Below are 72,089 nucleotides of genomic sequence, written 5' to 3'. Positions count from 1 at the left end.
CCCCTACTACACGATCTGATTCACGACACCCAGACTGGTTTTGTCCAAGATCGCAGCATCTTGGACAACATCTTCACTTTCTTAGAGGCGACGGAATGGGCCCAGCACAGTGGACAGCACCTTACCATACTCCTTCTCGACTTCGAGAAGGCGTATGACATGGTAGACTGGTCTTTCTTGGAAGGTACACTCGCTCGGTTCGGTTTCCCGGACGAGTGGATTAGAGGTATTGCTAGCCTTTACAGATTGGCCTCCAGTCGGGTTATCATTAGCGGCAGGATGGGGGAGAGATTCACACTTGAGCGCTCGGTACGTCAGGGCTGTCCATTAGTGCCTTACCTCTTCCTATTTTTTGTGGAGGCCATGACACACTTCCTTCGAGCTCGCACCACTGGTCTTCGCGGGATGCGTCTCCCTATTCGAGAGGATGCCGAGCTGTTGGACTTCGAGTATGCAGACAACACAGCCCTATAGATGTCGAGTCACTGGAGCGTGTGAGACTGTCCCTAGAGATGTTTTGCCTTGCGGCTGGAGCGAAAATCAATTGGCATAAGTCAGTTGGTTTTCTTACGGATCTGGGGCGCTCACAGTGGGGTATTTTCCTGGGGTTTCATTGGATCCCTAGAGGACAGACGACACGTTACCTGGGATTCCAGGTAGGCCTGGACATCACACCGGCTCAGCAGTTCTTGCCGGTCCTAGCCTCCATACGACGGAAGCTTGCTTTCAGGAGCATGGCTCGACTTTCCTTGGCAGGTAGGGCCCTTGTGGTCAACCAGGTCCTTCTTGCCACTGCTTGGTATGTGGCCTCTTGCTGGTGTTTCTCGAGGTCTTGTGTAGCCCAGTTGAGGAGACTGGTGCGGAACTTCCTTTGGTCTGGTTTAGACGGCTCCGACACCACCAGAGCTAGGGTCGCCTGGCAGACGGTCATTCTCCCCCAGTCAGAGGGCGGCCTCAGCATCATAGATCCAGAGCTTCAGAGTCAGGCACTTCTTGGCAAGCTAGTCATCCGCGGCCTGACCCCAGGAGGACAAACGTGGAAGCTCTTGCTACAGCATGGTCTCAGTGGGTGTACCCCCCAGTTAGGGGGTGTTTGGCAGGCTTCTATCCGATGGCTCTTGACTTCATCACATTTGACTCAGCCCCGCTCCCCCTTCCTCCGTAGCCTCATTTTAGTCTAGAGGAAGTTGCGACACAGCCTCTCCCAGGTCCCTCCTAGCTGCCGAGAGGAGACAGACAGACAGCCCTTAATCTGGAGTAGCCAGGTGACAAATGATACAGGTCGTCAGCTCGGAGAGAGATCCCATATCCCTTGGGCGCTCTGGGCGCGTGGGCCCGCACGCTCGTTCCGGGTTTGGAGGGACGTCTACAGTCAGCTGAGTCCAGGCGAGCTCTAGCAGTAGCAGTAGGTATGGCTCGTGGGATCCAGGCTCGGCGAGCGGAGATTGATGCTGCCATCCCTACAGGTTGGAGGATTCCCGTAGACACCAAACAGCTCTTCCCGGGAGATGAGAGGTGGCTCGGACAGTTCACTCCACGAGGCATTCCTTTGGTGGTGGCAGGCCTCTTCTCGGACTCTTCGGTACACTTCTTCTCCATCACTGATGACAGTCGCCTACAGAGCAGAGAGGCCATGATCAACCCCCAGCTTCCCTGGCAGCGCCTTCGCATTGTAGGGCTGCAAGGGAAGACGTGGCATATAGACCCCCTGATTATACAGGACCAGGATTGGAGACTCTGGATTTGGGAGGGCCGCTCCTTGTCAGAGGTGGAGTGGGACCCAAGGGAGTGGCGTTGGCCACCATCGGAGACCTCAGAGAACCCCAGCCCCTTCTTTTCTTACAGTGCACGCACGGGTCGGCGTGCTCTTGGGGCTCTCCAGCGTGGGCTACCCACACAGGCACATAGCTGGTATGCCCAGGGGATATCCTTGGTCTTTCTTCGCACTTTCTGGAAGACTCTTTGGGCTAGCTGGCGTCCAAGGAAGATCTCCTACTTCCTTTAGATGGTGGTACACAAGGGGCTTCCAGTTGGCAGCTGGCTGAGACAGATGGGGCAAGAGGGGCATTGGCAGATGTGCTTTCAGGAGGAGGAGACCCTAAAGCATTGCCTTTGGAGCTATTCGCATGCGTAGACGGTTTGGAAGGGAATCATGGGGATCTTAGCTAGGGCTACACCCAAGCCGATCACTTGGGGAGCTGTTTGTTGGTGCAGCCCTGAGCCGGGGCATCACTTGGCCTATGAGTTCTCTAGACAGGATCCCGTCTTTTTCATCATGCAGGCCACTTGGGCTTACATGGGCAGCTTCCCTTGGCATCTGACAGAGACAGATGCAGGAGCATTACCTCGACACCTAGTTTGGGAGATCATAGGGAGCATCGCAGGCTGGCATATCTGGACTTCCAAATGCACGCAGACTGTAGGAGCTCAAACTACCTCTACTACTCATACCCTAGCAGATATCTGGAGCACGATCATTCACACACTCAAGGGTTAGGGGGATCAGATACAGGGAGAGTCCCGAGCAGGGAAGGAAAAGAGACGACGTTTCCTTCACGACTGGGATCACCGGGAGTTATTCTTCTAGCACTCCACTCAGAGTCTTCAGTAGCATTACGCCCCTCCACTGTGGCTGTTTGTCCACTCCCCGATGATTATGCCCTAGGAGGCTTGTATTTAGCTTTTTGACTTCTCGGGCTGAATCTGTTTTGTGATTACATCCCGCTGGCCTTCAGGCCTTCTTGTACTCTCGCTTTCAAGTAATATAACTAGCACTACTTTTTTGCGCAAAAAAAAAAAAATAGTTGACATTACAATGACACAACGTGCATGTGTGCGCATACACACACACACACACACACATAGAAATATTTGTAGACTACGCAAAAGATCAAACAAATGATGTGGCAATGATGACACACACACGAGAGAGAGAGAGAGAGAGAGAGAGAGAGAGAGAGAGAGAATTCATATTATACATAAGATATTTATTATACTTTTACGTTGAGTGTTTAGTTTTATATATATATATATATATATAGAGAGAGAGAGAGAGAGAGAGAGAGAGAGAGAGATTTTTAGTGTTGCTCCTTCCTTGCTCAACAGTCTCACTTCTCCCTTGCTTAAGTGTGACACTCATGCTTATTGGGGCTTCCCACTACGGGCGTCTTGGATGTGTCCTCCTCCTCTTGCTTTGACTATATATATATATATATATATAGAGAGAGAGAGAGAGAGAGAGAGAGAGAGTAATTTTTAGTGTTGCTCCTTCCTTGCTCAACAGTCTCACTTCTCCCTTGCTTAAGTGTGACACTCATGCTTGTTAGGGCCTCCCACTACGGGCGTCTTGGATGTGTCCTCCTCCTCTTGCTTTGAACATATGAGGTCATCCGTCTATCCTTCCTCCTCCTCCTCCTCCACTGCCATGCCCATCCACACCCCATATTCCCAATGGGGAAGAAGATGCCTTGACTAGCCAAAGCTACCACAAATAATGAGGCACGCCTCTAGCAAAACACGAAGATGGGCAATATTGTCAAAAAACGTGTGATGAGGTGACGGTCCTCAAGGCTAAAAATCTTTGAGATTCTCGATTTGCAGGGTAGCCTCAGGGCCACATGGAGATGCAAGATGACACTCTCACTGTAATAAACTTGTCATTCCTTGGATGAGGCTTTGGGAAGGATAGCAATTCATTGCGTAGATTGAAAACCATTCAGTAGTTTTAGGGCATGTCTTTAGTTTTCTTCAATCTTATATATTTTCTTATTTTGAATGTACCGTGTGTCAGGGAAAGGGGAGTTCCATGTCCCAAGCAAAGGAGAGTCTCCGCATGGCAAAAGGAGGATTTTTTTGGTGCCAAAAGAATTTTTTTAAAGATTTTTTTAGCAATATAGAAATTTGGAATTCTTAGAAAATATAATTAGGTATTGACATATGGCTACCATGGAGTTTATACATATATTTATGTCTCTCACTCTTTGGGGGAGACAGCACACGTGGGTGTGTGATGGAGGGGGTCAGAGACATTTTCAGATCCCGCCTTGAGACTCGACGGAGTGGGTCTGTAACCCGTCGTAGACGGGTCATGCTCTCCGTACACATAAGTAGACATGATTGGTCAAAGAGAGGGCATAGCCCTTAACCTACGTTGCAAGCAGCCTTACCCTACACAAAGACCTGCTTCCACCACGCACAGCGCACTAATGGGTCTTGTAGTTAGGGACTGAACCCCCCTCCTTTTGGTACTTTTTTTTTGAAAAAAAAAGTGGACATGATTGAAACGAGAAGTACAAGGGCAAACTCTTTAAAGAGGGTACTTAACTCATATTGAAGCACACATGAAATAAATATAGTACCACATAGAGAGGCTTGCTTCCTTTGTTGTTGTTGTAAAAGGAAGTTCACAAGCTTTACTTTATTAAATCAAAGCCCACTTTTTGAAAGGACAAGCAAGTGAACATACAAAGATGGCTGTGAGTATGGTCATTGACTTGATATAATAAGATTGATCTTCTATTTCCTAAGAACAAATGTATGCAATTAATGGAGGTTTACATAATGAGGGATGTCACAAGAATGCCACATAGGATTGTTAAACGACACCAAGAAACGCCTTTGAAGGTTTATTAATGAAACGGAAGAGGGGGAGAGAGAATCTGAGAGATTGGAGACCGATTGGTGAATGCATATGCACGTGATAGAAAGACTCTTGAAAAAAGAAAAGGGCATGAGAGGTACAAAGGGCGCAACTGGAACAATATAGTCAAGTCAGCGGAAGCGAGGCGTTGTACCAGCAGTCCCAGTTGTACTGTGAGCACCAATGGGGCATCTAGGTAACTGATTCCTCGACGATATAAAAATACTTTATGTCAGGCCGTCCGACAGCCAGCGCTTTAAAACAGAGCGTGTGCTTTTGAGTAACGTGGGCATCCAGTCAACCCACAATTTTCCAATTTTGGTGGCAATTTTTCCTGCAGCATTATTGCGTAATAAGTACTTCCGTGGTTTTTTTTTGGGGCAATCCCACGGCCTAAATTTCATCCGAATGTTAATTATAGCCTTTATGGAATTTGAATCACACGATCGCACTATAATTCCGCTTACAGAATTTTGCGATAAAACAAATCTGGTGGGAAAATTATTGTGAGGAGCTCTAGATAGGCATGAAGGGAACACAGCACATTAAAGATAGCCTGGAAAAATACACCTAAAATAAATAAGTGAGGGGTGCGCAGATATTTTTCCTCGTCTATTTGCCACCGGAAGACGTAGACTCCAGACTTCATTAGTACCTTGGCTCCACGCTGAGTACAGCCAATCCAACGCTGACACCTCTGCACTGTTCCCGTTTTGGCCGGCACCTGGAGGTGACGTAAAGATATGTCCTCAACACGTGGCGGTCGATCCTGTCGTGATAGGCGATAGGGCCTCCACGTGTTGCATTGGTATGAGCCGATCGAAAACACGTGGCTGCAGATCCAGTGCTCAGACCGGGATGCGCTTACACGTGTCGCATGCTGAGGCTCTTGAGGTTTTTTAAATTCACGTGGTACGTTTCAGGCGTGATGTCTGTGCCTACAACTTACGGAGCGTCGAAAATATCAACGTTGCCGAATTTTATTCCGTAAGGTCAAAAGCATCGATACCTTCAAAAATTTCCAATTTGTCGGTCTCTCAAATCATGAATACCGCTTAGGCCGAAGTTTCCCTTTACCTTCCCATTTCAATTTTCCTACAAGCTCCGTTGAAGACAAATCTTCCCCCATTTTGGTGCTTATAGATGTGGTAGCTTAACCACATCACGATTCAAAACCATTCAACTCGCTAAGTCTAAGTTCTAACCACCCCTTAGACATAGAACCCAATTAAAGTTCTCATTGTGCCTTTGCTTCTTCTTATGGATGGAGATAAATCTAGAAACTTTAAAATATTAATGAACTTTAGCTCCGCAATTTAGGCTAGATCATTAAATGGACACCCTTTCTTATGAGCTTAGGTTGTCCAATGTATTATGCATTCGCTCACACCAACGTATATGGCGCATTAAAATTGATGCTCATTTCCTTGTCCTTTGCTTATTTAAGCACATCCTTTCGCTTCATTCCTTGACATTTGGTGTAAATATAATGAAGGTGCCTTAAGCTACCAACCCTCTAATTGTTGTAAAATGTAAAGAAGTTTCCTTAGTTACAAACACTCTAACTTGCACTCAAGATTCATATTTCTATATTTGAAAAACAAGAGTTTTTGTTAAATGATTAGAGCATGCTTATAACATGTAGCTATCTATGGGTTCCAATATCAAGGGCATTCCTTTCATCATGAAGCATCCACTTTAAGTTTCAATAGGGTTGATAATTTTTAAAAGACGATAAACATGGTGGTGTCTTTACGTAGTTGATTGAAAGGCCTCTGAACTTATATATTTTCATGTCTTTATACAACCTTGGGTTTCTGTCTCAATGAGAACCAAGTATTATTAATCATGTAGCACTTTACTTCCAAGAAATCAAGTTATTTAACACCCTCTACAAACTAGAGAGCATTTTAGAAATCAAGACAATATTTTGTTCAATTTGTATATCGACTTTGGTTCCTTTCAATGTGATTGGTGATCATTAGCATGTATTCAAATCTTCATCATGCCACTTACAAAGATCATGAATGTTATAATGACACGTGTCTTGAGAGGAAGAATTCATGTAATTTCAAAGAAAATATCCAAGTCGCAATAAATTTCTTGTAATTGATGTATTTGATAGACATACATAATGCTCAGACGTTACTTTTTAAAGAAAAAAGTAATTGGATAGATCCCTTCATGCTACAAAGATGTTGGTCTCCATCATTTACAAGAGAAAATTAACATAAAAAGTCAATTAAATTGTCTTATTATTGCAACATCGTTTTTGTTTGTTGGGAAAACAAAATATATGTATCATACATCATTGCATGTTATTAAAGTTTTGGCCTTATCGGTTCGTGTTTGTTTATGATACTACGTTTACAAAACGTATAAATGGCTTTTTTAAAAATAAATTGGGGCATGCTCTAACTTTCTTACAATTGTCATGCAAATGTCCCATGAAAACGTTTGTCACTTTAACCTTGTATACATATTTGATCTCCTCTGAGTTTCTTACAACTGTCATGCAAATGGCCCATAAAAACGTTCATCACTTCAACCTTGTATTGATATTTGATCTTGGATAGTAACAGTTTTAAATATTGGTTTAATTGTGGAGTCATTTTTGCGCACTGTTAAAGAATAATTTCTCGATTATGTGCATCAGAAGAAACAATGCTTGGTGTATGATGAACTCACCTAAAAAGATTCATTCTTTTTTTTTTTTGCATTTATGGTGTTCGAAAAAGATTGAGTTGTGAGGTAAGGTGAACTGAAGCACTACTTTCATAATCCATTGGGGCTTGGCATGCACATGGGATGATGGAATGAGGGAATGAGGGGAGGAGAACGAACAAAGACTCAATTGTGAGTGTTAAATTGAATGATTTACATCATTAAAGAGGCCTGCCAGAAAAAACGGACCAGTCGAATGCAAGAGCGACGCATGCATGTAAAGGGGGGGATCCTCTTCACATGTGGCACTCTCGATGGCCAATCAAAGGTTGCCACCTAGCAAGCAGTCCATAAATCGAAAGAAAATTATACTGCCGTGGAAAAGGTGGAGAACGATTCCGAAGCGGGGTTCGATTTGGGGGGACCAAAATGGGAGGAAGGAGGAAGGAGGCGTGCGAGGGTGGGAGGGGAAGGGAAGGGATGTGGACTGAGGAGAGATTAACTAGGGCAGGGGGGACGAAGGGGGGGGGGTGAGGTAAATACGAAAGGGGGACGTAGGATGGGGATCGGAGGGAGGAGAGGGAAAGGGGGGAGGGAAGCAAAAACGAGGGTATAAAGAGGAGAAACCGGCTTGCTCTTAAACACATGCACATGACTCTACTAAGTTCTCTCTTCTGCTGCTCTTCCTGCCTTTCCAACTTATTACAACAAAGTCCTTCCTGGCCTGGCTCCTCACACAACGCCCTTCTTCTTGTCCGCAAGCTGCTCGCTCTCTTCTTCCCTTTGTCCTTTGGAATCCGTTCCTTGCCTCCTCACATCCTTTCCACCCACCCTTCTCTTGGCTCCTCACAAAAGGCGATTTTTTTGGCCCTCCTTGAGCCTTCCCCTCCTCCCTCCCCAGCTCCCCTTTCTTCCTTTGCTTCATTATTTGCTACATTTTTTGCCTCCCTTGTATAGTTCACACCCCCCCCCCTCCAGGTGAGAGCGAGCAGCTTCTGACAAATTTCCCCTCCTTCCTTGCTTCCTGCGCATTGCGGGATTCAGCTCCTGTAACGATTTGGTTTTGTACATTTTTTCTTAAGTACATAGAGCTGTAGCTTCTGAAGGTTTTTGCTCTTTATCATGGACCGAACCGACCACGACGGCAGCGGCGGCCCTGCGGTTTCCTCTACCGCTCTTCAGAATCGTTTCCAAATATGGGCGGAAGATTTGGAGAGCCTCGAGGATGTGGAGACACGACAGGAATCGTGGGCTCCTGCAGATGAAGCGGGCCCGTCGACGAAGGCGAATTGTGTCGACGACGAAGCTGCGTTCGCCAGGCTGCAGATTCCTGGGAGTCCTGCATCGAGCGCGTCCACTGATTCCACTGCTGATGCCGAATTGGGCGATTGTTGTAAAGCCGCGGCACTTCGGACACAGGGAGTTCTCAGTGTCTCCCCCTGGAGCGATGAGCGGTCTGTTCTTGGTGAGTCCTCTCAGGCATCTGAGCCACCTCAATTTTTGAGAGGTAGCGGGGGCTTTTTCTCTTGGAACCGACCTTTGCAATTCGCCGGATCTCAACGGATCAGCGACAATTCTTTTGGTGCGGTTGGAGGTCAGATTGGGAACAATCCCTCCTTACCACTTGCTCCTACTCTGACCCCTCAACCGCGCGCCCAACACTTTCAACCTGAACAACAGCATGCATTTCACTTGTTACAGCTGCAGCCGCACCTACAGCTGTTCCAATATCCGCAAATGCCAGTGCAATTTGCTCCAATTCAGGATCAGTTTCAAAGGCAACATCGGGCGTGGGATATGCAACATATGCTCCCGCTCCCGGTCTTGTCTGAAGCTCAACAGGAGAATTCAGGGTGTCTGCATCCGAATTTCCAGCAGCAGCTGCAGCAGCAAATGAGACTCTGGAGCGACACATTGAATCTAAGTCCCAGAGGGCAGGCAATGAAGCACACGATATCCAAGCAGGATAAAACAGGCGGGGGTTTCCGTTCCATTAAGTTGTATCGGGGCGTAAGGCAGCGGCATTGGGGGAAGTGGGTGGCAGAGATTCGGCTTCCGAGGAATCGGACCCGTCTATGGCTGGGCACTTTCGATACAGCGGAAGAGGCCGCCTTGGCGTATGATCAAGCAGCGTTCAAGCTCAGAGGTGAGTACGCACGGCTGAATTTTCCCCACATATTTCGTCAACCGCAGTCCGTTTCAGGCACTCCACAAGCTCGGCCAGATCTTTCTCCTGGCTTTGGCGCGAATTGTCGATTCGGTGAGCCTGGGTCGTCGAGCACAGGTCTGCCACGGCAACTGCAGGCAATCCCGGTGCAATTTGCCGAAGACAGCTTCGCAAAGATCAGGAACGAGACTCTGTCGAAGGTGAAGGCCGCCACGGATCAGTTGCAAGCTCCAAGAAGCAGTATAGGCGAAGGAGTGGAAGGGATAGTGAAGCTTTCTTCTTCAATGCAATCTAGTCCCAGAGTTGGAGGGCTAGAGAAGGTTTCTTGTTCGATGCAAGCTCCAAGAAGCAGTATAGCAGATGGAGCTGCAGTTTCTTCGATACAGAGGAATTCTTCCCAAAAACAGGATGGTGGAGAGAGCAGGATTGGAAGGGGCTTGAATTCGAGTCCTCCACTGCTGGTTTCAGCTGAATCTGGATCATCGTCTCGAACAGAATGCGACTCTCTGATGAGTGCTCCGACCTCTCCAGAGCAATTCTGGGCAGAGTTGGATGAAAACATAATGAACAGCATTCCTCAATTGGATGCTGATATGACTTGGGATGTGTTAGCTTCTACTAAGCATTCAGAGGCTTCATATTCCGACACAAGCATAAGCTTGGAAAATCAGACACACAGAAAGGGCACTAAGGGATCCTCGCTTTCTGCAGCTTCTCCTTTATGCTTTTGGAAGGACTGCTGAAAATCTTCTCACACAGTTTTTCATCAACTGTCTGAGAGCGAGGTCTCAGTCTTCTCTCAAGGGTTGCAGTTTTTTGAGCCAACCCCTTGTGAGAGCTCCACAATTGCATATTAACTATACATACTAGGTTTGTGTTTTAGAGTCGTTGTTTTGCATGCTTGCCTTGTTCTTTAGATTAGGTTTGTGTCTTAGGATGGTTGTTTTGCATGCTTGCCTTGGTCTTTAGGTTCACAATGCACTCATTTTTTTGGTGGTGCCCATGTCTCTCCTTTCTTCTTTGGATCCTCTCTTGCTCTAGTCTTAGATATTTAGGTCGTCTAAGCTCAATGTCACTGAGGTTGGTTTAGGAAACAGTATCCCAGTAGGTCAGGATACACTCTCCTTCATTCCTCCGTTTGTAACTTGTGTTACTCCTCTCGTCCATTTTTATCCCTTTTGTTTGCACTGCAACTTGTGCTTGAGAACATAGGATAGTGGGTTTGGTATGATTCCTTCTTTTTCCACTTGGACCTTCTTTTTTTCAACAGGATCGTCATGAAAAAAGTGAAGTGCATAATTGAACTTGAGTGAATGCAAGACTGTATACAATAGGTACTATACAAGCAACATCATTATGGATATTCTATTGCTTTAGTTACGGAAGCATTCCCTAAACAAGGGAGTATGTTGTATCCATATTTTGTTTCTATGAAATTGAGTTTCCTTGCACTCAAACAGATTCCATGAACCAACATCCCACCGCCCCTCCTCCTCCTCTCTCTCTCTCTCTCTCTCTCTCTCTCTCTCTCTCTCTCTCTCTCTCTCTCCCCCCCTCTCTCTCTCTCTCTCTCTCTCTCTCTCTTTCTTCACACGTGTGTACACATGTGAACCTTCTTATGCAAGAACCCATAGCTACTTATGCCTAGCTACTCATGCCAAATCACACATTATAAGAGAGGGATAAAAGAGAACTCTTGAATAGCATTTGGATTCATCAATATAGCTGTTTGTTTAAGTAGGAATTGTAGTGCTAATGCAATGCCCTTACATTTTGATTTAGAATTGCATTGATTCAAAACCAGCAATTGACTATGGCTTTGATACAAAGTTAATCAACTAGAAAAGTGTAGTCTAAAGAATGATAAAGTTACTATCCAAAGATGTGGTCTTTATAGGTACATACAAAAGTAAAGGTATCACAAATAAGGAAATGATCTTTGTCAACAATGTGTAGTATCACGCATGTGTATACTTAAATACTATTGCGATTCTAGTGGAACCTTCACATAAAAGGCACAATGTTCTCAAGTAACTTGATTGGCAACCAACAACAAAGCAAGTAGAAGGTAGAGTGGGGAGAGAGAAGGGAGAGTCTTTGGGAGAGAAGAGGACGTCCAAGGAATAGGGAGATCGGGGGCCGTGTCTCAATCTCCTATGAATAATTTCAAATTATTTCACAAGTGCCACAACTTTCAAACTTCTCACCTCTTTCTCCTCTTTTCCATGTTCCAAGATTAAACACACTCACCATCTTGCATGTCAAAGCTTCACCTCTCCCCAACTCTAGCTCATTGCCTCTATTGCCATATTTGTCCCAAAATCATACCTTTAAAAGCTTCTACTATTCTTATGGATTGGAATTCAAATAAGGATTTTGAAGGCATTTTTCTTGTCTTGATGATATCTACAGGGATTGTAGGGGGCTATGGTTTGGTAAGCACTCTTTCTAGTTTACCAAGGGAGGATTTCACATGTAATGACTTGATTCTTAAAGCTCTACCTAGCAGTTTAGTGTTTCAAGAGCCTAAATAGGTTGTTTGGAATGCACAAAATCCTTGTAATTCTTGACTTAGGGGGAGAGATTGAGATGGGACATAACAAAAACAAACCATACCACCTCACATGATTGGGCCCTCTTTTCAAGCTCCACCTCTTTTCCAATTTCCACCTACAACCTATGAGTTATTCCCTAATTGGAAACACTTACGCATGTCTTGCCTTTTCTAGGTTCCTATCAAGAAAGCACAAGTAGAGGAAAAAGTGGAGCTCTTTTACAATAGTGACACCATATACAATAGATAAAAAGGTGGAGCTCTTTTACAATAATGGCACCATATACAAGGCAGTGATTTCCCCCCCAAACACCCCCTTGAAAAAGGAGCACCTATGTCAGCTATCCTACCATCCTCACCCTTTGAGAAATGATGGCCTAAAATGGGCAACCGTGCTCTAATACTTGGTGAAGAAAATTTGTCATAACTTCATAAAATGCTTATTTTGATGCATGTAGCTTTGCTAAATGATGGACAAAAAGGATATACATATCTAAATCATGTCTTGGCATTGGATTTGATATGCTACATGAACCATTTTGAATTCATCAATCAAAAGATATAGGTTGTCAAAATTTGGTTGTTTTGGGTGATCTTTCTATTAAAACAATGCCATAGTCACCGAGCTTCTCTCCCAAAACCAAATAAGCACCTAACTTTCCAAAATTCACCTTTACAAAAAACTCTAAAATGCTAGAAGAATATTTAATCAAGGGATGCTATAGATCATCAAACATCCATGTGCATTGGAATAAGGCAAAATTGTTGTATCATGTAGCTTTAAAACTTGCCATTGTTACTAGATTGCAAGTAGTTTATTGCATAAGGGCTTTACCTTAAGCCCTACCTTATGTATAGTTTGATTTTCAATTGGAGTCTAGACTTAAACTAAGCTCTAGATGGAACCATAGAAGAGCGGAAATCTTGTCTCACAATCATTACAAGGTATTATTTATATGTGTATGTATATATATGCATAATTTCCTTTGTTATGTACATGTGTTTGAGCATGTAATTCTTCCTTTGTGTGCGTGCATGCGTGCATGTGTGTGTGTGTGTGTGTGTGTGTGTGTGAAAATAAAACCTTTTAACAACACAGCACACGATGCTCAAATAAGGATGGATAATAAATTTTCCATTTTATGGGTGCACATAAAATATGTATACAATTGGTACAAAAAGTGTCGAAACCGTCAGGTAGTCAAGGCTCCAAGATCAAGGTCCACTTACCTGCCACCATCTAAACCAACCAGTTGTTAGAACAATGAAGTTGAATTTGGGTAGACAGGTAATGCTTGTATCCCCTGGCTTGTATCGCTTTACCAAAGAACATGAAAAAACCTTTCAGAATTCTAAGATACAAAGGACAATTCCAATAAGGTAACAAAACCCAAGGAGGGTAATCCACACCTTTTAAAATAAATACAAAGGAATAGTCAACAAGGGGGTATATCCCACCCTTAGAAAAAACCCAAAATTAAATGACAACAAAGATTAATTAAATGGACATAAAATGTCATCACATTAAAATTTTATTGTTAATTAAAGCTAAACACCTTGAAAAATGTTTACATAAAGGGGGACAAAGATAAGTTTTAAAAGAGAACAAAACTTATGTTTAAGCTAGCACAAAAGATACTAAGCAATAAGGGTTCTAAATAAATGTGAAAGAAATGATAGAGGGAGGCTAGCATAATTAGACTAAAGCCATAAATTGAGAGATACAACAAATTTAATATAGGCAAATATACTCAATTACTTAATTTGACTAAAATCTTTTGAAAAAAAGGGGGGTTACTAGGGTTACGGGCTGGGTAGCTTTTTAGTATCTTTGAGCAAAGGTTTTCCCCCCGTGATCCCAAGACACAAGAAAATATGGGCCTGCCAAAAGATAACACAGAATGGTGAAAATATATGTGTAAGGAGACCTTTTGGACACAAATGATAGATCTCACAAAAGAAGAGGTCGTAAATCTATCATTGGACATTGTGGGAGATGCTCAGCTACAAATTCCACGTGATGCTTTGATGTATTTTATATGTTGTCGACAGTTTCACTTCAAGCAGGCATTTTATAAAGAGCTCATCACCTCTAGGAAAGCAACCACAATTGCCAACAACAATACGTCGATTGGTATTTAGTTAAGATAAGAGTGTTGAAAAGTCATTCCCATCGCCCATGATATACTTTCTCTTTGAATAATAGGATCACTATCATTAATTTCCAACACACTTTTTGCTACTTTTATATTTGTAGGTGGATTGTGGAGTTACTGCGAGCAAGACAATTGGAAAATATACCAACAGAATGCCATGATTGGTCTATTAGGGGTGGACCATCTTCCATGTATCTAGATTCATGGTATGAGGGAGTGGGAACTTAATTTTTGCCCTTGGTGTCTTGACTACCCAACAATTGAGAGGATACATAAATCTGAGGAACCATTATATAGAGGTAATAATAATGCTTAGCTTTTAAGACTTTTTTACACTTTGATATAGGAAATACTTAAGATAAAAGTATTATCGTAGAGTTTCAAACTTGGAGAAAACAACAAGCTCCTTCTCAAGCTTTTGCTTCAAAGAAGAGGGAAATAAGATCAAAGAGGAATGATAATAGGAGCAGCAAGGCTAGAAGAGTATTGGATCTTTAGGTTGTACTTCTCATGAAGCTCAGCAGATGGAAAAGGAGCATGAAAGTGATAATATTGAAGGCATGCGACCCCTTGAATGTCCTCTATCTCTTTTTTATTCTATAAGAAGTGGGGTTTTATTTTGTCATCACATTGGATTTTGTATAGATGATGCTTACTATCATCGAGTCATGAAAGTTGATTTCTTGAAAGTGGCTACTATGATGGAGAAGGGTAAAGATCATATGTAAATATACCCTACTTTACATAGAGTGATGAAAGATAGCAGAAGGGATAATTTTGAATGGCTAACTATATTAGCTAATTCTTGGTGTAGGGTTCTCAAAAAAGTTTCCAATTTCTTGAAATACAATAGCACAAGGGATCTTGCATTACAAGGGAAGCAAAGTAATTCAGTGGCCATCATGATGTGGGCACCATCCCACATCACTTCCTATTGCAAAATATAAAAGAAGTCAAGTAACACCCTTGTGGAATGTTCTCTCTATAGAGCGATGCATGGGAACTTGTAGAGTTGCCAATAAATTTGTCACAAATGAGGGTTGGCTTATTACCACCTCACTTCTAGAACACTTAGATGTTGTACTAGCAGCAGCCACATCGCATGGTTTTCAGTTGTTCCACACAACAATGGTGTACATGGATGTCATGTACTTTAGAAAAGATCCCTATGAAGAGGTATGTGTGCAGTAAAATTTGATTTTGTCATGATAATTATTATGCAAATGAGGCATGTGTGCACTATAATTTTATTTTTACTTCCTACATAATTTAGCCCTTTTTAATTTTACAGGTCAATTGGTTGGTGTTGTGTGCATCCAGTCGAGAAGGTTTCCAACCCATGGTACATGTACAATAAAGGGAAGAAGAGGAGAAATCGGGCGATGACTTGTGTCCACCAAATGAAAACTGGTTTAGAGAGTGCCTATATCAGAAGGTAGTGTACTCAAAACTAGAGAGGAATATCATTCGTGGTGGTGCAAAGCATCAAGCGGCGTTAAGCAGGTTGGTTGTGGTAAAGATTAGTGTAGCCATGCCTTGAAAATGTATGTATATTGCACTTCATCTATGTATATTTCACTTTACAAGTGTCAATATTTTTGTAGATTCTTACTCCATACATATACGAGAGTAGGGTATAGGGTGATAGATACTTTTTCTAGGACCAAAAACATGGCGGGATGCAAAGAGGTGGCTAGGCATTGCATCTCAATGGAAAGGGATGACACTCTACTTGACATGTTTCTTAGGGAACGAGGTGATCGGCTCAAAGTCATCATCGGTAGATGCCTTAGAGTCGGGGGTCTCATTAGGGCTGCTATCCTCCAGCTTGATGGCTCTGTTGGTCTTCTTGCTATGCTCGATCTTCTTCTCCAATGTGTGCTTCGAGTGGCACTTCACATCTTTTTACGTCTCTATTGGGTTGGCCTCAAGTTCTTCGCCTGTTGGTGGTGCTGAGAAGGGGAACAAGATAGAGTAAACGTGGCTAACACAATTCTGAGCATTCACTTGCCCTATGAGGCATTTCACCTCATTGAGGAAGAGCTCCAAGAATAGCTATGCCCACGTGGCATCCCTTCGTCCACCTGCATCAACCACCCTATTGCAACAACCGATATGTTAGCAGCTTTTTCTTACAACCAAATGAGTTCAAGAAATAATTTGAAGCAGGGTATGAGAGTAGGGTTGGTGTGGTTGCTGAGGAGGTGCTCGTGGGTGGCTTTCTTTCCAAATAGCATCTCCATATCACTGGGCTTAGCACTGGAGCAACGGACTTCGTCAACTAGAGGAAGGTGAAGCACTAGGGTGACCAACCTCAAATTGAGCATGTACTCCCCAGAAGCATCTCCAACTATCTTTCCTTGTTGGAGCTCTGACAGTACTTCTATCACCCTTAGGGTGAATGGGGATTGTGCTCCATGACAGGTTCGTTGCATCTTGAGTCATGTAGTCATCATCCATTCTTCTACACCAGATGTTGTGGCATTGAAAGTCGAAAGCTTAGTGTAAACCACCATGGTGGGAGCTAGAAGGATCTGAGGTACAGTGCGGAGAGCAAGAAGAGCAAAATTGCAATAAGTAGAGTTGCAAGTGACAAAGGGAATGAGCAACGTTGAGGAAGAAGAGGCATGTAATGACATGGAGGTGCTGCAAGTTACAAAGGGAATGAGACCTTGAGGAACAATAGGCATGCAATGACAACAGAGGGAGGCGCTCACGTGCATGTTGGTTGATGATGGACTTTTCTAGAAGGCTGCACCCCTCGAACTCTACAGTTAAGTTGGAGTGCATCATGTCACTTAGTGAGTCTACATCTCACCAAATTAAATCCAACATGTGGCCATTACTACCAGCTCATCTTTTGATTCCTCAAGAAAGGCATATGGCAACATAGGGCCAACATAAGGCCTAAGGCGGTAGCTATATTTGGCTTTTTGAAAACTTTGCCTTTAAGCGTGCCAAGTAAAAATGTGCCATCATAGTAATGACACATGAGCAAATATGGTCCGGCCCACTGGAACTTCAGCTTGCTGGGGTGGGGGTCTTGTTTGGACCAAACAACAAGACTACATCTTTTTCTTTGAAGATCCGGTTCTTTGCATGGCAGTCAACCTATTTCTTCCAGCACCACTACATTATATTAGCAGTGTGGGTACAATAAATCTAGTCTCATGGAGCTGTTGCAGCTAGTTCATACGGTATGTGAGCGGTTCTCCCGAGCTCAACTGCTCCATGACTGCGATCCAGAGGCTTAGCACCAAATACTCCATAGGTACCACTGCTTCAGTTCCATGCACCATCTTGAAAGGGTTGAGGGTGAGGCCGGTTGCCCATAAGACGAAAAACAGCCTTTGGTCCCTCTTTGGTCCCAATCTGTGTGGTTCTCATTGATGATTTTCTTCATGATCTTGTTAGATAATTCCTCTTGGCCATTTGCCTTTGCATAATAGATGGTGGATAGCTTATGGAAAATCATATGGCACCTTGTCATCTTCTTCATCATTTCATTAATGAACTGGCCACCTTGGTCACTCACTATCTCAATTGGATAGGCAAATTGTGTGAATATCTACTCGTAGATGAACTTCAAGATCGATGCAACCAAATTTTCTTTCAAAGGCCTTGCCTCACCGCACTTGGTGCAGTAGTCCGTTGCAATCATGATGTCTTTGTTACCGGATGCGGACAACGGGCTTGAATGGGCCAACGAAGTCAAAGCCCCACTTTTGGAATGGCTCCCAGGGGAGAATTAGGTTATGCGGCCCTGATAGTGGGTTGTCCCAAACTTTGACATGAGTTGCATTTCTTGGCATAGGCGAGGTGCCAAAAATGACTGTAGGCCACCATAGGCCGGCCTGGAGGATTTTCTGACTAGTGGTATTGTTGGCAAAATGACCTCTTGCTAGACCTTGGTGGCTTCTCATAGGACTGGCTGCTATTCATGCAGCAGAACACATCTGCGATGGACCTTGTCAAGGCCAAGGTGATACAAGGAGTCATGGATGATCTCAAAATTCCAGCTCTATAGAGCAAGTTTCTTGCTCCTGTCTCAGGACAGGTGATGGCCTGGCATGCTGGTTTGTAGGAACTAGTACATGTCATACCATGTCGGTATGAGCAAGGGGATGTCATCTTGCACTTCTCTTTGGTCTTGCACTAGTGACTGTCCTCTGTCTGGCACATTGGCTAGTGAATGTCCCTCAACTACTGCCTTGAATAAGTTCACATCTAGGAAATCATCGATACAAAGGTTAGGGTCTCGCCTCCATCCAGTCGAGATAGGTAATAACCCGTGTGTGAACTACCTAGAGTATGAACAATAGTGAAGTCAAATTTTTGCAATAACAACATCCAACGAGAAAGCTTACCTGTCAATTTAGGCTTGTTGATAAGAAATTGTAGTGTCAAATGATCCATGTGAAATACGAAGGGGTTCTCGAGTAGGTAGTGTCGAAATGTATGTGAATCCCACTTGTAGTAATTTGTCAATGTCTTCCTTAACGCTTTTCGCATAGTTCGGTTAATCCAATAATAACGATGTTTTCGAATCTCGTCTTTTAACACAATTTTATGCTGTGATAAAACTGAGGGTCAATACCCTTCATATTTGTATAACTCCATGGGAAGACATCTACAAATTTCCTAATGAGGTCTTCCAGTTTCATCCGAAACTCGGGGTTGAGTCAGGTGCTGATGCGGACCATCATTCTCGGTGCCAAGGTTAAGGTCCATCAAAGCATCCTTGGTCACCCATCGAGAGTTTTGTGATTCCTTCTCAAAATCTTGTTCTGCCTGAATGAGCTTCAGGATATTAGCTGGCGTATCATCGGCTACTTCTAGTAATAGATTTGGATCATCATTAACCTACAGATCATCATCTAGTGATAGTCTTTTCTAAGGGAAGTGGTGCTAGTCGAGGAGGATGGAGACTACATCCACCTTGACAGGAGTCACAATGTTGGGTTTGTTCCAAAGTAATTCCTCATCTTCATCATCGTCAACCCCTCATGTCATGTTGAATCCTTCAGCCACCTGTGGGTGGATGCATGAGTGAATCGGCCTCCTCGATTTAATGATAACTTCACCTTTTTTTTACCCTGCCGGATCATGATAATGCTAGTATTGTTTCACATGCACTTACCATATCCAAAACCGGCCGAGCAGTATCAAGTAGGCACTACCAATTTCTTCCATTTGAAGAATGACAATGGCAACCAGAAACCTTAGGTTTGCCACTATAATTGAACACTGCGGAGGAGGCCCATTGATTGTACATGCTGCTGGTCCGACATACTCACCACCACAAATGGCATTGGCTCCCATCTGGAGAATCCAAGTCATCGGCACATATCATTTGATATTATATTGACCCCTGAACCACCATCGAGCAATGCGCCCAAAACCGTTTGGCCCTTTAGTATCATTGTGATCTCAGCAATATTTTCATCATAAATTGGTGCCTTTTGTTGTGCCCTTGGTAGTTCTAGCTGAGCGGTGCACACCATCGAATTGGTTCTGGTTAGTCTTGCGATGCATACGAGCTGTACTAGTATTGCCGATACAATTGGAACATTGAGTTGGTGATAGAGCTACTGGCGGAAGGCACCAAATCCAATAGTTTCTTTACTAACATATTGATCTGTAGATCTTTTAACACACTCCAAATGTCAAACGCAAGCTCGAATGACACTTGCTCACCCTTATGGGGGTTTTTGCCACTTTCTAGACACCCAACCCGATCTGGGGGAGTTCGACCTTCTCTTCCAGGATTTTTGCCATTGGGGCCGTTACACGCGGCATCGAACCTATTGGAGGTTGCAAATCTTGCACCCACTCCGTCACTGTGTCATGAACATTTGCTTGATCCTACCAATTTATTGGCTCTTTGTTCTTCTTCTCTGGTCGGCTAGATGACAATGTAGGATGCGACAGAATCTTCATCGCCCTTGTCACCGCATTGGCGATAGCACCAATGTGAATAGTTACAATATCTCGGCTCATCTAGAGCAACAATCTGTACATTATGGATTTGAGGTGTCATAGGCATAGGAGTGGCAAGGTTAGCACAACAATGCATTTGGTGTTTCTTGAAGAGCTCACACTCGCTCTTTCAATGGCCAAGCACATCACAATAATAACAAATAATCTGGCCTGGAGGACCACAATAAGGTCTTTGATAAGGGCGATAAGATCTACCCTAAGCAACTATATCCACGATCGATGCCACTATTTGAACTAGGGCTACAACCATGGCTGCGACAGGAATCATCGCAGGTAGGGGTGGTGTGCAGAGCGTTGTATCTATAGACATTGATGATGTCAGCTGTCGTTTGACATATTATGAACCATAGCTCAATGGGGCCACATTATTCTGGTCCATGGCCATTGTTGTGGCATTTGGGACACCAAACACCATGACGTAGACATGACAACGCTTCAGTGCCATCTTTGAGCAAGTGGTTGGCAGCGACCACGTTCTATGGATGATGTCTCAGGTTTCCTGGTCACTTTTCTGTGCTCGTGCTCACGCGTTCATCGACTTTCTAAACTTTGCTACTATCATCAAAGTCTGTATCAAACTGTGGTCAACTCGATGAATCAATGGTTCACGCGTCATGTGGATCAGCATTCATTTTGCACAGCGAGCACTATTGATAATGTTGTTAAAGTTCAACGCCACCATATCGAAGGATGCCACGACTTATTTTAGTTTACAATTAACCCATGCATGAAGTACAAATTGAATACTTCATGGGCGGGATGTTGTGCTTGTGGTAGGCGACTGGTAAGTGTGTGGAACTTGGCGACATAGTCATCCAATGTGAGATCTTATTGGTTCATATGTCCAAGCATTTCAAGGATGTGAGCCGTCATCTTTTCTACATAGTAGCGAGCCATAAAGGCCACACAATAGGTTACTAGCAAAATCTAGAAACGGGGTAACGGCGTACTGTGCAGCCCAAATCATTGCGAAGAGTAATTAAGAACATTTCCATTTTGACAAGTTTGGGTTGCTAGGGCCACTGTAACATTTTCCTTCCATGCACTTTCAAACAACATTACATGCGCATCGGCATCCTCCTCTCGTAAATTAGAGAACTTAGGGTACTTGACAGTCATGATTGGGTGACGAGTGTGAGTATAACTGGTAATGGGTGAAAGGCAATCGGCGGAGGATACGGTGGTGTGACATGGAAACCACCTAAGGTGGTTGCAACAAAGCATGGGGGACGAGAGCTAGAACCTTTGGAATGCTCCTCAACTACTACGAGAGCACTGCTATGGGATTCCTCGTAGTCCACAGACTCAGGGAGTCCTAAGAGTGACACAAGTCATGGTTTCTAAATCGAGCTTCTCAGGTAGACACATACCACAAGGAAACAAAAACAATGTAGATGCAAAAAAGTTAAAGCCAGGGTTAACGGTCGTGGTGGTCCGTGGTTGCCAAAGTGTTAATGGGATTTTTATGCTATGTTAACCAGTCGTATCGATACAACGTTTCTCTAACATAGCCGTGAGTTGAGAAACAAAGCAAGCTAGTTAGGCAATTAACACTACACAATTGAGTCAAGTTGCTTAATCAAACATGACGATAAAGTACTAAAAGAAACACATGTCAACATACAAATACAAGGTTGAAAGCTAGAACACAAAAATTAGGAATACAACTCTCAAAGTTCCCCATGGAGTACTACAACTCAATTGATGGGTCTAACTGAGCAAAGTCACTTTCAGAGTATGGAATCACCAACTTACAAAGAGGGGCAAGGTACCCCTTATAAAGCCTAGTTCCAGCCAATGGTTATCGTAAGGTGCCATGGGGTTTGAACTAGCTATCGTATGAATAAATGCTACGGCCATGGGGGTGGTGCTACATTAATGAGGGGAGCTGTCGCATTGAACACAATGAGCGACCTCCCTCTAGACCACATCCTAAAGGCCTGTCAAAGGTGGGTCCAGGTTGGGTGACTTTGGTTTCTGTGTTACTAGAATGCCTACTCGGTCGGGGTGGTTGGATTGGTTAACAAATAGTACTTTGAGTCCAACATGACACAGACCATGATATTTAATTGTGATGATCATCATCCTACTTTACCAATGATCATGAGTAATGCTTTAAAATTATTTATGACTTTAGCTTACATGAGCTTTTTCATGATTATGGAATATTCATAGACTACTAACTCAAATATTGAGGTACCTCATGAAGTATCTCTAGGTAAGGTTACTAGTTTTATATGTTTTGTATCATGGTACATGATATTATGACATGAGTAACAAGTGGGTCTCTACATTGAAGCTTGCACTCTTGCAATAGTAGGAGAGTAGTAGGTGCTTTGTTCAAGCATACCTCTTTATGGATGGACGTATGAGAGTGGATCTCCTTCAATGCCATTGGATTTGATGTATAATATTATCAAATATGTTTTTCTTTTCGTAGCATTTTACACCTATTATTAGTTGCAAAATGCGCCATTAGGATTCTATATATCTAGCATTTTCATCAACTTTGCTCATTCTAGTGATTGTAAATATTGCACACGTGAGGGAATGAGTATGTTGATAGTCTCTCTCTCTCTCTTTCTCTCTCTCTCTCTCTATATCTCTATCTCTATGTCTCTCTCTCTACACACACATGCACTGTTTCTCTCTCTCTTCTCTCTCTCTCTCTCTCTCTCTCTCTCTCTCTCTCTCTTCCATTTTCTTTGACACACTGTCACTTATGTGCCACAACAAATTTCCACTCCCCCTTGTGAATTATTCAAATTCCCGTAACACCTTATTTCCCCCCTTACCCCTTCTCCCTCTTATTATTCTTTTCTCCACTCCTTGTAAGCACCAAAACGTATAATAATTATTTGCATATTTAATTTGGTCCTCTTGTCCCATACACTTTTGTATGTGTTATATTTCTATTTATAATAATACTCTCTTGATAGGATCAATTTGGTGGTCTAATTATATTGCATATAGAGCTAATAGATACTTATTTTGGTGGTCCATTCATGGGTCTTATAGAGCTAATAGACACTTATGTTGGTAGTTCTTCCCCCCGTTTGGGCCTAAAAATTATGCAATTATCCACGGAATCTTTTTGCCTTTATAACAAATATTTGAGGCATGTTGCATGAATGATTATGTAATAAAATCCTTTTCTCGTGTGGTTAAATCTAACTTATTGTGGTTATAATTATCTTGTTTCATAATTTCTTGGCATATTATTCGGTCCTTTTCTTGGTTCTCACATACAAATATATTGTGTCCTATATAGAGTGGGGTGTCACATTAGCATATGGTATTATTAGATTTATTTAATGAGCCTTTCAGATTAATATAGGGACTTTGCTACTCATTTTAGTGAGGTTGGATAAGGCTTGGTGCTATGGAATGCACATGATAACTCCTTGGAGATAGATGGGTATCACTATGATTAGTAGGTGATGGTGGATGCTACCTACCAGCCACTACCCTTGAGCATCTTCCTCGACTGTGTAGTGGTTTGCACCTCTACTTAGTATTGATCTCTTTACCTTTCTTCTTGGCCATCTGTTTTCCCTCCATCCTTATCTTCCGTCTTGTGACCTCGCCTCCCTTCACACCCCCTTCGCACTAGCGAACTCCTCCTACAAGTTTCACTATGCGCCCTTGCCTCCCTTCGCATTAGCATACTCCTCTTGCTTCTTCTACGGCTCCTCTTTTCTTCAAGCCTCTTAGTCTTGCCTTACTTCTACGCCGTCATCAACGTTTCTCCATCTCTTGCAGGTCCGCCTTCTTTGTTTGCCTCATCGAATCTCCTGTTATTTGCTGTGGCCACTTTTTCTACGTAAAGTGTTATAAGCTACCCTTCACGACAGTACAAGGTGGTACTTCTTGACCCCCCTGCTTCTCTGTAGCTTGGTGTGTCGGCTGTCTCTTCGCAACCCTTCATTGGTGATGGTGCACCTCTATGCTCACATCTACCTTTTCATTAAGCATCGCGCATGCTTCCCTCAAGGAAAGCCACCGCACATGCCTCTTTGCTTCTTAAGTTTGAGCACAACCATCGCGGAGGCCTCTATGCTCACAACCACCCTTGGCTCTTGATTCTTCTCAACAAGCTCTTAACACTCGCTTTTATCTACCACTCTCACTTACCTTGATGGATACCCAAGCTTGCAGGTAGCAGGTCGTTTCTCAAGCTTTGCTTATTAGCAGCCATGCTCTTTTGGTGGCCGCTCGGCTTTTTTTCTTTGTTGCAAACCTTTGACGAGTTCATAGTCATCCATACTTCATTCAAACCTTTTATTCCACCTCGCTCCTTGCAATTCTCTCTCTCTATATATGTGTGTGTGTGTTGTGTGTGTGTGTGTGTGTGTGTGTGTGTGTGTGTGTGTAGATAGAGAGAGAGAGAGAGAGAGAGAGAGAGAGAGAGAGAGAGAGAGAAAGTGTTCTTTGAAGAACTTTTACACGTTCCCTCCACCTTTCCTTTATAATATATAGTGTTATCACAAACTATAAATTTATGTATATAAATTTATCCTCTTTTATGGGTTCCTTTAAGAAATTATGTTTTTACTTGTACCTTGGTTTCCATTTATTTAATTTTTGTTCTACTCCCCTTTTTTTAATTCTCTCGCTAAACATTAATATAAGTTCTTCCTTTTATTAATTTTTTATTTATTTAATATTGGCTTAATTTACTCTCTTGTATTGTGCTTATATATATATATAAATAGATATATAGTTCTAATTTTTAATGTAATTATTTTATTTTTCATATTCCTTCTCAGTTTTTTCCTTTTCATTTATTTTTTCGTGTTACTTCTAGATTTGCAGTTGCTTTGCTATTTAATCTTTAGCTTTACACCTTTTTAAGTAGCCTTCAAATTGCATTGCTTTGATTTAGATTTCTTAATGTTCCTAATCTTTCTAAAGCATTGCACTTATTTCATTTTGTAGGTTTCTTTATACTTTTTTAATTAATCATAATAGCACAATATCCCATAGCCTCAAATTATGAGGCAAGACCTATGACATTGTCACTCACTGATAGTCCTTATTGCATCATTGATAACAAGTCTACACAAAGGAATGGAAGGGGGTTGTTTGCTTGCCTTTACCATGAATGATTGTATACTTTCTTGTACTATATTTGTCTTTATTTCTTTGCCATACCGTAGGAATGGTGAGTCCTTAATCTCTTTGCTCGGGACTACATCTTCCCCTTCTTCCATATCACTGACTTCTCTTTCCTCTAAAATTGGTGTAGGACTTGCATTTGCTTCAATTGAAACATTCTGGATATTGCCCAATCCCAAGATGGCACTAGAGGATACTTCACCACTCTCAGGTAGTGCGACAATCCTACTTTTTGATCTCAAAGGATATGACTAGATGTAGACATGTCCACCAGGAAAAAATTAACGACATCATTAGAATCTAGTAAAAATTATTTCCTGTAGAGTTGTTGCCTGTTGGAATACCACACATTGCAGCAACAATAGTGATGTATGCACATATAAAGTCAAATGCCATGAAAAACAAGATGCAACTTCAAGTCCTTAACAAGACTTTCATGTTCTCCTATTGCTTCATTAAAAACTTTTAGCTAGAAAGAGACTCCCCACAACATGTTTATAGTTTAAACAATTTTCGATTAACATCAACATATCCTCTACTCAAGAAAATGAAAAAAATAGGGAGAATGGGATTGGATGAAACGATAGACAGGTGGCAATGGGAGATCTAAAACAACCATTTGGAGAGATTTCTATAGAACTTAGTGATGGCATCAAGTGTATATGATTCTGCGTGTTGCAAATTTGGTAGCACATCTCTTACAGAAGCATCAAACTATTGATGGATTCAAATTGCCATCAATAAATTGTTAGAAATTAGCGTCTTTCACATAACTCGCAAAATTCTCTTAGTTCTCTCTTTTCCAATGAGCATACAAAGTAAGGAATATACTAGAGAAACCTAACCAATAGAGAAATCAAAGGATAATATATTATCCACATTATGACCAAAGAATTTAGTTGGACAGAGATGCTCCAGGGTTGTTTAACATAGCGAGGCAATGTAGGAACTGTATGTAAAGATCTTTATCTAAACAAGAAGAGTTTGTAGCGCTTAGAGACAAAGAGATATAACTTGAGATCACCTTGTTGACCTTAAAACTCTGTGACAAAAAACTCCACCAGCACAATCAGCTCTAAGAACAATCTTCAAAAACACAGAGTCAAGCTAATAAGTAAGAGTGGATGGATTCCAAATGGATCAAGAGTAGCTGGGTTCCAAACAGAGTACTGGAAGCAACTAAAAGAAATTGGAGCAAGTGTAAGAGATCCATCCAAGGAGCGAATCATACACAATATATATTAAAAAGAAACACATTCTTCAAAGTAGGATGCAGCTCGACAAGAAGAGCATACATATGAACGAGGTTAACAATTCTACAAAAGCATAAGAAATCAACACGGCAACAACAATAAACAAATTTTTGTATAGTAGTGATGATTCTGGACCTAATAACGAAATTCAAGACTGATGCTATCCCCAAAAACCTCATAGATAAACTAAATTGATGTCACAAACCCCAAAAGCATAGCGAAACTTTTAAAAAAAGATGAATGAAACTAGATTCTTTAATCACCCAAGAGAAGCAAACGAACAAGGACAACATGAATCAAATCGATTTTCTTTGACCAAAAAGGTAACATGTGCTTTAGGAGAAGCATTCAACCCAAAAACAAGGACAACAATAAAAACTCAAGGATTCTCCAAACAGAGGACAATCTCAAAACATAAATTTTCATCCAAACTATCCACCATGGTCCACACTTGATGATAAAAAATTACTGACACACGTCCTCTATAATGATGGGAGAATCCCCTATTTCACAATTCCCCCTTTTGACAATTATGTGCTTGAATCGTATATCAATAATGGTTCTGACATCCAACTACAAGGTGGGAAAATAGCTTACGAGTATAGGGAAGCATGTAGAACACCTGGGGCATCAACTCCCTTTAGTAAGTATACCTATGAAAATTTTGAGTATGAGATGAATTTAACAATATGCCATGAGTAAAAGTTAGTCAAATTGGCATGATTGTGTTCTACACTAAAAGAGCTTCAAATATGTGTTTAGACCTTGAAATTTGGGTAACACATAAAAAAGTTACATGATTTTGAAAGGAGTTGGGTTTTTATATATTAGTGTATTTTTTGTTTTAACCCCCCTCATCCAAAAGATCCCCCCTTGGGTCTCACATATTATGAAATATATGTACAAATCTTAAAATCTTTCATATTTTTTGAAGTATAAATCTTATGCTTTGTGGTAGGGAGGATTGGACATTGTCATATTTTTCCCTTAAATATTTAAAAATTATGTAGGAAATCCATGCGCATTTTATATGGACCTTGTCCCCCCATACCCTATATTTTGGACAAGGGTAGTCACATAATACATATTGAGTTGGCACCCCAGGGTAGAACGTTACTCAGTTCCAAAATCTGTAGTTGCGTTGAGTGTCACAACTAAGACTACAAGGCACACCAAACAACCTATGTTTGGATTTGTGGTCTAATTGAAAGTCTAGATGTTTAGCATAAGATTGTTGAAGGAACAGTGCCAACTAGAAGCAGTTACCATCATTCACTCTACTCCATCACCCAGCCTTTTCCCTGAAGGAGAAGAGATAGAAACGAAGTAAGAAAAACTATCTACAAATTCAAATGGCATGCCTTTTATAAGCTACGCAGCAAAGGTTTGCAAAAATTTACCTAGAGGGAGTTGGCAAGCCAAATTATTTTATCCAAGGTAGCCACATCTTTGTCGGGTGAAAATCTGATTTCTTGGACAAAAAAATTTGGCTTGCCTACTCCAAATTTTTTGGCAAGCCAACCAAAATGAGATCTTCGTCAAGTGAAGATTTGATTTTTGTTGAGTGAAGATCTTCGCCAAAATCAGATCCTCGCTGAGTGAAGATCTGATTTTGGCTGCCCTACCCCAAAAAAAATTCCCATTATCCTTCACATAATTAGTGAACCTATAAGAGGGAGTTGTTAGGATTCATACCTACCATGATGCAATCGACGGTGGAGGATCTTAATGAAGGCATCATGAAGGAGGAGGTTGAGCTAGGTGTCACGAAAGAGGAGGTCAAGGAGGACTATAGATAAAAGGTCAAGGAGGTTGAGGAGGACAATGGAGGAGGTCAAGCAAGCCAATGGAGGAGCTGGGGGCTTGAGGTGTAGAAGCTAGGGAGAGAGCCTTTTCATTAGGTTTAACCCATTTAATTAGCCATTTGATTAGGAGCCCTTGGATTAGGAGGTGTAGAAGCGGAGGGCTTAGATTAGAGATCCATTTCATTAGATTTAACCCATTTGATTAGCCATTAGATTATGGCTTGATTAACTTAGAAACATTTTAAATTTGCTCAAAATAGTATAAAGACATTTTTTTGTTAGGAAACCCACTCTCCACTGTCACACTTGTTCTTCTTTAGCTGCCTTCTCTCCTCATCCTCCACATCCCTATCAGTTGCCCTCTACGGTTGCCTTCTCCCCTCATCCTCCAAACCACTATCAATTGCCTTCTCCACTATCAAACTCATGAGTTGCCTTCTCTCCTCGTCCTCCGCACCCTTGTCAATTGCCATGTGATGGTTTCTTGTGGCCTTCAACACCGTGCCCTTCTTCATTTTGTCTCTCTTCATCTCCTAGACCCCTATGAATTACCTTCTCTGACACCTCTTTTGGTGGTGTCTTGTGGCCCTCACCACGGTGCCCATATTCTCTATTGCCTTCCTCCATCAAGTCATCCTTTCATCTTGTTCACAATCTTTCATATCGTTTGGCACACAATGCAAACACAGATGAAGTTTGTAGAAGAGTTACATGACATCCTAATCTTACATGTTCTTCATGCTCCCCTTATCAATGGTAAGGGAAATGTTAGAAGGGGTTTCTTAGAGGGAAATATTTATGCATTTGTTAATTTGAGTGCTTTGATCAATGACGAGGCCTAAAGCAATACACCGTTTCTAATATCAATGACTAAGCACTTGGATATAATGGAAATGGCCACTTCATTTTGGATCATCCATATCAGCATCTTTTGTTGTTACCTTAAAGAGGAATGTTTGTAGAAACTTTGCAAGATCTTCAAAGAGGTCCACTAAGCGCCATTGCATTTACTGCTAATTTTAGCTCCTCCATTGTGAGTGGTCAAATTTTTTCTCAGTCCTCTTTTAGATTTGTTAGAATTTTCTTATAGCATTTAAGACCTCCTCATTGGGTTCAAGAGAAGTAGAGAGTAGTGTCTGAAAAATGGGAGTGTACTATTTGCATATTTTGTTCAGTGGACTCGGCTACATAAGTGTTGTTCTCCTTTAAAAAGGACGGGTACTTCTGATTTTGTCATTTTTTTCTCATTGAGTTTAAACATCTGCTTGGAAGGTTTCTCAAGTTTCCCTATCCACCATTCTCTAAAGTAAATCTTGGCTTCCTCCAATCTGATTAGTTCCTACTTCTTGAGTCCTTGACTTGCCAACGACGCTCGCTCCTGGTGACTTCTTCCTTCAAACGACCTGTGACAACGCCTGGTCAATTCTGCCATATCCAGCTTTCCCTGCCGCCCACAACGCGCAGTGCTCCAGCAGCCAGCACAGCTACACAGACGCCTTTGCAACTCGACTCTCGTCTCTCCTCCAGCCACCGACAGCAGCATCACAACGTCTCTACAAACGGATCCTACACACAAGCTTACAGACAACAGCTTTGGCGAGAGGCCTTCACGGCTAGCAATGCCTCGCCTTCATCAACGACTTCTGCATGGGTGTCCACAGCTCCCACGGACCAGCTCCATCTCAACAGTGGCCTCCCAACAACATAGCCCGTAACTCTGCTCCAACGCCTTCCACAAATGGCACACAAACGCCACCGAAGGACACCCATGCACAGACCTCGCCACATCAACAGTCGCACGCATACTAGCATCTTTCGTTTGTCGTCGATGGAATCTCCTTGATTTCGATGCACATGGCTACCCTTGTGACACGTGGCACATCCCAAAAAACACGTGGCACCACATATTTTGGCCATGTAATAAGAACCCTTATCTACAAGGCCACATCAGCAAGTGTGCCCTGAGTGTTACATCACTAGCCACGTAAGTAAAGCCACATCAACACTCCACCCTTGCAGCCACATCATCTTTGTCGTCGATGGAATCTCCTTGATTTCGATGGAGTCTTATCTCCGCACATGGCTACCCTTGTGACACGTGGCACATCCCATAAAAAACACGTGGCACCACATATTTTGGCCATGTAATAAGAACCCTTATCTACAGGGCCACATCAGCAAGTGTGCCCTGAGTGTTACATCACTAGCCACGTAAGTAAAGCCACATCAACACTCCACCCTTGCAACCACATCATCAGCCTCATCTGCCAGTTGCTTTCAGTGCCACATCATCATCTACATCAACACGTCCACATCATCAACCACGTCAAACTACCATGTCATCAGGCTGACATGGTAGTCAATTGCCACATCACCTTGTCCAATCATCAATTCACCTCAGCTACCACATCATCATTGCCACATGGCATTGTCCCCTGCAGGCACACTGGCTCTCTACAAGCACCCTGTAAGCACACTGTTCACACTACATGTGAACCCACCTGCCACCTTAGCACAATGCTTCATACGCACACCCCTTGCTAGGCACAATCACTACATGTGACCCCCTAAGTGCCACATCATCACACTGAGCACATTTGCACCCTTTTTGCCCCTCCACCTAGATCAAGCCATATCTCTTGATCCAAGAAGAATTTGAGGGCACTCCAAAAAGGAAAAACGCTTGATTTTTTTTGTTCTATGTGCTTGTCACATCACGCACACATTTTGTAGCAAGTATCATACACTTTCGAGCCTCGGTGACAAATCCACTTCCTACATGCACATCAACCTCTACATCGACTCATCTGACCTAGCACCTAAAACGAACACAGAAAAGGAATTATTTGCTGCTTTTTCATCACTCAACAGTTGGTCAAGATCTAGTTCAGAGTAGATTAGATCATCCATAGTGGAGAGAACTCCAAAGCAGCCAATTAAAGCCATGCCAAAACACTCCTAAATAGTTCCTACTTAGAGTCAGTCATCCCAGCGCTCACATGTGGTTTCACATCATCACATTACTTGAAACTTGACGTTTCATAGTTCAATGAGCAGACTTCAGAGTGTTCAGAGAAACTGACCAGTTGATCAATGGGTAGATTGCACATGATTTGATTTCACACACACATGCCATCATTGTAAAGCCTATTTGGCTATTTTTTAGCATTGTGCACTTTATTTCAAGTCTTGTAAAGCCTCTTGTCTATTCCTAGCATCATTTTCCACAAGCCTCGTAGCAGATTGGATTATATATTACAATTCTATCTTCACCGACAGTTCAGATTTCACTTGACACAGTTAGTGTTTTGCAGTTTATTCAGATAGTGATTTCATAAACACCTTGAGTACATTTCTTGCACCATGTCTATGACTAGCAACCTCAATCTGGAGGCATCTACTAAGCTAGACAACTCCAATTATGGCACATGGAAATAACAAATGGAGATCATTCCTATACTTCAAGACAAAGCGGAGTGTGCCGATGTATCTACACCTAGACCATTGAACAATCTAGCCAGCAATAACAATGGGATCTCTAGCTACACCAACAGTGTCTACACTTAGAGCAGATCCTGCCATTGCTCAAGCACAAGTAGAATCGGACAAGAAAGACAAGTATGCATATCATCCGATCAAGCTGAATGTGCAAGATGTCATGCTAGGATAACTCAACACAGTCAAGACATCAAAAGAAGAATGGGATATGTTTGCATCTCTCTATGAGTCTAAGAATACTTCCAAGATTCTCACACTGAGAAACCAAATCAACCAGAGTTTCAACAACATCAATGAAACGGATCATGCTTGCGTACTCAGGATCAAGGATTATAACAACCAACTCGCAACAGCAGGAGAGACCATGAAACCACCAGAAATGGTTCAAGTCATCCTGAATGGACTAGGAGAGGGATACGAGAATCTAGTCTAGAGTATTGCCATTCAATGGCAACTTCAAAAACTGGAAAAACTTCACTCAGTTTTACTTGGTGAAGAACTCAGGACGCAAGCCATTCATGCACATAAAGGTCATTCCAATGATCAAGCATTCACAACTTTAGATAGAAGTAGAGGCAGCAGAGGCAAAGGTAGAGGTAGATCATTCCTTTGAAGTGGTCATCATGAGCAACAAAGTCATCAGCAAAGTCAGCATCAGCATCCATACTCAACAACATCAGCATCAGCAAAGAGGAAATCATCCTCAACAACAAGAATCAACAACATCAACATCATCCTCAGCAACATCAACATTCACTGCAACTACTATCATAAGTTTGGACACTATGAAAGAGATTGCCGCAAGAAGCAGTACAACCAAGGCGGTCAATCCAATAGTAATCGAGGGAATTTTCGAGGAAGAGGAAATCATTGTGGTGGACATTCCAGTCACATTAATTATGGAAATGAACCTGAGAATATGTTCCTTACAAGAGGAAATCATTCCAATTGAGGAAGATTCCAAGGATGAGGGAATGCATCCACCAACGTGTCAAACATTCAATGCAACTACTGTCATAAGTAGACTATGAAAGAGATTGCCGCAAGAAGCAATACAACCAAGGCAGTCAAGCAACAATCATGAGGGAATTTTCGAGGAAGAGGAAATCATCGCGGTGGATATTCTAGTCACAGTCATTATCCAAATGAACCTGAGAATATGTTCCTTTGTGAGCGAGGATATGCAGAAGATTGAAATAGTTTATCTAGACATTGATTGCAATTCAAAAGAGGATTTCAATAATCAAGTCGACCAAGCAGATCACGATCCTTGGTACATTAGCAGTGGTGCATCATCTCATATGACAAAAGATCAGGAATGGTTCATAGAAATGAAGCCATTAGAAGGATATAATAATTTCATCTACACATCAGATAATACATCAAATCCAATTCAAGGGAAAGGAATTGTCCCTATGAACAATTTCACTAGTACGGAATGATTGGTGAAAGATGTATTCTATGTTCCGAAGCTCAGTAAGAGCCTCTTGTCAGTTGGTCAAACGACGGAACACAACTATCGAGTCATCTTTGATGAAGATGAATGCACTATCAAAGACAAATCCAGAGGATATCAGCTAGTAGGAAAAGCAGTCAAGGAAGGACACTTGATCAGAATGGTAGCCACAATACCAGATTTGCATGCCATGTTAGCTCAACCACAACAACAGATGCCACTTTTCATAAAATGGCACAAGAGATATGGACATGTCAATTTCAAAAGCTTGATAGAGCTCAGGAATCAAAATATGGCAATTGGAATTCCTAAGGTTCAATTTCTTGGAAAAAATTGCAAAGCATGCTGCTTTGATAAACAAAAGTGAACCAACTTCGGCAGAAGCACCTCTCGAGCATGAGGTATTCTGGATTTGATACGTGAAAGTGCCATGATATGCAAGCATCCCCTATCTCCACTTTCATGATGCCTCCATGATGCATGAGCCTGATTCGGGAGTCCCAGACCTCTAGGATATGATTGGGGTGATGGGTGAGCTTGACGTGATGGAGACAATTATTAATGACGAGAATGTTGTCATGGGCACCCAAGGAGAATCTACTATAGATGTGGCACCTATACAATTAGGAGGGGACACCTACTACAAATAGGATACATTCCTACAATGGGAATGTTCATAGTTTGTGGTCATCTTCCTGACCAAGAGCCTATTTTAGTTTTGGAGGAGGAGGAGGAACTATGGCATAGGACAACATGGGGTCGGATAAATGTAGAGTTTGAAATGGAGTCAAGAAACTCAGAGAAGTGGTCATACTTAAAAGGCAAAAAGCTCTGTGTACTTGATGGGAACCAATGCTTACATGCATGGATGGGAGCTTTGCAACGAAGTGCATAATTATTTGACTTGATTCAAACATACCATTTCATATCTCAAAGTTCCATACACAACATAGAATGTGATGCAAATCCTCATGTTGACTCATCATTCTATGCACACGAGTGAAGGGTCAAATGTTAAAGTTTGAAGCATGTGAGGAGGCAGCGGTGCTGATGGCACTTAGTGGAATCAACACGTGAGTGCCTCTTTACGTTTGAAAGTTAGGCGAAAGCTTGAATTTTATCATGTGTCCTAATCTTATATTGGTCTATCTAGGTTGACAAGAGTGATAGTACCTCACACTCTCGGTGTAGAAATGTTCTACTTCCAAAAGCTAGGCCAAGCTTCATTTGAGTCTCTGGTGCATTACTTTCTAGAATCGCAGCATCAGCCTCGAGATGCTTACAAGATTGCACAGTATTCCCCTATGCATTTGCGACAGCAAAAGGGCAAAATTCATCTAGTCCTCCAATCACCGAGCTTGATTGAGTTTTTGAACCCATAGGATTGCCATTGTTAATAGGGTTGAGTACTCTGCATTTGTGTTCAGGTTGAACGGATGCAATGCAACTCCTTTGGTGAGTAAGTACCACCATTAAGAGTTTCATTTACAATTTCTTAACTTTATTGAAATATCTATTTTCTTATTAAACTTCTCATTGATTAGGATAATTTTAGACGCATTGTCCATGAGTACATGGAGACTCAAAACGTGGATGCCCTCACGGAAACCAAGAAAAGGGAAGTGAGGCAATTAGGCTGTAAGAAGGCTGAGGACCAGCGACCGAAGCTTCAAAAGATCTCTGCCATTGCAAATCCATCTAGTGGAAAGGAGTTCTTTGATGAAATCTTTTGAATCAATTGGATGGTGAAAGGCCTCCCAATTACCATAGATAAATTAGGCATTATTGGGTCTGCAAAGATCCATCCTACAAGGTAGTTTTGTCCTCTTTCTTGCAATTGTTCTCTCTCCTTTTTTGATGGTATCACTTTAAATATTTGCACTTATGATTTTTGAATAATGGATGTCAATAGGAAAGCTACTATTCTATTCACCCTCACAGAGGGAGATGAGGCAAGGGCTACCGTGGGGATGCCCACAATTGATAAGGCCTTTCAATGATGGATGTCTAAGGAGGTGTATTAGGACCAACTACATGAGGCTTCATTGTCATTGGTAGCAAAATTGCATAGTTCAAACCCATTTGTATCATTGCCTGACTCTGATTGGGTGGAGCAGATGAAGAGGACACATGGCATGGGTGCTTATCAAACCTTATGGGGAAAAGTGGAGTGGGCTCATAGTAGACAGGCAACCACCAGCACTCTTTCTCAAAATGCACCACAACTCGTGCATCGGTATATTCTATCCCTTTATCATACTTTTGTGGCATTCTTAATGTTGGTTAGATTAAAATTTTGGGGTTTTATTACCCTTCATGCTTCTGGGTAGATGGTGCATGGACCTCGTGCAAGAGGGAGCTTTGCAAGCTATGCCAAGTATTGTGAAAACATGGATTGTCTTAGAAGGGGCAGAGTCCATGTATGAGGAAGGGAGATTGTTATCTAATTGGGAGCGAGAGAGAGGTCCCTGGTGGGTGGAGTACTTACCTAACGAACATCATGAAAGTGAAACAAATCTTTGGCAAGGTTAATAGTGGATATAACAATGAGTACACAATATTGCTGTGACGTTATACTTTGTCTTAACTATCTGATTGTATGATGGCAGAGTTCCAAGCCACAATAGGTGGACAAGGGTTAGCAATAAAGAGATGTTTGTAGGTCTTTCACAAGCCACTTTTTGCCGACATTACTACCTTCCACTCGGCTATGGCAGGGGATATACCCCCACCGATGTGAGTTCTATGACCTTATGTTCACTCAATTTCTATTTTATGTTGTTAGTTTACACATTGAGTTGAAGTATTACATTTTTTTGAATTTTTTAAGAACTTGATTTCCATGCTAAATTTCTTTGCAAGCGTTTAAAACCAACCTCGTACAGTTTGGAATCTGTTGGAGGTTTGTGCATGCAGCCTCATGTGGGCCGATTTTCCCAGAGAACTTGGGTTGGAAGTTGGAGGGAATCCACCAAATTGGAACACGTGGGACTACTCCATTGCAATTGCAGCTGCTGCAAGGATTGCCTCTCGATTTGTGGCTAATGATGGTTGGTTTGTTACCATGTGTTTTCTAGATCATTTTGGGCATGTGACGTAGGCCATGTTTGATGAGGGATTCCTTATCTGCAAAACCATGTTTTTGAGGACATGCAGTGAGGTGTATTGGCACATTTATCCTTTAGAATCGATAATGCACAAAAACTCTTGAATAATATTGTAGTGACTAGTTGGAGATTTCTTTAGAACTAATGAGTATTCTTGCAGGTGAGCACTAGGATGCTTTCGCCGTATGGGGAGATCCCATCCACCAATGTTTGATCGTGAGAGAGTAGCATATTTGATTACGGATGGTCAAAGTTACCCTCCTTCCACAAACACATTGATTGAACCATACCGCGCCGATCTTCTTGCAAAAGCCCACAATGGTACTTATATTAGGGGGGTAGCCCAATGGCACCCCCATCTTTCCAAGTGAGTATAGGCTAGAATTATGATAGCATATTCTCCAAATTTTGAATTCAAACACACAATGGATGTCACTAATTTCATGAATAACTCTATTGCATAAGTTCCTACTAGAGACATTCACATTGCCAGGTGATATGGTAGTGGACCTTCTCGCTGGTACTAGGTGCATGGCGAGGGTATGCGTGGACCTCCAATGACATTGCCTAAGCTTAGAGTCAGATGGAAGCTACCTAGCCTGGCACTTGGAGCTTATTGGACACATGTGTCATAATATAAGTATGCCATTTCCCAGCGTTTATGTACCCCCATTCCGTGTCCATCAACATGGATAGCATAGAGCTAGATAGAGGGGGAGGTAGAGCTAGCAACTTATGTATTAAAAACTGAACATTGATACATTAATAAAGAGCAAGATTCATTTCCTACCAGCAATGTGTATATGGGAGTGGTTATAAATGATGTTAAAGCTTACTTCTTAAGATTAAATGGTGCTCTATGTTTTCCACAAGGAATGTGTATGTGGGAGTGTTTATGAATGTTGTCAAATCTAAAGATTAAACGGTGTTCTTTGTTCTTTGTTCTTATGATTTCCAAAAGTAATAGTCATTTGGGTGAGAGAGAGAGAGAGAGAGAGAGAGAGGGCGATGAGATGTGAGAGAGAAAGAGACATGAAAAGAGAGAGGGAATACAAAGGAGAGAGAAAGAGAGAGAGAGAGAGAGAGAGAGAGAGAGAGAGAGAGATGAGATGAGAGAGAGAAAGTAACATGAAAAGAGAGAGGGAATACAAAGGAGAGAGAGAGAGAGAGAGAGAGAGATGAGATGAGAGAGAGAAAGTAACATGAAAAGAGAGAGGGAATACAAAGGAGAGGGGGGGAGAGAGAGAGAGAGATAGAGAGAGAGAGAGAGAGAGAGAGAGAGAGAGGTGTGAGGGAGAAAGGGACACGAAGAGAGAAGAGAGATGAGAGAGAGAGATGAGAGAGAATGCGCTCACCCTTTTTGTGAAAGCTCGCCAAAAAACATCCCCCACAAGTGAAGACCAAAGTCAACTACTTAGCCTTTCTTACATGCCACCTTTTAAAGGAAGGGCCAACCCTAGTGTCTTTCTAGCACTCTCTTCCTTCATTATTTACAATCATCTTGCGCCCATCTAGCTCCAAAGCACAATCCTGGCTCTATAGACTTATCACCATCCATCAAATGAAATTGGCAACCAATGTCGTTTATGCACCCTCCTTCCTATTCTTGATCTAATCCCATGGATTGTTCAAAGGTCATGGTTATTAGAGGTTTTCATTGAAGATCATTCCTTTTGTGCCTTTGTGTAAACCTTCCTTGATGGTTGCATTGCTTCATAGGTCTTCAGTGGATCCTTTGTGGAAATGTTGCTAGTAGGATGGATATTTTGTTTGGTGATGTGTTGGTTGCAGCACCAGATTCCACTATAATTGGCACTACATGGCATGAGTGATTACAATGTCTAGACATGGGGTTAATGGATTGGAGCTAAGTACTTATGATCTTGCAAAGAAAGAAGAAGAAAAATAAAAATCTAAGGTGTAAGTTAGTAGGAAGAAGGTGTTAGTAGGGGTTGATGTTAGATCCTAGTGGTGTTAATGCTAGTGAAGTAAGTACCAATGTATTATCAAGCTCCTCTTTAAGTCCCATATTTGATTTGAGTGGGACTTATATTGGATTGTCATCAGACTATCTTTTGATATGCCATGTTTGTATGCCTAGAGTTATGCATTACATTTTGTTTTGCTTCTCCACATAGAGCTTCTTTCTAAATCCATTTTTTGGATTACACTACATTGAGGGTTTTGATTTGACCTTTCTCTGAGCCTAATAAGATTGTGGCATGATCCAGAGCTCTATTTGTCTGAGTCATCAAATCTAGAGGAGTCTAATAATACACCATACAAGGTCCTAAAATGAGGACTATGGCTAAAGAAGTTTATAGCATCTTGGAATCTACGAAAGTCCTCGAAGTTAAAATTCATATTACATTGGGAGGCTCAAATGGTTAAGTAAGTACTAGTGTTAAGAAAAAAGAATAGAAAAACTAAATAGAGGAGAAATTTTAGAGTTAGGTAATGAAGGGTGTGGTTAGTAAATGAAAGTGAAAAAAGATTTGAGGGTCACATGAAACTCATCCACAGCCTTTTTGGTATCATCAGATTCATATTACAATCAAACTTGGCTCTTGGAGCTCTTGGTGTAGGACCACCTGGTGTTCCATATGTGGAGGATTGCCTTAGGACACTGGGGGTTGATATTTCTTTGACTGGCCCTAGACCTTGATGAAGTAGTTAGGATTGCATACCCTTTATTGGGGTGAGGAGTTCTTTTCATGGTAGCAATGCTTCATTAAGACTTCTCGTATCTATTGTTGCATCACATTCTTGTGGATCTCCTCCATTTTTAGGAGTAGGTTCTTGCGGGTCTATTACTATGGAGTTGGATTGAACGTCGCATTGAAGGAGCGGTTTTGTAATTCCTTGAGATGAGAAACACATCAAGGTCTTTGAACTAAAATTGCCTTGCCCTTTGTGTACCATGTTGTAGATTCTTGTGGCACCACTACACTTTTAGAGTAGGTTCTTGTGTAACTACTACCAATGCATTCTTTGTTGTCAATGTTGTAGGCTCCAAATCTTAGGTAACTATTGTGGCTATAGGGAGATGAAATTTCCCATGAGGCAAGCAAGAGAAGGTGGGCTGGTGTGTTGATAACACTTAGGGGTCCACAATGTTGTCTTAATATCCCTGAGCTTGCTAAAGTTCATTCTTGATCCCACCTTGCTTGTACCTTTTGTCAACAAGGACATCCTCTCACATGGTTTAAATTCATTGTATCACAGTAGTAAAGTGATATCTGTTCTTTATATAGCAAATATGAGTAGGGCCGCAATAACTCAAAGATCTTCTATTTCTATTGAGCCCAAGTCAATTTTAAGAAAGTTATGAGTGAAGATAATTCATCGTTCACATTAGCTTCTTGTGTGACTTCCACTGTGTTTGGCATGGTTGGTGTGACAGGTTAATGTGTAGCAGCCATGATGGTTGATGTGAATTTTTAACTAAGGAAGGTTCTTGTGTATCTCCCAATTTAGATTCTATTCTTTCCTTGGCAAGTTCTTGTGTTATTGTCTCTTTACAAGTTCTTGTGTAGCTACCATTTGCCTTGAATATGATGCAATAAATTCAACGGCATTTTGATAGAGTTTTGGTCAAGCAGGTTCTTTTGTTACTGTCTCTCTTTTATAGGTTCTTGTGTAACTCTTGATAGGTGGTAAGGAATATATTCTTTGTGTGATACTCCTGTATTGGTGCTTTTCCCCTTGTCCTTCGAGGTAGATTCTTGTGGTTCTCCCTTTCTCAAGGTAGGTTCTTGTGGCTCTACTTGCCAATATCTACTATGATTTTTCATAACAAGTAGGCTTGAATTTGATGATTGCCTCTCATTTATTGATGGTGATGATTTTAGAGGCTTTGGCCTCCATTCTTTCTTCTTCTCTTTATTGAGCACATTGTCATTGTGCTTGAAGATCATGGGAGTTGGTCTTGTTACACATAGTACCTTGGGTATTTAGGTATAAGTGTTTTCAAGGTAATATCCCTAGGCCTTGAGTAGTGTTGTGGGAACCCAATGGTAGTGTACCTTCCTTGCTGGATGGTGGCATTTTAGTCTTTGATGTTGAAGTTTATTGTTTACGTGATGGGGTGTCTTTTGATGTTGAGGTTTCGTTAGAATCCAAACATCTGATTCACCTTCTAAGTAGACTTGGGCCCTAGTAGATCCCTTTGGACCCACACTTGCTTGATTGCTCTTCTTCTCTATCATCTTTGCTGGTGAGGCTTTTATAGAGGTTGGGAGGTGGGACTACGTAGATGTTGATATTGATGCTTGAATATTGGGCCCATTGGTAGTGATTGGTACATCTTGATGGGTAGATTCATCTCCAAACAACCGTTTGTGAGTGTCTTGGATCTAAATTTTACCAAGAACTACCGGTACTATTAAGGTACCTACAAGAGTTACAAAAACTTGCCAAGTATAATGTGATTGTCCATCAAAACATTCATCATTAAAGAACCAACAATTTTAATTGAGGTACCTTCTATGGATTGAATCATATACTTCAATCATTAAAGAAGCAACAATCTTAATTGAGGTACCTCCTATGGATTGAATCTTAATTGAGGTACCTTCTATGGATTGAATTCTAGAATCATATACTTCAATGAGTACCTCACTGAGATGTTTTAATGTTTCTTAGGAGATAAGGTTGTTTCTTGCTCAACCATCTACCAAGGCCTATATTCGACATGTTGCATGTTACCCAAAGTTGAGATGGAGCTATACATGTCTCATTAGTATCCATGGAATTATCAACTGCAAGTTCAATTTCATCAATTGCAAGCTCAATTTCATTAGGCAGTTTTGCTCTTATGGTGTACAAAGGTATAATGGTGGTAGATTGATCATTGTCAAAATGTATCATCTGAATCCTTTAGTAGTTGGCAGGTGTATTATGGCAAGTGGATCCATCCAATTTATTGATTCTTCTAACTCAAGTAGAGGAGAACACAAAGAATCTTCACCACTCTTCCTATTGTCCTCTTCTTTATAAGCTTTGAACACATTTACTGATGTTGAACTATGACTGGTGTCAAATTCAATTTGCGAATAGATTCTCAGACATAGAGTGAGCCTTCCAAGCTTGGAGATCCACCCTCATGACTTGCTTATCCTTTCGCTAGTTACTCTATTAGAGCATCATTCATGGACCAATCTTGTAGTACACATGAAAGGTCTACCCAATATCATGTCATAGCCATTTGGTTGGTTGTGGAAGTACATTACAACAAACCACACTTAGTAGGTTAGACCAAAGGTCTTAATCTTGATGTCCCTTAGAATTCCTACCGGTTGGGTTGTTGCTCCATCAGCCAATTCAACTATGATGTTTTCACTATCCATCTTAGGTGGTCCTCACTTGGCCTAGCTCTACTTAGTGACTATGCTTACACCTGCTCCTCCATCCAGGATTGTAGTATTGTGTTGCTATCATCTCTTTAAAGTATTGACCCAATTTGTAGATGGGTACCTTGGGAAATTATTGGGGGTCATTTGGGGGTTCGACCACCTCAAGATCAATGGGTACAAAAGCTACTGTATGTACATTGATCCAACCATAGAGGTCTCTCCAAAGAGTAGTATTTACCATGTAATAGTGCCGCAATGGGGATATTTGCCTTGGTGGATAGAAACGAGGCCAATCCAGCAATGTCCTAGAGCTTGGTGATTGGTTCCAAGCCGACTAATTTGAGCTCTTTAAATCCACAAAAGTACATGTTTTTGTCCTCCTTTAGTTGTTGCAACATGGGGAAGAGTTCAAACATTCACTGCATTAGTGTGGACCCCTCCATTAAAGAGCATGAAATAATATCCTCTTCCACTATTTCAAGAATTTACCATTGCCTTGGATAGATCGTATCAGCTCGCTTGGTTGTCTTGGCACTCATGCACCATGTTTTATGCCTAAATAAGGCATTGATTCTCTCCCAAGGGTTTTGGGTATTCGTGGTGACCCTCGGGCGTAGTGGCTCCACCCTAGATAGGGGTTCTTAGCAATTCCTCAACTTCTTTGGGAGGAGGATTGATCAAGCCTCCATTTGAGGAAGTACTGGTAGAAGAAGATGATTTGGCTAGGATGGAGGTGTCTTCATCAGACCCATCCTAGATGATTACCTTATCATGGCCCTTTCCAATCTTAATGGCACCTTTAGCATTTTTGCACGTAGATTGAGTAGCCTCTTTAGGTTGCAAAGTCTGGCCTTTTCTCTCTTTGCTACCTACATAGCTCTTTATTGAAGGACTGGCCCTTGTAAATTACATTCAAGGATATAGAGGACACCAACTCACTCTCAACGCTTAGCCAATTAATGGTGGACTTCGTTTCACTGGCAGTTCTCATTGGCCTTCTCATTGGGAAATCCTTGTAGAGGCACACTTAGTGCACAATGATGGTGGTGTGTTTGAAGGGGCCGGGACTGGTATGCATTTTGGCTTATCAACTGCATCTTCAAAGTACACTGGCTCTTCTGTAGCCATGATGGTAGTCATAAGAGAGTAATTGGTGGTTTCAATATGATTTGCTTTGCCTTTCTAAGCATATGTCAATTTGGCTTGTGGTCTACTTTCTCTGGTAGACCGTCTGAGTTGTTGCTCTTCTCAGGGTGTCTCTAGCAGCTCTTCTTCATCAACCTTTTATGTAGGTGACTGGGTGATTGGTGTGTCTATCTCTTGTGTATTAGATGTCTTCCATTCTGATTCATCATAAAAAATTACATCTTCGGAGATTATGACCTTTTGGTTGATGGGATCATACAGCTTGTATGCTTTGCTTTCTTCATTGTAGCCAACCATGATGCATTTGTTTGACTTCACATCCAACTTTTTGCAATGATCATCATGTATGTGGGCATATGGTATGCCATCAAATGTGTGGAGATGCTCAATGCGTGGCTTGTATCCAGTGAATGCGTGTCATACTATGAATCGGTTTGATCGAAAGCCGATTAAGTAATTTGCAATGGCAATTTCTCTACCCAATATTAATTCAAAAGATGCTTTTCATTGAGCATTGCTCTAGCACTGTCTGCTAAAGTATTGTTCTTCCTTTCAGCCTTTGCATTATGTTGAGGAGTATTTGTAGAAGTAAATTGTCTTTGAATGCCATTATTTTTGCAAAGTTCATGAATGTTGAAGACATGTATTCACCTCCTCTATCTTATCACATGACTTTGATAATTCTGCCTATTTGGTTCTCAACCATGGCTTTGAATTCTTGAAATTTGGAAAAGACTTCAGATTTCTCTTCAGAAAGTAAACCCAACAATATCTACTGTAGTCATTTATGAAAGTCAAGTAGTAAAGTGAATTATTAATGTTGTAGGTCTGTGCATAGCACCATACATCTGTATGTATCAAATCAATAATATACCTCTTGCACAGAGGCAGTCAGCAGCATGATCGTGGACTTATATGGGTGGAAGGTGCACTTACTTGTGGAGAGTGTTCAAATGATGTGATAGAAAACTTTAGTACATAACCACAAACATTGACAAGTTTAAATGATGTGATAGAAAACTTTGTGGATAAGTACATAACCACAGACATTAATGAGTTCCAACTAGAGAACAAGACATTCAAAGACACAAACATAGGAAAACTTACCAAAAAAGAGGCAAATTTGTCGTTTTCACTTTCCTTGTCCACCTATGGCAATAGTTAAAAATTTGAACCCCTTGACAAAAGCACAACATGCGCAAAAAAAACTACAAGACAATCATGTCGTTTTTGGAGGAAGGGTCCAGTGAAACCTTTACTACAAAGATTTTCTGGAAGCTTTGTCGTTCACCGAAGAAGAATATCTCCTAGCGTAGTGTGTTGCCATTGTGCAGCCAACAATGTTTTTGCAGAGACACCCAAAAGACATTTTACACGAACAACTTCAATGTTTCCATTTCCCCATTGTGGGCTGCAAACATTGACATCCAATTTGTTCTACATCCCCATGGCGTAGCATCTTATTGTACCTCATACATAACAAGGGTGGGCCATTCTACAGCGGAATCCATGGCACAAGCCCAACAAGAGTCTTTGCGATGCAATACACCAACAAACGAACGTGTCCGTAAGGTGGGCAACACAATCTTGAACATAGAACACATAAGTTCTTGACAAGCAGTGTACCTAACACTATCACTGCCACTCACAATTGCTTCAAGGGAGTTTTGCTACATAAACACAAGCATGCTAAAACAACAAACAATGCTTCTTAAATGTCGGTTTCAACTGAAGAAAATGAACCCCAGTAGCACGTACATTTTCTTCTCTAACATAATCACCAAGTACAAGAAAAGGCCAATAGAACTACTTGGGTTGTGCCTCGCTGAATTTGCGAGCGCTTACACTACAACACCCAAAAAAAGGAAAAAACTAAAAATCATTCGCTCCAACAACTACAATGAAATGAAGGACCCCATTAACCACTACAGAGAACTTTGTTTGTTGTACCTATTGTTTGTCGGAGAGGAGCCCTGTATGGATGATAGATTTCCCACATGGCACGATCTTTATTGCCATGAACACCAAATAATAAACACAAACAAAAACAAATTTAACAAAGCCACCTTACCTCTTGAGCCATGGCGCCATGCTACTACAACTTCATCTAGCACAAGCATAAACGGTGAAAACCAATAGCATCACGTAGAGTTGGACCTACATGTGGAGCTTCAGGGGCTCAACAAACAAAACCAAGTCAACAAGGCAATGAATTTCACTTTCACGTGCATGCCAAACAAGCAATTCCATCATGAGTTGCGAAGGCTAAACACCAAGCAACATCTAATCGTCGAAGACATCATGCTAAAGAAACGACTGCAAGTAAAAACACAATTTTGTCTGTTTCTATCTGGAGATGCTAGCATAGGCAAAACATTTACTCTCCTTCTCATAGTTCAAGCTCTCCTCCGTCACTACTCACGCGACCAAGCCACCAACATAGAGCTTCCAAAAGTATTGCTATTGGCAGACAGTAGGGTAAAGCTGCATGGCAAGACAACCATCCACTCTGCGTTGCACTTGCCATTGTTCGTATTATCAACATACAAAGGACTTGCCACAGAGAAGCTGCAAACACTCTCGCAACTGTACAAGGATGTCCAATTGATCATCTTCGATGAAGTCTCGCTAGTCGGTCAAAACACTTTCATTGCAACAGACATGTGCATGCGTGAAATCAAACACAACCACACACAGCCTTTCAGAGGAGTTGACATACTACTCTGTGGCGACTTGTGCCAAGCAAGCCCTACAAAGGACAGTTGGATATTATCGCAAAAGCCATCACCATTGGCAATAATATCCCCTTCAATGTGGAGTGACAATGTGTTGTACTACGAGCTTACGACACCAATGCGGCAACAAAATACTGAGTTCTTGGCTCAACTTAATTGTCTAAGAACTGACTCTCACACTGGCGATGACATCTCAGAGCTTAATTGATTGTATTGCAGGCAGCCAGCTAGTCCACCTGGAGTCCCTCACCTTTTCTTTACAAATGCAGGGAAGGACACACACAACCATAACAAATTCTCATAGCTACCAACAACTCCATACCACATACAAGCCAAGGACATCATGCACAAAACATGCAGCAAAACAATCAACATGCAAACAAGAAAGATCAACTCACTTTCACTTGTATGAGGAAGGAATCCCAACAACATGGACGCCAATCTTTCAAATATCAAGAGAATTCCAGGTTGGAAAAAACCATCTCAACACTATCTATCAGTATCAATTCCCAATTGAACCAACCGCCGCCGCAAGAACAATCAACCGTGCACAAGGCGGACTCCCTAGCATTTGACCCTACTGACATTCGAACACATGGGCTTGTGGTTACACAACACTCTCCCGCGTGTGTGACCCCGTGAACTTATACATCATCAAACCCCTCCAGCAACAAGCGCACATCAAGGTAGACCACGTAGTCATAGAAGAACTCACATGCTTGAGACAAACGTGTCCATGGCAAGTTCAGCAAGTCGACTTCAGCTGCACAAACCTAGGCAGCATGTCATTGTAATCACTAAATACAAGGTCCTTCGTAGCACACAAAAATGACATTTTGTCATCGGAAAGCATGCTTGCTGCAAGTATTTTATGCTAGCAAGAGATGTGCACATATAGCACATACAAACATCCATGCCAAACTTCTCCCACGTCCTAGATCCTGGAGCCCTTGGAATAGCAACTTTTTATAAGAACAACCTTGACTAACTGTTCAAAGAATTAATCGTCAACAATGGAGTTCATTGCTTGCTCACTATTTTTAAACAATCCCAAACAAATGAAATTGCCATCGTAAATGTCTACAAATCACCAAAAGCAAATACAATCACCTTTATTCGAACACTACAACAAATCCTAACATATGCGTAGCATCACGAAGTCACTTACATTGTCGATGACTTCAACATTTGCTACAACAAATGCAGTAAGAGTCTCGATATGCTCAAAGAGTTCATGCAACAGCACGGCATGCACCAGCTAATCTCCTAGCTCAGACAATACATGGGTCTACCATCGACCACATTTTGGTCAAACACCATGCAAGCACATCCCCATGCCATGGAACTAACTACGCCTACTGGTCTAATCACTCAATCGCATACACCACCATTCCAGCCCGATGACATCACCTACTACTTCCTCACCGGTAGGCCCCATGAATAGTATTCATCTTTTTCTCCCCCCCCCCCCCCCTCTCTGTCTCTCTCTCTCTCTCTCTCTCTTCTCCTTCTTCTCTCTCTCTTGGAAGGCCACATGAATGAAATTAATCTTTATGGTCTTGAGTTAGGGTGTGAGCAACCCACAATTAATATAATGTGCATGTTTAATGTAAAAAAGAAAAGTTCTAAAAATGTTGCCACCCTATCAATAAAATGAGTGGTGGAAAACTAAAACGTGAACAAGGAAAGCTAGCAGCTTATCAACTGCAAACAATGGCTGCAAGTCCTTCATCTCTTTCGATCTTCACGAAGTGCCTTTTGTAGCCGGCGTACACTATGACCCTGCTCAGCTAGCTCAGTTTTCCTCACCTTCATATTCCTCAGGTACCTTCCTCGCTCTCTTCTCCTCTTAACCACATTCCTTGCTTGCTTCTCTCCTTCTCGTCATTTGCTCGTCACCTTCTCATTGCATTGCATCCCTTCTCCATCTCTTTCAACTTTGATTCTTCAACGAATCACACCTTATCCCTTACCGCTCCTCCACTTGTTCTGCTCCCTTTCATCCTTAACTTCAAGAGGCTGAATTCGGGCTGCGAATTTGCCCAACATTATGTCTATGGTAGAGCAATGCCATAATGTCCGTCGCTTCTCTCCAAACCGCCGTCTTGACGGGTGCTTGTCCCTCGCACCCAAGTATACAATTTCACTAATTTAAGAGAAATATTTTCAAGACCAGTATGGATTAGACAGTACGCGGCGTTTCTTTGGAGCAGTGAGGCTTCGACAAAGTCTGCCGTTTATCTTCATGAGCCCGCGAGCAATCTACTACTACTACTACTTTTAGACGTATGCTTTGGATAATGAGAACATTTTCTTACAGGACGATATATTCCTACCATTCGGTTTTGAAGAAGTGCCATTCTTGCCAGGCACATGCGTGGTGCGATTGATGGGCTGTCTATTATGGTGATTATCTTAAGGCCTAGAACCGCACTTTAGTTCTGCTCATGTAGGTTTGGCCCTGTTTTTGATTGTAGATGCATTTCAAACAATGTTGTATCTACAATCATATTGATCCCCAGCTACGTATAGTTTTTCAGTGAGCACTTAGAAGCAGTGATTATGCGTTCTTCGTTATGTTTCTGGGCTTAGCCTGCTTCTCGAGTGCTAAGTATCATCATGGTTGGAAGTGCCTGGCTATCGTTCAGGAAGTCTAAAGTGAACGAACTTGGTTATTTTGGGTAAAAGGCAATCGTTCTATCCCGATGCTTGCAGCATATGAGAAACACGAAAAACATAAACAGTGCCCGTTTGTGTTAGGAGCAAGAAAAATCTGTTTATGTGATAGACTTGATGTCCTACTCGGAGAAGAGAAGCACGTGATTGGAAGAAAACCACTATTAGATAATGCATGATGATAGAGTGTTAGCAAGCACGTGCCGTCCTAAAGAGTGGTTTCCATCAATAAGCTAATCATAAGTGTAGAAGTTGCAAATTCTTATAACTCTAGTCACAATTTTCTTTTTTGCAGCCCATGAGTATTGTGCAAAGGACTTAATCACCTATTCATGAAGACAAGTGCATAATGAAGATTTCAAACATGCAGCTTTCTAGAGGCATAACAAGCTTTATGAATGGTGGTAAAAGTAACGGAGAGGAAACAAGCATGCCTTACTTTACCTATGGCGCAGTGGATGGTGCATTCGATATTTAAGTCTTTGCATACTGAAGAGTTAGTATGCTAGATCCCCTAGATCAGGTACAGCCAGACTAGTCATTTTGTGAAGATTTGTGTTTTTAGGCTACCTATGGTATGAGCAAAAGCTCCTTTTGATCTTGGAAATTGTGGGTGTACTTTTTGCATAAAAGGTTTGAAACTTCTTTAGTTCAAGGTTTTCAAGGCTAAAGATTTAAGCACCAATTTACTTTGAACACATTATGTTATTAAGGATGTCCGCCTCCAGCAGTAAGGGACATCACACCCTACTGGCTTGGTCAGGTTGAAACCAAGTTGAGAAATTTTGGGGTCATCTGTTATGTACATGTGCGAAAAGGAGCTAAAGAAGAAGCTTGATGACAAGGCAAGCTGATTCATATTCATTGGCTATCATGAGTGAAGTCTCCTTTAGTGCTAGCCTTGTCATCGCTGATGTGCCCTTCACCTCCAGGGTGGTGAAAGAAACTTGGTATGAAGGCATCTGTATAAATGAATGCTTAAGTGCGTGTGGGTGCAGCTATGTATGTGTGAGAGCATATGTTTACACGATAGTCACAGAGTATATGATTTTCAACCTTGTGTGTGATTGTCATGAGGTTAAAACTGCACTTTTCTGTTTTTAGAAGACGTTTGGCAATGTTCCTGAATTCATCCAAATACATTTAGATTGTTCCACATTAAGATGAAGAAAATCATCATATCATAGATGTTTTGAGAGAATTGGAGAATCATTATACTGTCTCAAAACAGCAGCCTAGATGTGGGGTAAACGTAACATAAAATGATGAGGATGATACCCTCAAAGATTGAGTCGCACCAAAGTGATAAGCATGAGGATCAAATGCAAGTTTGCAGCAAGAAATGCAGTCGATGAAGGTGAAACAAAAGAAATGATAGTGGGCGAGCGAAATGAGGCTTAAGATTTTCCTAAATGCTACTTAAAGACTGAACAAATGCTAAGCTTTGTTTGAGAGCAGCATAGGAACGCACTCAAGGTCAAGGAAAAAAAAAAGGAAAGAAAGTGAACGTCCTTAGAAGGCAGAAGTAGAAGTACGAATACACTCCATACGTAACTAGGGAGTGATTCATGTCATGTGTTGTGCATGAGTAATCTAAGCTGTGTGTGTACCTGATTAGTTCCGAATTGAGGCAAGGAAGGAGATTGTAGGCACATGACACAGTAGAGATCTGAGACTATACAGAGACAAAGAAACAAGTATTGATAAGATGTCCCAGGTACTACAAGATTCAAGGCCACTACCACAAGGATATCAAGACATGAGTTGGATCATTGACTACCCAGATTAGGGATGCAATGTACTTTTTGCACACAAGGTCACCAGACTACAATCCAAACTCATAGAGGAGCCCACATTCTTTGAGCCCATTCTCACCAACAGAAAAAGGACACAGCCCCACAAGTTCTCACTGCATCCAGGGCACCTTCGTTGCCGTGTCACATCAGGCTACCCACAAGTGCACCCCATAGAGGAGTGAAGGATGACAACATCAAATCTCAGACATATTCCAAAGACACCAAGACTCGCAACGAAACCCTGTGGCATGAATCTTTATTGACTCATGGCAATCCATAACTCATGGGAGAGGGGGGATTTGTAGGTATTCAGGTCCTCATTTTACTCAATTGGAGAAAATGCTCTCTGTAGGCGGCCATTTTGGTGGCACGTGGATTTATACCTGTCATAGTCAGTCTCTAGATCTCCTATTGTTTTTAGGCATAAGAAATGCACATAGTGTGTACTAGCATGGGGGGGGGGTATGATTAATGAACATGCATGATGGAGTTTATGGTTTTCAACCTTGTGAGTGACTCTCATGAGATTAAAACTGCACTATGTTGTGTTTTTAGAGGATGAGTTTGGGAATGTTCCTGGATTCATCTAGGTATATAAAATGAACATGCAATGTGAGTGAAACCATCTGGTAACCCGTGCGCCTCATCACTGTTAGCTGCGAGTTGCATGGACGATGAGGTAGTGCTGCATGTTGGTCTCTATCCCTACTAACTTGGCCCAATTTTGGCATTAATTACAAATTTTGTGGATTGAAATTGAGAGGTATGTAGAGTGAAAATCGGATCTTCTCTCTTGTATGTATGTAATAAGTCAAACTTTTACAAAGTGTGCCTACTCCTGTTGGTGTAACAGCTTTGCAGCTCTTTTGGATGTCAAGTGGGGCCTATATGTGAAAAGGATCTTTGCTTTTACCCTCCTCCCTTAACTTTTGGGTACAATGAGCAGAGTGCCTGACACTCAAGAAAGCTCGGATTGTAATTGAGCTACACCTTGTTGATCCTCTCTGAACACCATTTTAATTAAGCTACACCATGTTGATTCTCTCTAAACTGTCTTCACTATGGACAGTCCACCTGGATTCCAAAGTTGAGTTTTAAGCTATTATTTTTAAATTTAGTTCTTTTTACTCTTAGTTTTGTTCCATCTCTCTTACAACCCCCCTTCTTCCCTTGTCTCTTTTTCTCTCTTCTTTTTCTTTGCCCGTCTCATTAAATTTTGAATTTGTAAGGCTAGTTATATTCTAGTCTATGAGGGTATATGCTTGCTGGTAGGTTGCACAAGACAGTAAGTGTTATCATGAGGGCATGCAATGAGTATGGAGATTCCTACCTCAGGGGACATTGATCTCTTCCAGGACATGAGGCAATGGACTGCTATGATAAAGCAAAGGATTTTTCCCACCCTAGTGTCTCTAGAAAATTTAGCCCCTCATTAAAGCAAAATAACTAGTAAATGAGTGGGTTGATAGAACCACGATCAGCCCCTGTGAAGTAAAGAGCTTAAGGAAATGCCATGAGATGTGCTTATGACATTTTTTTCCCTTTTTCAACTGGAGTCGAGAGCCTAGAAGAATCACACCAATTCTGGCATGTTTATTCTGGTATTAGATGCCAAGAATGAAGCGTGCTATTAATTTTTTTACTTATATGATCTAATAAAGGATGAATATAAAGAGCGACAGCTCAGATATTGACTTTCACCAAAATGTTGATGAGTGGTAATACCAGGGATACTGAAATGGAGATTTGATTATTGATGTTGCGAGGATAAATCATCCAGTAAGACTCAAGTTTGCTAGACAGAGTCTTGTTGTAAGGCAATCTTTTTTCTTCTCTTTCATTTTCTCTTTTATTTTCTTTGTAGATTTTTTATCTTTAGAACAACAAAAATTCTAAAGTTGTATGATTGGACTTATTCTAGTCTCACAAAGGTATATCTTGTTGTAAGGCAATCTCCTCACCTTACTGAGACTAACCCACTTTCATTATTGAAAGCACATCATTTGCCTGTACAGAAGCCATTTTGTCCGGATCCTTTTGTTTCACTGAAGCTGAGGACCAGCCATTGACACTCTTAAAAGGTTTTAGCTTCACACATTATGAATGTGTGTGGTTCTGTATGGCTTGGGTTTTATATTGGTAGCTCTGCACTCAGTACACAGATATGAGACCTCTCTTAGAGAATGTATTCAGGATTGTCTCAGTTCAGTTTATTTACTACCCATTACCTTTTTGCATCGCCTCATATCTGTTTGCATTAGCTGTCAGTTCTAAACATGAGTGTATATACTTCATAGACAGCAGCCTCTAACCTTTTTTTTAAATCTTGTGACTGCATGTTTAGGTGGTCTGTTTTGTACCCATGGCAGCTCTATCTATAACCTCTCCTCAGTTGGGTGGCCTTACAGCAGCATCGTATTCATTGGATAATTCAAATAGTGGTTGTTCTCCAAATGTTCCACTTTGTGCCTCTCTGAAGGCTTCGTTTGGTGGCCTGCACAGCATTGACAGAGATAGTCTGCAGCATCAATTTTCAAATTTATTCCTGGTGAGTGTATATGAAGGGATTTGACCTTTAGCATAATCTTTTATTTGTCTTGCTCGTGGCATGCTACCTGCATCTAGTGAAAAGCTGAAATTTTTTTTCGTAGTGCATGTTGATAGATTTGTCATACGTCAAATACTCTGTTTGCTTATATTGAGAGATATTAAGTAAAAGCTAGTGTCTTCTGTTTTGGGACAACCAATGGTGCTAATAAATGAGCTGTCACATGGTTGCATTGAAAAGCAATGACCTATCCCACTGTATAGGACATGTCGGCATTGTCTACTGTCAAGATCCAGATTGTGATGTTGTTTGTTTTGGGGCTACGCACTTATGCTTCGTTGGTCTCTCAACAAAAGGAAAATGAGATTTTCAGAATGAGTTGTATGCAGGCCCAAAATGTGCGTGTGTTTAAAAGACACAACAAAGGCTCTGCAAGATGTTCTATTGCTGCAAGTGCGTCAGTGAAGGAAGTAGAGAGCAAGAAGATTTTGATGATGGGGGGAACTCGCTTTATTGGGGTCTATTTGGCACGGCTTTTAACAGCAGCTGGCCATGAGGTATGTTATATTGTTAGGTCTTTGCACATTTCTTCCCATGTGTATTCTCCTTCTTGTCAATCTATTCACACTCATTTCTAAAGAAATAGCCTCTAATTCTAACAAAATGCACAGGCTCATAGAGTGAGTGGTCAAGCATCATCTCCTTCCCCTAGGTGTTTGCTATTATAAAGCACATTGTGGATATTGCTTTGTTGGGAACAATAACCTATCCTTCCACCACCCCCCAACAACAACAACAACTTTAAAAAAACCCAACCCCCTTCAAGAAAAACTTAAATGGCAACCTTGAGACATGGGATTCAATTAATGAATCCTTAGTCATGGTACTTTAGATGCACCATAAACCAAGTTGTGCTTATAGTTATTGAAAAAGAAATAAATTTGTCATTTTTTAGCAAGCCAAGGTAAGTGTAAGCTTAGTGCATAGCTTACTTTGCAGTACCATGTTATAACTGTTGCTCTTGCTTGTTGAAGGTAACTCTCTTTACTCGAGGGAAAGCTCCTATTACACAACAGCTGGCAGAGGAGAGTGATGAAGAATATAAAGAGTTCTCCTCCAAAGTAAGTCAAAACCACCATTTCTTGTGGGATGGCATGGTGGTTGTCAAGCTATGTTGTCCTGTTCTTTGGTTGTTATGTTCACAGCTTGTTTCTTGCTCATTCAGGTACAATATGTTACCAAATTGAGTTATTTGTTTCACGAGGAAGTTTCATAAGGGCAATGCCTTGATGATTCACGATTATGTTATCCATTAATGTACTTATATAAGGAAATGTCCAAACGTGTTAGGCTTAAGTTATTACAGTCTGCATAATGCAGGTTAAGCATCTTCAAGGAGACCGACAAGATTTTGAAGGGCTGAAGAGCAAGCTTGCTGGGGCAGATTTTGATGTTGTGTATGACATTAATGGTATGTTCATATGCATATTTAAAGCAGAAATTTAGAATGGAGAATGACTCAAGTTTCAAATGCATGCTGTCTACTTGAGTTACATGTCACGTTTGTTAGAATTCAAGGTTTAGTTTATTGTACACATCAATATACATGTGGGATTTGAGGTGCGGGTCTGGACCGGGTTCTTTTTGCTTAAATATAGTGTTACTTGTCAAAAAAGAATTAGGTGAGCTGCCTATCCAGCTACTTTATAAGAATTCCAATATGTCATACTAGATTTCTAAATCTTGTAGTTGGCTTTTGTAGGGTTGTGGATCTTTGTGAGCATCTTCTGTGCTCTTGTGTATGCCTCTCTCCCTTGTGTGAGAATCTACGGCTGAATGACGACAACTGCTTTGTCCTGTATTTTGTGTCTTTTGTAGTTCCACGGATTAAAAGTTTCAGTTTAACATTAAAAACAAATAACAAGTCACATTAGTTCCTTTGAAATTGGTATACATGGGAACTTGGAAAATGCCTCATGTGGCAATAATTGATGAGCTAACTGCAAGGGGACCAGCCTCATCAACGACCACCCAAGTTCTCGAAAGCTGAAATCTGGTCTTTTCAATCTAAATCAACACCACTATGACATGCTCCTCTCCATTCCTTTGTTTCTATTATCCCCAAAATCAAGCGTCAATGAAAACATTTTTTTGAGTGCTCTTTCATACATTTGTATTAGGAATTGGGACAGCCCCCTCAGATGAAGTGAATAACATCTGGCGAGTCCACAGAACTACGACATTCATCAGGCATTCCATAATCCTAGCATTTCCATAGGTATGCCACATGCATGTCCTATTGCAATTCCAGAGTTCTCTATCAAGGCAATAGGTGACTATGATGTCTTTCTACTTCCCTTTGTTAGGCATACACTCAATTGATAACCAAGAGAGGTTTAGTGGTTAATACCCGTAGAAACACGTGTCAACCAAGTAGTGGTTGCATGTGTTGTTATCATGTTCTCCTTTAGTGCTAGCCTTCTTCATGGCTGAGTCTGCCCTTGTTAGAAATGACCCAACAGAGGGTACGCATAGCGGAAGACTGATAGTAATGCCCAGGAGCTCACACAGTGTGATGTGGGGTGTGGAATCACAAACTTCTTAACTTATGTGCATAGATGTGCAAGCCAGTAAATAGACAATGCTCAGAGACAAATATAGAAGAAACTCTTAATATTTCCGTCCATCCACAGAGTAGGACAGGATACAATACCAACAGGTTCTACTAGATGCCAAGCACTTCTAGATCTCTGAGCCCGTGTGCTCCACCTCGAGCATATGTAGACTCTCTGTCTAGATCCCTTCCACCTTGCTGTCCGGAAGCCAGCCTAGGTGGGCAGCACCTTGAGCTCGTCTGCAGCCCTATGTCGGCCTCCTCCTCTTGTGTGTATGTCCAAGGGTGGGCCTGTGGCTGCTGCTGTCTGCTCCCCAACTGCTGCTTCAAGTGATGAATGAATGAGGCCCAATGGCCTCTTTATATAGGCCCAAGGCTTGCTCCACAAAAACCGACCAGCAGCATCATTCTGGCCGACCCAAACAGGCCGACCAGTCTGCTGGAAAACCGCCCTTAAAGGGCTCTCATTACAAGGGCCCTTGGCCCACAATACCAGGGCTTTGGCCCTCCTTTCAAGGGCAGATGCCCTCCTATATATTCAGGGTCCAGCCCTTTTCTGCCCTGCCATTTTCTAGGCATGGTAGGCTGGCTGGAACCAGCCCTACCAGCCCTATGCCTGGCCGATCAGGCTGCTGGTAACCCCCACCCTGTTGCGCCTCTGCCAGGCCCCTCTCCAGCGCCATACAGATCCGATAAGCCTCCGTACAGCCCCGTACAGTGGGGCCGTACCCTGCTGATGCTTTGACAGCTGCCCACATGGCAGCTCATGTGCTGCCCATGTGACAGCCCCAATATCTCTAGGTTCACCTCCCCCATGCTCTCCTTATATGGGGGCTTACAAATGGGGAGGTGACCATTCCAACACCCCCTCTCACCGACACATCCAGCCCCAATGCCCACACATCGATGACAATGTTCCAGTAACTCCCTGATCGTAGTCCTCTGGAACATTTCGATGTCGAAACCTTTTCTTGGCTTTTCATCCAGTGGCTCCTTCTCCACCAGGTCTGGTTCAGCCTCCGCACACCATCCTGGTACATAGGTTCATCTTTGGTAGCACCTCTTGGCACCACCTCCTCCACTCACGTTCCCGTCTTTGAACTTGAGCAATCCAGTCGTCACGATCTTCCAGCTGTCCTGCTCATAATGAGTGAACAACCTGGAGTCTTCAAGGTACCATGCTCTAAGGGTCTATTTCAACCCGTCCTTCCTTTGGCAAGATCTGCAACCAGTGAATCTTTCTAGATAACTTGGACCATGAACTCTCGTTGAGTTCTCAAGCAGGTACTCTTTTGGCTTCAGTACTCTTTGTCCATCACCTTGTAGCAATCTGCCTCCGAGATTTGAAGAAGCACCAATACTTCCCCTTCTGCCTTCGAAGAAGCCAATTCCTTCCAATCTTGTATCACCTAAGACAAATGAAGAGCAGAGTCTCTCCACAGCATGCTATAAAGGCTCAAATGCAGAATATCAAGTACATACCAAATTGTTGAACTGAAAGCAAACCCTGTACCTCATCGAGGCACCCACCAAGAGCCTGTGTAATCCTGTACTGTCCCCTTCTGAAGTACAGCATCCATCTGACCATGAGACCCCAGGGCCCTCCATGGAATCCACCCTCGTGTTAGTGTCAACAGCCATGCGCCTGGAAGGTACCAAGCGCTCCATGCTGTCCATCACCTTTACAAAGGCATCTGACTCCTCGTCGACCCATATCTCTATGTCAGACATCCTCATTGTGATTTCTTGGTCAACATATCTGACCTCGGTAACACTCGGTGATGTCCCCAGGAACAACTCTTCGATTACCAGATTTGCTTTGGCCTCTCCCTCTGAATCTAAGTCGGACTCCTTCCTTATGTTTTTCTGATCTGCCTTTTTCTTTCTGCAGTCCTTTGCAAAATGTCCTAGCATATCTAAGTAGAAGCACTTCTTCTGCTTCCTCTTGGAAGTGTCTTCGTCATCAGAGTCGTCTTTCTTGGACTTGCCACGGTTAGGCTTGCCCTTACCTTTGCCAACGTAATCCTTCACTAGCATCGCCTTGTCGTCTTTGTCGTCGTTGTAGAGCTTCTCCCGAGCTTCCTCCTGTAGCAATAATGGACCCAACTCCTCAAACGTCAGAGGTTTGGTCCTCTATGCTACAATCACGGTCGTAACAAAAGCTCTTGAAACTCCGAGGTAGTCTCCTTAGTACCATCAAGGCCAAATGGCATGAGTCTGTCTTTTGACCAACTGTTGCCAAATTAATCCCTCACCACCTTGACCTTCGTCAAGTGGCTATGTACCGTATCTCCTTCTTCCATATCAAGATTGTAGAGTTGATGGTGAAGAAGCAAAATCCAGGAGGTGTTGTTTGTCTCATATAGATCCTTCAGAGTGACCCACGCCTCTACTGACGTCTGGGCCATTTGGATATGTGGAAGAACAGTGTCGGTTGTAGTCCCTATGATTAATGCCAAGGCATGGGCATCTCTGTCTTTCCTAGCTTCAAGCTCCTCTCTGTCTACTGCCATGACTATCTTCCCTTGCTTGTCCACCATGTCCTCCGGCTTCGCCTCCACTCCCGTTATCAGCTTGCACAACTTCCGAGCCACTAAATGACTCCAGATATTCACTTTCCAGATCGGGTAGTTGGACCCATCCAGTTTCCCAGAATCTTCGAAGTGAGGGATAGTGAATGAGAGAAAACTAGGCGAGGAGAAAGGGAGAGCACGGACTGTAGAGGCTGTAGCGATCGACATCTCTACAGTAATACCACACAACAAAGTCAACCATACTCAATTTTCAGTAGACCAGAACTCTGAACGCACTTGACTGAACTTGAGTCACCCTCCTTCTCGCAAGGGCACAATCCTCCAGTCGTGGAAGTTGATTCCCTAGAGCTTCTAAATTTAGCGTCGTCCTTCAGCAAGGTCCCTGCCTTCAGGCTCCCACACCTATGAGCCTCCTACTTGGGCTCTGATACCATGTTAGAAATGACCCAACAGAGGGTATGCACAGCGGAAGACTGATAGTAATGCCCAGGAGCTCACACAGTGTGATGTGGGGTGTGGAATCACAAACTTCTTAACTTATGTGCATAGATGTGCAAGCCAATAAATAGACAATGCTCAGAGACAAATATAGAAGCAACTCTTTATATTTCTGTCCATCCACAGAGTAGGACAGGATACAATACCAACAGGTTTTCCTACTAGATGCCAAGCACTTCTAGATATCTAAGCCCGCGTGCTCCACCTCGAGCATATGTAGACTCTCTGTCTAGATCCCTTCCACCTTGCTGTCCGGAAGCCAGCCTAGGTGGGCAGCACCTTGAGCTTGGTCTGCTGCCCTATGTCGGCCTCCTTCTCCTCCTGTGTGTAGGTCCAAGGGTGGGCCTGTTGCTGCTGCTGTCCGCTCCCCAACTGCTGCTTCAAGTGATGAATGAATGAGGCTCAATGGCCTCTTTATATAGGCCCAAGGCCTGCTCCACAAAAACCGACGAGCAGCATCATTCCGGCCGACCCAAACAGACCGACCAGTCTGCTGGAAAACCGCCCTTAAAGGGCTCTCATTACAAGGCCCCTTGGCCCTCAATACTAGGGCTGTCTAGATCCCTTCCACCTTGCTGTCCGGAAGCCAGCCTAGGTGGGCAGCACCTTGAGCTTGGTCTGCTGCCCTATGTCGGCCTCCTTCTCCTCCTGTGTGTAGGTCCAAGGGTGGGCCTGTTGCTGCTGCTGTCCGCTCCCCAACTGCTGCTTCAAGTGATGAATGAATGAGGCTCAATGGCCTCTTTATATAGGCCCAAGGCCTGCTCCACAAAAACCGACGAGCAGCATCATTCCGGCCGACCCAAACAGACCGACCAGTCTGCTGGAAAACCGCCCTTAAAGGGCTCTCATTACAAGGCCCCTTGGCCCTCAATACTAGGGCTTTGGCCCTCCTTTCAAGGGCAGATGCCCTCCTATATATTGAGGGTCCAGCCCTTTTCTAGGCATGGTAGGCTGGCTGGAACCAGCCCTATGCCTGGACGACCAGGCTGCTGGTAACCCCCGCCCTGTTGCACCTCTGCCAGGCCCTTCTCCAGCACCGTACATATCCGATAAGCCTCCGTACAGCCCCGTACAGTGGGGCCGTACCCTGCTGATGCTTTGACAGCTGCCCACATGGCAGCTCATGTGACAGCCCCAATATCTCCAGGTCTACCTCCCCCATGCTCTCCTCACATGGGGGCTTATAGATGGGGAGGTGACCATTCCAACAGCCCTTCACCTCCGGAGTGCCAAAAATGGATGCTCAAGTATGTGTGGGTGTGTGGATTTGTATGTGTGAGATCATGACAATGGTCCACCCCCTGTTGGGTGCTGATGATGTCAGTGGGGATGTCATATTATCTAGTCCCTGCTATGCGTGATGGAGTTTATGGTTCTCAACCTTATGAATGACTATCATGAGATTGAAATTGCACTATGTTGTGTTTTTAGAGGATGAGTTTGGGAATGTTCGTGGACTCATCTAGGTATGAGCTTAGAGAATCGACATATATCTACAAGATGGATATTCGGTCTTGTATGAGTCATGATGTTGAACGATTTGGTCTTTGGGTAGATGTTTCTGGAAGCTTTAGATTGCTTTGGTTTCATGTTTTTGCAATCTCAGAATCTACTTGAGGTTTGGGAAATATTGGCACCTGATCAGTTGTTCCTGATCCTAGAAGACAGAGATATATTGGCTCTCACTTGTTTTATTTTTCTCTCATCTATGTGAGATGCATTTTGAGTCTTGCTAAAACATAATCAGGACTTGGGAGTGGCGTCCTCAACCAGAGGAAGGGATTGTGAACGCCACAAGCCATAGCTGGCCTCCTTAGTGGTAGTTTGAGTGAAAGAAGGGATGCTTTACCCTTACTATGCATTGTTAAGACAGCCACTCGTGCTGCAGTAGTCTATTGGTCATGGGGTTTGCAGCAAAGGCCTGCCTTCTGTAACAAGCATTGTAGTAATCACTTTAAGGTGACCTTTAATAATGGATGCTCAAGTATGTGTGGGTGTGTGGATTTGTATGTGTGAGAGCATACTTTTATACTATGGTCTACACCCACTGTTGGGCGCTGATGACATCAATGGGGATGTCATAGTAGCTAGTCCCTGCTATACGTGATGGAGTTTATGGTTATCAATCTTATGAGTGACTATCATGAGATTGAAACTGCACTATGTTGTGTTTTTAGAGGATGAGTTTGGGAATGTTCCTGGATTCATCTAGGTGTATGCTTGTGCCGTATTAGCAGACATGCAAATTTCACCTTGTTAAGTTTTCGTCCAAGTTGCGGCTTGCTGGTATTGCGATAATTCTTTCTATTTTAAATGGTGTGTTGTCCTATCAGCTAGATTTAGATTTAGATGCTCGTTTGGGAGAGACTAAAATGAAATCGTTTAGACTTCACAAGCAGTTGTAGCTTGAATGACGAGATTTGGACTACTTTTTGATTAGCCTTCTCCTTTAGTGCTAGCCTTCGTCATGGCTGAGTTTGCCCTTCACCCCCGGAGTGCCAACAGAAACTCAGTATGAAGACTTTGTATAAATGGATGCTCAAGTACGTGTGGGTGTGTGGATTTGTATGTGTGAGAGCTCATAGTAGCTAGTCCTTGCTATGCGTGATGGAGTTTATGGTTTTCAATCTTATGAGTGACTATCGTGAGATTGAAACTGCACTATGTTGTGTTTTTAGAGGATGAGTTTGGGAATGTTCGTGGATTCATCTAGGTATATGACCTTCAATAATGGAGTTCTGGTTCCTAAAGCACTGCTCGATGAGACTTGACCGCACATTTATTCTCTATCAATTGCTCAATGGTCCCTATTATTCTTAGCTAGTTTACCTTACCTTCGCTATGAACAGTCTGGCCTTCCATTTATGAACGCTGATTGGAGCCACAATTAGCAGGTTTCCAAATCTTGCACTTGTTTAAGGATGGTTTCATAGCTCTTTTCCACCATAAGTGGATCAAGGAGGGCGACCTGTAGTATAAAGACAACATTAAATAGTGGACTAACAAACATGAGTTCAATGATTTGTGGCAGACTAACAAGCACATGTTATATAGTTCCTTTTTCTACGTTGGCTTTTGACTTGAAATCAGTCTTGCACAAGTCTGTCAAGTGTCTTTATTCATATCTGTCTAGTGTTGCTTCCTTTCTGGAACTTTGAACATCAAACCTCTGTTGAGGTTTACACATTTTAAAGTTAAGAAGATTGGCTTTTTTAAAAAAGTTTAATAATCATATAGCCGGGATATCAAATTTTGTGCTGACGAAGAGAATTAATAGAGGACAAGTATGCCTGATGTATATTTTTAAAGTCAACCTTAGCAAATTCCACCTCAACTGTTTTTGGCCAGGAAGAGAAGCAATAGAAGTGGAACCCATTGTTGATACTTTACCTAACCTTCAGCAGTAAGTGTCCTTCTAGGCTTTTGCACGTCTCTTTGTGTTAAAATGTATCAAGACCATTATCTTTTTGCTGCAAAATGAAAGAGCAGTATCCTGACATATCAAGTTTGTATATTCCCCAACGCTTGCTCATGGTATGAACCTGAAAGCTTCTGGTTTTCTTTCTACAGATACATATATTGTTCATCTGCTGGAGTTTACTTGAAGTCTGATCTACTTCCACACTATGAGGTTTTTAAACCATCGATTTCTCAGCCCAATAAGAGATATTACTTTTAGGCTTTTTTTTCCCTGCTTTTCTGTTTTACTCGTGCATTTGGGAGCCACTTGGCTTTTATAAATATTCTCAATCTATCTTGTAGGCAGACGCTGTTGACCCGAAAAGCAGGCATAAGGGAAAGCTAGATACAGAATCATTGCTTGATAAAAAGGGTGTGAACTGGACATCCATTAGACCTGTTTATATTTATGGGCCCCTTAACTATAATCCGGTTGAGGAGTGGTTCTTTCATCGGCTCAAAGCTGGCCGGCCAATCCCAGTGCCAAGCTCAGGGCTTCAGATCACTCAGTTGGGTCATGTCAAGGTCGTTTCCAGATTGAAATGTTATGATTTGTCATCTTAGGATAGGAATTTCCATAAGGGTAAATAAAAGTATGGTTTGATAGTTATTGCAAGTATGCGTTACCGTCGATCACTCTGCATGCAACAGAGAAGCCTTTCAATACCTATATTTCCTCTCTGCTGTGCTTTTTCTGCTTGCATCTTTCTTATAAACCATTTTGTGTTTATTCGTACAGGACCTGGCTAAAGCGTTTTTGCTTGTGCTTGGGAATGAAAAGGCCAGTCGGCAGGTTTATAACATATCAGGAGAAAAATATGTCACATTTGATGGCATTGCCAAGGCATGCGCCAAGGTATGAAAGTCAAAAGGACATTGTATCTTGATATATCAGAGTCTATATTTTTGTCAGCAAGTCTTATATTTTGTTTCCAATGGACTGTTCACATCAGTATTCTTAAATGGGTGCTTGTTGTAGGCGGGTGGCTTTGCTGCCCCTGAACTTGTCCATTTTAACCCAAAGGAATTTGATTTTGGAAAGGCAAAATCGTTCCCTCTTCGAGATCAGGTGAAGAATCCTCCTCAATTGACAACCATTATTTCAATCAACATATGTACCATTATTTCAATCCATATATGTATTGCATATATATTTCGTATACCAACATTGAGCTGTTGGACTGATATGCCATGGCTTCAACTGTTATTGTCTTGCAGCATTTCTTTACATCGATAGAGAAGGCACAGAGAGATTTGGGATGGACACCTGAATTTGGGCTTGTAGAGGGTTTGACAGATTCTTACAATCTCGACTTTGGCCGGGGAACATTTAGAAAAGCCCCTGATTTTAAAGCTGATGACATGATTTTGGAGAAGCTTGGCAAGGTCGTTGTAGCATTGTAGGTAGGACAACTCGAGCAATCCTGGTTATTGCTTGCCTGTATTGATATAAGAAGATATGCAGCTGTATGCAAACATAATTTTAGCTAGTCAAATTCGTTCGCTATGCAATGCAAAATTTTGTCTAAATTGAAAATTAGTCCTTGTCATTGTCTCCTCTTGGAAAGTAAGGTGTGCGGACGACATGCACATATTTACGGGATGGTTTCAAAGAGCTGGACATTTCTTCTGCTAAAAATCCTAGAATGTTTCTGAAGGGGGGCGTGTTCCAAAATGAACAAACATATAAATCATTCATAAGGCCTGCCGGAGATCCAACTAGCGAAAGAGGCCGGAGTCGATGAATTGAAAGCGACGAGAGAGAGAGAGAGGCCCTAAAAATGTGGAGGAGCAAAATAGCAAGTAACAAGTGAATACATTCAAGAGGCTTGCCCTGGCAAAGCTGAGAGAGAGAGAGAGAGAGAGAGAGAGAGGGAGAGAGAGAAGAAGAAGAAGCTTAGATTGAAATTACTATAATGGGATCTTCGCTTGTTATAGAAATCACCATCACTTAAGGCCTAGCCCAGGGGCAAGCCAAAAATCGTGATTTTTTCAAAAAAAAGGCCATTTTCACCTTCACCTTCACTTAGGTCTCCCTATGGTAGGCCAAAAAGTGAAACATGATGGCCGGAAAGAGATGGAAAGAGATGAAAAATGCAAATGCAAATGCAAATTTAAACTCAATCACAAAAAGAGAGTCTAAATAAATAAACAATGAAGTAGGTATTTTTGCTTCAACTCAGCGCTGCCTTTACTAAGGCCTCCTCGTGGCAGGCCAGAAATGTCCAGAAGGCCACTGAAGCCTTAACCATTTCTATTTCCGAAAGGGTTGCTCCAAAATGTCCTTATAAAAAAATAAGTCCTAATAAGTTTCATTGAAAATGAAAAGGTCCTTATAGAAACTTTGAATGGCCTAAAATTGTAGGCCCATGGTGGATAGTATGCTTTGACAATTTGAAAATGAGGTTTGGAGTGGCCCATGGTAATGTGCATGACGCAAAAAGCTGAGTACGGAAGTATCCTGGTGCAAGTGGAGGGATGGTTGGGGAAGAGGGTGAGAGAGAGCCACTCATGAAGATGTGAAGCAAATAAAAGGTGTACTCTCAAGGGATTTCCTAAAGCACGTTCACACTATCCTTAAGAACCTTCCATTCTCTCTCTCTCTTTATTACATACATATTCTAGTGCAACACATAATTTCAATATCATCAAGTAAATTGCACTTGGTAAGATGAGGATGGAGTTGGAGCTTTGTTCTATTTTTGTTTTTTCATACAAAAGTAATAGTTATATCTTTTTTTTTGAAAAATTCATCCGAAAGACTTTTCTTGAGAATCTCGAGATTGGAGTGCCAATTTGTTGCCAATTCTCACAAACAAAATGAAAACAATTGAATTCCTCCTCTTAATTTGTGAGATGGGAAGGAAATGTCACCTTGATCAAGAGTGTGTTGAGATAAAAACATGGGATTGTATGCTCTCCCTTTTCTACCTAAGTACTTAACATAGGCTTGGGTGGAGATTGGAGACTCGCACATAATTGCTCTTGATTGTTTGCTGCTCGAATGGTAGGGTTGAGAGTTGTACCTATTGGGATCAAAAATTCTAGTAGGAAAATGATATTGCTCATGGGGAGAAAGATCTAGTTGTTGAGTGCCATCGGAGGCTGAGCCTCTATTGGGGAAGAACTACATGTTGTAGCTACATCATCTTGCCAGTGGAAGAGCGAATCATATGCAAGGAAGCATTGATTCTTCTAAAGCAGTAGTAACAAGGTCTTTCACTTAAAGAAAATAATTGGTAACAAACTACTATAAGCGTCTGGATTGCGATGAAGTTAGAACAACAAATGGACTCGTGTAAAGTACGTCACATGAAATTTATCCAATTGTTGCAGAGAGAGGGTGTGCTAGTGCAAGTGTGTGAGATAAGGCTACAAGACGAGGCAAGGATATGAAACAAACACTCTTTATATTTGAAACAAGCGAGGGCAAGTACTCATGAGCCTTGCCCTTAGAGGGACCAGTTGATTTGGGAAGGGGGAGGAAAGAGTGAGATAGTCAATTCCATACTCCTATGAGTAGCCTTTAGCAATAAGCTTGGCTTTGTATTTATGAATTTGGGCATCAAGTGTGAGTTAAACTTTGTAAACCCACATGCATCCAATACCATATTTGTCTTTTAAGCAACTCTTCATGAGTCCATGTGTTGTTATTCATTTTAGCCTGGTGTTCTTTGGTATGAAGACCTCGATATGTTATGGGCTCATTGATTTTAATCATTTGGTCATGAATGCCAAATTGGTAGTGTAATTCACGAGTTGATCTCATGAATTGTATAGAACAGCTGTCAATGTAAATCCATGTTTACTTCAATAGTTTGCATCATAGCTTTTCTTTTTCTGTCTTTGGTTGTATCTATAGAAGACTAGTGCATGAGATGGTGCTTGTGTAGTCATTGTTGATTTTTCACTATGTATAGGCCTTTCGTAATGTAACTTGATGGAACGGCTCTAAAGGTTTTGTAGGTCTATACAACTGTTGGATCATCATAGATAAAGCAAATTTCATAAAAAAAGAACATCACAACAATGATAACGTATCTTTTAGTAGGATCTCATACAACTATTGGATATCATAGATGAAAATAAATTTCATCAAAAAATAACATCACAACAATGATGAAGGATCTCGTAGCTAACATGCTTTGCTTTCCTCACTATGCCTTGTAAGTACACAATTTGTGACCTGCCATCAAGCTATCGTTGAGCTCATCTAGAAAATGAGGAGATGCTAGTGACCGTACATATTTGAGATGGGAAATACAAGGCTTCTTTCCTGTAAAAACTTCTTTATTGAGTCATGTTCTACAATATGGTTTTCTATTCTTAGCAGCATCTTCTTAATACGACCTTGGTAGGCTTTTTTCATACTATGCAACTTATGCATTAACGTTGTTTTTTAATCCTACAATATCATTTTGTTGACCAATGTATGTGCATTAAAATTCTCTTTAGATGCTATGATTTCTAATCTTTCACTCTCAATGGATCTTTATTTCTCACTCAAGAGCTCTCAATCTAAGACTAATCTAGAAGAGCTAGTCCTAAACTTTAATACCATGTGAAAATGCGGATCATGCTCTCCTACTACGACGTAAAATTAGCAACAAGATCAAGGGGGATCAAACCACAAAAGAAACTCCATAAGAGAGATAAGTGCACTTAAGTCAATGTAGTCCAAATGTACTTATCAACAATACAAGAAAGGCTTCTTATATAGAGAGAGCCTTTAGAATAGTCAACCCATGTGATATCCGCTGTGATCCACATCTCTCCTAGTGGTACCCCTTGCTCCACATCATCTTCTCATGTCCTCTGATCCACATCTCTCCTAGTGGTAGTCCTTGCTTCACATCATGTTCTCATGTAGTCCACATCCTTGGGTGGCTGCTTTAATTCAGTGCTTACTGTATGTTGATTGATGTATTTTATATTGTTTTCTTCGTGTAAAGGCAAATCAATAATCAAGAAGAATAATCTTCCAACATTTACTCCTTGGGCAATAATAAATTTGCTCTAAATTTGTATTCAACACTCTTTTCACTAATAATACTCCTCTTTTGTTGTACAAGATGCAATGCTCATTATCGATTGACCCATTGACAGTAAGTTTTAAGTCATGTAGAATATGTAAAATGTCATTGATGACTTGGTTCAAAAGGAATAACTTTAAATTTACATCAAACCTATAGCTTGAACTTTGCATGGATGACCATTGGCAAAAATATTTTCTTTGATTTCGGTTCTTCTCGAGTAGTGAAAAGCATTATTCATGTCTTCTTGTCTTGTGTGCAGTAGTACATGAATCTACCATCCATTTTAGTTGTTTATACTATTTAGGTTTGTGATACCCTTGGATGGAAAGAAAAAATCTATATTGACTGAATGATCATCAAGCTAGGTGTAATTGCTTGATTGTCTAGATGTATGTCCTTGTGAGATATCTCTTTACTTTTTTTCTAGATTTTGATTCCTAGTGACCAAGTGTACCACAATAGTTGCAATTTTTGGGTCTTTTTGTAATGCCCTAAGTGGAAGGCACTATGGGATACATGGAACACATACTGGCTCAGAATGCAAAAAGAGACGCATCTCCGTGAATACTCGAATGCGCGAATAGATAGCATAGAATGGAATCCCAAGAGATATTGATCACATGAATATGTATACGTGCGGTTACAATTGCCATCCGCATGTGGTTGCGGGTACTTGTGCCTCTAGGAATCCATGCTATTTCATGATAACCCCGCATAGTGCTAATGCCTTAACACATGTTAATCCCACGATAACCTCACGCACTATGAATGCCTTAATACATGGCACTCACGATGGATTGTGCAGACCCACAAGTGACAATTGTGGCATGATAGAAGCCAAGATAGTGATGTGCAAGTGCATTACAATAATTTTGGGCTATGCCAAGGCAAAGAACAGAATATCTAAAATATTCATGAAACACAGCCGCATGATAATCAAGTAAACAACTAAGAACTGTTTATTATTATCTGAGAGATCGCTCGCCGTCTGATCCTGACCTTTTCAAGTGGAGTGATTGGCTCCATTCTAAATCTGAGTTTGAACAGTGTTTGCTGGCCCGTGGCTACCTTGAAGGAAATGCGGTATGCCCACAATGTCAATACCAATTTCTCATCCCAATCTGTTCGGTGATTGTTGACCAGCAAGGTCGCGATCCCGCTTGAACTGCTTGTTAGGTGACTCTGCTTGTCTGTTGGCTTGCGGAGTATGAGGAGGACGCAACTGCATGCTCGCATGTGATCCAGACCTGTGTACTGTTTCAAAGTCAAAATCTTGAAGAAGTAGCATCCAGCGAGCCAATCGGCTTGTAAGATTCTGCTGCTTGACTATATAAAGAAGTGCGAAATGGTCGAAATAAAACATGAACCGGCGACCCGAGGTAATGTCAAAATTTCATCACTGAAAGATCATCCCCAGACCTTCTCGTTCTATCACTGAATAGTTCCTCTCTGTTGTGGAGAGTCTACTGGCTAGCATAGTAAACAGGTCGGTACCATCCCACCATCTCCTCTTGCATCAACACTGCTCTATCAGATGCATCCACAAAAACATGGAACATTTTGTCCCGATTCAGAGGTGTAAGGACTGGTGCTTGGGACAGTTGAACTTTGAGTTGGCATTAAGCCTTGTGAAATTCTTTGGTCTAGAAGAAGGCTTTTGGCTCCAGATGCGCCATGGTATTTAATGGAATGGCCATGTGAGTGAGGAACCGCAAGTGTCTATCATGCCAGCGGATATGCCCCCAAAAATCACAAACATTCCTTCGGATTTGATGGTGTAGGTGCCTGCATGACTACCACCCTTTGCACTAATGACATGGCCAAGCAAATGGCCACTGCAGACCCTGAATGCATACTTCATCAGGTTAAAGCCGAAGGACACTTCCCAGTAGCATTCGAAATATAGCCGCAAGGGTTCCAAGTAACTTGACCGTGCACCAAACACATTGAGATGGACTGGGGCATTCCGCAACCCAAACCACAACACGATACATACATAGACACTGATGAATGTTGTCTTGGGCTGATATTTTGGGACCATCTTGATTTGATTGCACCCACTATACTCGTCCAGAAAAGAATAGACCTCATGCCCTGCCACCTCATCCAACATCGAATCCATGTAGGGAAGGGGAAATGGGTCCCGCACTATTGTGGCATTTATCTTTCGATAATCCACACAAATATGTAGTTTGTTATTCTTCTTAGGAACACTGACAATAAGAGAAATCCACTACGGATTCTCGATCGGCGCTATGAATCCCACTTGAAGAAGGCTCTCCAGTTTCACCTTAACTTGCTTAGCCGCATGCGCGTTCATCCTGTATCTCTGCATTTTGGTTGCTGCAGCATCCTTTTTTAGGTTGACTCGGTGCTGGTAGAACTTGCGATCGAGGCCATGCATGTTGTAATAATCCCAAGCGAACACATTTGCGAACTCTATCAGTAGTAGTGACACTAACTCTGTCCATAATTTCTCATCGAGCAATGTGCAGATCTTAACCTGTTTGGAGCTCCCATGATCAGCTCCCGGCAAAACTGTGTTGGGGAAATATTCCTGGACATGGGTCACTCGTGTCATGCATTCCTCGAACTCCCTCTCTTGCTCAAATACATCCCGCAAATCCAACTCTATAGCGACTGGATCATCCATCAATATAGCCTGCGGTAGTGGAGTTGCCATGCCTACAAAAGGTCTTGGCAGCATGTACTATGTGGAGTTTGCTTCGACATCTATTGTGAACCCAGCCATCCGCGCCATGTTGACCGTTTCGACAACACTAGTCGTATTGCTTTGCTCCTTCCAGCATGCAAGCCTCCCATCATAACGTGGACTTTTTTCTTGCCTCTCTGCAACGACAACGTGTTGAGCTCCCAGTTTTGCTTGACTCTGGCTTGCCGTGCAACCAAGGTCTACTCAATAAGAAACTGTATTCCAGACCGGGTGCCTCCACGTTGAGGACCATGGATGAGACGAAAAAGAAAATCCCCGCAACCCCCATCACCTCGCTTTGAGGATTCCAAGTGGCCTAACTCATCACTAATCCACCATCCATACAAGGAACGGTGCTGATTCCCATTCAGTCCAGCCCATCTCCTAACAGGTCTTCAAAGTAACAATGTTGACACCAGACCCTCCGTCGATCAGCACATGTGAAAAGATTTGGCCTTGTGCTCTCGTGGAGATAACTAGAATACACATGTCAGTGAGTGCCTACTAAAATCAATATTGATGCGGCTTAGAAAACGTCCACCTCCGACACTGTAGTTTGACCCGTCAAGGATTGGATGAGTTGTTTTGTGAAATTGTGGCACTAATTTTAGCAATTGCCTGAGAGATCTGGATTCGTTAGTTTGACCCGTCAAGGATTAGATGAGTTGTTTTGTGAAATTGTGGCACTAATTTTAGCAATTGCCTGAGAGATCTGGATTGGTTAGTTTGACCCGTCAAGGATTGGATGAGTTGTTTTGTGCAATTGCCTGAGAGATCTGGATTGGTGTGTCTAGGAGATATTCAGTTCCAGATTCATTAGATCTTATGGATGCCATTGTTGGCTTCGTTGTCACATCTGGCACACGAATTGGTGTTGGCTTCGAGATGACCTTCAGGAGTAGGGATCCTTCCCCACCCTGTAGTGGCCCCTATGCTATCTCAGAATGCTACACTTTTGCAAACTGACCTTGCGGATTTTCCCTGCCACCATCACTGGTTTGTGAACTAAAATCTCTTCTGGTGGATTCGCCTCTTTGACCCAGTCCACCATTTGCCATCGTACTACTTCCTACACTGGCCTTTGGAGTAGTGTTGTCATCTTTGTGGATGAGCCCTGCACCAATTTGTCAAATTGGGTCATGTAGTTGACTTCGGGTATGACTTCTGAATCATTATCCGTGATCTGGACCATTGATGTGCTTGGCATTATCTTGGCCATCTTTTTCCATTCCGGTCCCACTCTTTGGCCTCTGGGCATTCGTTCTGCCAATGAACCTCTTCCAGAGAGAGATTAGACAGTTCTTTGGTCGATTTCCACCATGACCACCACCTCCTCATCCGTGGCCATTGCCTTCTCTGCCACCACCACCTCTACCAATGAAGAGTGATCCTAGGACTCTGCACTTATAGATAGTTGTGCATAGGATGCTCTTGGATTAGTATACATGAGTGTTGTCCATTGCATCTGTCCTTACGGTCTCAAACCTCGTCCATTGTAGTGACATGGGCTATGGTGTGCGTATTGGTCATGCAAATGGCACACTACTTCTCATTTAAAGCGCATTCTATCATGGAATGGCCACGATTCTGATAGTGAATGCACCAAAGTTTCATTCTTCCTCTGCCCGGTGAGTGTTCTCCAAACGCCGTAGAGCTCCTTTTTCCTCCTTTAGAGGTCTTCTTGGGCTCCTTCTCTTCTTCGGCTTTTGACTCCTCACTGCTTTCTCTTGAGGAACTCTCGTTCGAAATCTCTTCGTCGGACTTGTCGTCACTGGCTCTGTGCTTTTTCCTCAATGATTTCTTTTTGGATTTGCTTTCACCTTTGGACGCTTTGCGATGCTTGGCTATCCGAAGATTCTGTCAAAATCTCCAAGATTCTAATGAGGCAAGGTTCGCCTCAAGGACACCATGTGTCCACTTATATATAGGGTTATCCCCATCTGTGAGGCTTGGTAAAAAATTTACCATGTAGTAGCCCCATAGGGCCGTATCTACCATGTCAGCATTATCGACTCACCAACCTTGAACTAAGTCATTAGAATTTGCCACATTGTCAGTGGCTAAGAATCTACCATGTCACACCCAATTCGCCACATCATCAAGGTCATCTTATTTACCACATCATCACCCACATCAGTGTTGACCAATCAAACTGCCACGTCATTAGATGACCAGTCAAACTACCACGTCATCGGTGCCATGTGGAACTCAACCTCCTGTTAGGCACAATTACACCTTGCTAGGTACACTATGCACACTGCAAGTACACCCACTTGCCACCTCATCAAGTTGTCCCACAGGCACACCCCTTGGCGAGCACAATGCTCCATGTGACTCCAATTGCCACATCATCAACTTTTTCTCCTTTTTTGCCCCTCCACCTAGATCAAGCCGTATCTCTTGATCTAGGAAGAGTTTAAGGGCACTCTAAAAAGAAAAAATGCTCGATTTTTTGTGCTCTGCGTGCTTGTCACATCACACGAACATTTTGCACTTGTGTCCCACACTTTCTAGCCTCGGCATCAGATCCACTTCTTGCACGCACACGAGCCTCTACATCGAC

General features: G+C 42.1%; 2 protein-coding genes across 2 annotated transcripts; both read left to right on the top strand.

The window, feature by feature from the left end:
- Positions 1 to 8,396: 8,396 nt before the first annotated feature.
- Positions 8,397 to 10,810, top strand: LOC147892710 (uncharacterized). Its single transcript, XM_087387521.1, has one exon. The coding sequence runs from the start codon at positions 8,426 to 8,428 to the stop codon at positions 10,211 to 10,213; it is 1,788 nt and encodes a 595-aa protein (XP_087243647.1). The 5' UTR covers positions 8,397 to 8,425; the 3' UTR covers positions 10,214 to 10,810.
- A 36,516-nt stretch (positions 10,811 to 47,326) lies between these two features.
- On the top strand, positions 47,327 to 63,317 carry CRB (chloroplast RNA binding protein). Its single transcript, XM_087387194.1, has 11 exons — positions 47,327 to 47,476; positions 52,469 to 52,672; positions 53,062 to 53,229; positions 53,707 to 53,793; positions 54,053 to 54,143; positions 61,667 to 61,721; positions 61,889 to 61,949; positions 62,081 to 62,302; positions 62,517 to 62,633; positions 62,757 to 62,846; positions 62,996 to 63,317. Exons 2-11 carry the CDS (start codon positions 52,487 to 52,489, stop codon positions 63,179 to 63,181), a joined length of 1,263 nt encoding a protein of 420 aa, XP_087243320.1. The 5' UTR covers positions 47,327 to 47,476; positions 52,469 to 52,486; the 3' UTR covers positions 63,182 to 63,317.
- The last annotated feature ends 8,772 nt before the right edge of the window (positions 63,318 to 72,089 follow it).

Source organism: Dipteris shenzhenensis, chromosome 16 (assembly GCF_047967505.1).
Source record: "Dipteris shenzhenensis isolate YYH24624 ecotype China chromosome 16, Dip_SZ_1.0, whole genome shotgun sequence".
Classification (NCBI taxonomy): domain Eukaryota; kingdom Viridiplantae; phylum Streptophyta; class Polypodiopsida; order Gleicheniales; family Dipteridaceae; genus Dipteris; species Dipteris shenzhenensis.
Note: the sequence above shows the minus strand (reverse complement) of the source record. Positions and strands in the feature narration are given on the sequence as shown.

Bases quoted from the DNA above. Each gene is read 5' to 3' on its own strand.
- LOC147892710 (XM_087387521.1), top strand. From the start codon at position 8,426: ATGGACCGAACCGACCACGACGGCAGCGGCGGCCCTGCGGTTTCCTCT.
- CRB (XM_087387194.1), top strand. From the start codon at position 52,487: ATGGCAGCTCTATCTATAACCTCTCCTCAGTTGGGTGGCCTTACAGCA. The intron at 53,794-54,052 runs GTAAGTCAAAAC...TGCATAATGCAG, and splicing joins ATAAAGAGTTCTCCTCCAAA to GTTAAGCATCTTCAAGGAGA. The intron at 61,950-62,080 runs GTTTTTAAACCA...TCTATCTTGTAG, and splicing joins ATCTACTTCCACACTATGAG to GCAGACGCTGTTGACCCGAA.